At 36.0% G+C, this 72,089-nt stretch overlaps 4 protein-coding genes across 5 annotated transcripts in view; 3 read left to right on the top strand and 1 right to left on the bottom strand.

Annotated features, from left to right (window-relative positions):
* LOC121427812 (procathepsin L-like) overlaps positions 1-3,102 on the top strand; it is a 4,355-nt gene extending 1,253 nt beyond the window's left edge. The window contains exons 2-5 of the mRNA XM_041624376.1: positions 476-668; positions 1,415-1,629; positions 2,083-2,314; positions 2,949-3,102. Coding sequence (XP_041480310.1) covers positions 476-668; positions 1,415-1,629; positions 2,083-2,314; positions 2,949-3,046 — 738 coding nt within the window. The 3' untranslated portion in view covers positions 3,047-3,102. The remainder of the gene's footprint in view (positions 1-475; positions 669-1,414; positions 1,630-2,082; positions 2,315-2,948) is intronic.
* A 3,457-nt stretch (positions 3,103-6,559) lies between these two features.
* LOC121427883 (lactosylceramide 1,3-N-acetyl-beta-D-glucosaminyltransferase-like) lies at positions 6,560-7,556 on the top strand. Its single transcript, XM_041624456.1, has one exon. It carries the CDS (start codon positions 6,560-6,562, stop codon positions 7,532-7,534), a length of 975 nt encoding a protein of 324 aa, XP_041480390.1. The 3' UTR covers positions 7,535-7,556.
* A 3,934-nt stretch (positions 7,557-11,490) lies between these two features.
* On the top strand, positions 11,491-22,529 carry LOC121427710. The gene is made up of 7 exons (XM_041624238.1): positions 11,491-11,635; positions 15,546-15,672; positions 16,909-17,130; positions 17,655-17,797; positions 18,360-18,405; positions 19,091-19,242; positions 21,413-22,529. The coding sequence occupies exons 1-7, from the start codon at positions 11,616-11,618 to the stop codon at positions 21,516-21,518; spliced, it is 816 nt and encodes a 271-aa protein (XP_041480172.1). The 5' UTR covers positions 11,491-11,615; the 3' UTR covers positions 21,519-22,529.
* Positions 22,530-43,887: 21,358 nt separating this feature from the next.
* On the bottom strand, positions 43,888-71,266 carry LOC121427593 (peroxisome biogenesis factor 10-like). 2 transcript variants are annotated; one of them, XM_041624063.1, is made up of 9 exons: positions 71,167-71,218; positions 70,360-70,426; positions 58,789-58,914; positions 52,243-52,323; positions 50,994-51,070; positions 48,067-48,318; positions 47,124-47,287; positions 45,512-45,650; positions 43,888-44,646 (listed from the first exon to the last, which is right to left on the bottom strand). In XM_041624063.1, the coding sequence occupies exons 3-9, from the start codon at positions 58,901-58,903 to the stop codon at positions 44,572-44,574; spliced, it is 903 nt and encodes a 300-aa protein (XP_041479997.1). In that variant the 5' UTR covers positions 58,904-58,914; positions 70,360-70,426; positions 71,167-71,218; the 3' UTR covers positions 43,888-44,571. The 2 variants fall into 2 exon arrangements, with proteins under 2 accessions (XP_041479997.1, XP_041479996.1); XM_041624062.1 differs by lacking the exon at positions 70,360-70,426 and having other exon boundaries at positions 71,167-71,266.
* Between the last annotated feature and the right edge of the window lie 823 nt (positions 71,267-72,089).

The following is a 72,089-nucleotide window of genomic DNA, read 5'->3' as shown; positions in this document are numbered from 1 at the left end:
AAACACCGACATGTAGCTGGTACAAAAATGTTAAAACGGCTGGTTTCGACTCGCCGTACGGCCGCCGTAGAACAAATGTGACCAAGGTATTAGTGGAAGAGGATGGGGGTTGTACAAATCAGGAAGTACGTGGGGCTGAGGTTGCAACCCCATACCCCACCCCCACTATTTTGGCTAGCCATAATCATCAGATTCTTCCTTTCTCCCTCCATACATCCAGATTCAGAATAAAACGCCGATGGGGGATATCGTACATTTCAATTTTAGACCAACGCTATGGATTCAACTACCTGTTCAAATTTAATTTGCCAACTTTCATTAAAAAAATATTTCAAGACCCAATTGAAATGAAAGAATCTGTAAAAAAAATATAAAAAAAGTAAATCCGAATATGCCGACCATGCCCTTTGTAGCACCCCCTTTCTCCCCTTTTCCCTGTTCATCAAGATCATTATTATGAATACATTTTCCACAGGATTTTGGCCGAATTAACAACAATTTTGACGTGGAAGGACGACGCTCCAATACAGGTTTGAAAGAGACAAAGTCAATGACGTCATCCTTCAGATCGTCCATGCCGCCATCATGGGATTGGAGAGATAAGAAAGAGGTTAACCCTGTCAGGGATCAAGGTCAGATTGGTTCATCTCTAGCCATGAATGTTGCAGGTTAGTTAGATATGATTAAATATATTTCACTTAATATGTTTAATTTATTTTGTTTATATAAGTTATGTAATAATTTGTTACATCTTATTTATCTAATTAATTCAATCTATTTGATTTGTTTCTTTATTTGATTAATCAAATTGACCTTATTCATTTTATTCATTAAAATTCATTCCATTTATTAAATTCATTTGATTTATCTAACTAATTCAATTTGTATAATTTTTCCACTGATGAATTTACTTATTGATGATAAATTTTTATAACGAAAGCTAATCATTTTATTCAGCGCCCACACTTCGATTGTATAGCTGTGTTTCTGTGATTTTATGTTCATTCATGCAATTTTATTTTAAGTGCAATTTGAAAACAGCTTAAGTAAGACCGTCCGTGTTCAATGCTAGTTTCTGTTTTCCAGATTACTGATTAAACTCATGAGTTTTTTTATCATGTTGAAATAATTCAACGAGGGTTCCAAATTAAACCATAGAATCTCGTCATGATTGTAATGTAATTAACCATGATATCGTGCAAAACCCATGGCCCAGTTATGATGATAAAATAAGTGGTACAGACCAAATAAAATCAGGTAAGAATATATATTGGGGGTAAACACTCATGTTTAAAAGAGTGTGCTTCAAAATCACTCTGGTCGACGGTACTCCATTTATTAATAATCTACAGAATACTGTCGAAAAATGTTAACCTCATTCAAAAAAATATATGTTCATGCCTATCCAATGTAGATGCCGTAGCTAGCTACTCTTCCATTCACAACAAGACTCCCCTCGACATCCTGGCCGATGCCGAAGTCGTCGATTGTTGCCTACCTAATCCCCTAGAAAGGCCAGGCGTCTTCGGCTGCGTGCACAACCACGGCGGACTATGCACAAAGGGAACCTACCATACCGGAACTGGTGCGAATGTCTGCAATAATGCATCTTGTAAGGCTGTTGCATCGGTAGGTTTCCCGTTCCTTTGGTGGGGGTAGTGCCACGGGCGGGGGGCAGGGAGAAATAACCGCCCCTGTGAAAATAATAAAGCCCCCTATTATTCGGTGGAAAGAGTCACCTTTTGGACATCTCCCCCCCCCCCTCCGCTTGTTGAAGGTAAAATTAATCTCTATTATTCCCCCTTATTCTGGAGTACAGCCTATCACAGCCATGTAATCTGACTGCAATTAGATTTCGGAACAAAATAGACTTTAACAGTTAAAGTAACTATAATGATTAAAAGGGGCTTTTTGAAATTAGAAGTGATTTGGCTACTATTATGATTAAGGAAACTAATATGAAATTTATTTTTGTTCAGTAGAGGTTCAGAAAAAAGTTTTATTGGGGTTCAAATCTTGATACCATGATGCACTAATTATATTTTCCGTTCTTATTATTTCTTACTTCTTTGTTTTATTCAGTGTAATGTTGGAAAGACAGTTCCTTCTCGAAACGAATCAGCCCTCGCCCAAGCAGTCTTGTTCACGCCCGTAGTGGTGGCCATCGACGCTAGCCATATGTCTTTTCAGTTATACCAGAGCGGTGTGTACTCTGAGCCAAGCTGTTCGTCGACGCTATTGGACCATTCTCTTCTGTTGGTGGGATACGGTGTCGACAGTGGGGTCGATTACTGGATATGCAGGAACTCATGGGGTAAGTTGTTTTGAGGTGTAGGTGCGGGCGGGCCTTGCCGAGTCGACATAATATTCCTGTCATTTCGACTTGTACGTTAGTTGACATAATGATTTTTTTTTTGAAATGTCGACTTCTAAAGAGTCATATGTCGACACGGTGAAATCTAGGACATTTTTATTGCCAAGTCGACTTCTAAAATTTTATACTTTATGTCTTTATAGGCAATGGTTACATAACATCTTGTTCAATCCACTCGGTAAGATAATTTTACCAAGACGAACGCAAGATGTTCACATAGTCTGTATTGAATAAACTTACTAAATCAGAATAATGCAATACAAATGACATTTGGCTATTGTTTGTATTGTTTTAAGGATCGGTGCATTTGATTTACACACATTAACAATGATTGTTTGACCAAATCTATTTGGGGGTATGATATTGGCGCATTGCTCAAATGTGACGTCACAAAAAGTAAAATTTTAAGAAATAAATTAGTGCAATTCAGTGTGTGCTCTTTTATTGTTTGAGAGACAAACGGATGCGTTTTTATCAATTGATTTATTGTTTTTTTACTTTGATATGCTCGTTATTTGTTTATTCATACATTTACCTGATATTCTATTCATCCACTTCACCTATTACTATATAGGATCCTCGTGGGGTGACAACGGCTATATCAACATTGCACGGAATCACGACAACATGTGTGGTATTGCAACAGACGCAATTTACCCATCCAACAAGTGATTATCTGTCTTATTGAATGAGTAATAGTAATATGAATATATATATATATATATATATATATATATATATATATATATATATATATATATATATATATACACTCTTAAAACAGTAAAATTGACTAGACCAGTAGTAACAGTAGTCAGCTGGTAGAAACTGATATGGCAATCATTGATAGTCGCATTTCTGATTATATTCTAGTCAGAAATAACTCTGTTCTAGTAAAATATGACTATAATAGCCAAATAGACTAGAATAACATTTGCACCCATCTGACCCTATTAACTAGTAATTTTTGACTGATTTGTTTTTAGAGTGTATATATATATATATATATATATATAATGAATATGAAAGCTTTGAAGTGATTCAGGATTCAATATCACTTTATTTTTTCACATCTCTTCATAATATACAATACATACCTAAAAATTCAATTAAACATATACACATCATATACCATAACATAAATATATTTTTTAAGAATATACTAATGATATAACAAAATTTGGTTGTAGCTTTTAAAGAAATAACATAGCAAGGCTTTGACAGGACAGCTTCCCTAACATGCATAATTATCATGCAATTTTGTTTACCTATTTGGTAGGAAACAAATAAGAACTTTTTGAATATTAAAACAAAAGTGCTGCACTTTGAACCACACGATCTCCCAAGTTGACTAGCGAATACCATGAATCATCAAGGTAGTGTTACTGGGACCGAGTGTTTAATTCACACTAAGGAAAATGGGAAATATTAAGATGAAAAGAATGACTGTTCTTCGACTTTCAAAAATTGAATTTCTGTTACAACGTCTCCTCTTTAGAAACGATATTAGAAAAGGAAGATAGGTGGTATGTATTTGTTTTTATATATAGAGAATGCTATATTTGATCTGAATATTTCACGAATACATACAGTTCACCCATTTTTTTCTAAGATTAAAGAAATAGAGAAACATTGATTTAGTTGCTCAGAAATATAATGCATATATAATGTGTTGATTTTGAACATGCCATTATTTATTAAATAGAATGATTCTTTTAAAGAAACTTTTTACATTATCTGTTCGTTTTATCAAATAATGTCCTTTTGATCGAGACATAGAGAGGGGGAACGGGGAAAGAGAGAGAGTATATACAGAATATCTGTATTAAAACTATATCATAATTATATTTTTATCGTCGTTTCTCGGGAATACATTGTAATGGGTAACGCAGAAACCATGTTTGCTTGATAAGAAGACGAAGAAGAAGAAAATAGGGAAGAAGAAGAAAGAGAGGAGTAGGATAAGAAGAAGAAACGTGATGAAAAAAAATGTAACTGGAATGACGCCATCTATGCTGAAGTGATGATGAATGTTTTGATGAGCGTTGTGGCCACAGAAATGTGTATGTATCACAATATTTATATATTAACATGCTCATAGGAGGAAAGTCTAACTATGCAATATTTGATATATTCGAATAATGAGTGTGCAAAAGTCATCAAATTCATGTATCGTGCTTAATAAAATTTCGCTTCCAACAAGCGAAACTTTAAAATAGTACAATGTTTGTTTTACAGTACATCCGATACTAGACAGCTGGCAGCCGTCTGTTTCGAGGAGTTTTTTAACATTTTTTTTAAATTCTCCTCGTACACAGACGGCTCGCTATCGTGCAGCCACCATTAGGGGACTTGCAATGCAAAATCCCCCCGTCGGGGCTTTTCAATTTTTGTCTTTAATGAATAAAAATTTCGAAAATTATAGTGACCAGAGTGCAAATTTATATTCCCTTTTGGCATCAATTGCCAAAAAACGGAGAAAAATGAAGTTAAAAGGAACAAAAACAGTGACTTACCTCGGCTGTCGCGCAAATTCACTTCCCCGTTTTATCCGATCTTAAGTACATAAACATATGGCCATTGAGTCCCCTGTACAGATCGCGCTAGAACTTCGGTCTCTGTATTTGGTGAGTGAAGCCAACGAAGTTCAGCTGAACAACCAACAAAGTTCAGCTGAACAACCAACAAAACAGAGACCGAAGCTTTTGGTCTACATCCGATACATGCTTGATTTGATCTATTTTTTTAATCAGCTTATTCTATATAGGCCTAAAGAAAGAATAACTCAATGCAAATCGAAAACTTACAATCCTCTAATCTGTGCATATGGATTTTCAAAAGTTCTTATATTCCCCACTTCAGTTTTATATAAAAAGAAATGAAACACCATGTTATTTGTCATCAATCCCATTTACGTGCAAATGTTTGTAGAAATTTATCAAGCACATTCATTTTGAAGGGATTTCGATGTACCGGTATCGAGATCATGATCGGAAGAACAATATACGCCTACACAACAATAGCTGGGATATGAACCGTTATGAAAAGATGACCACATCCCCGCCCCCCCCCCACACACACACACCAGTGGCGTACCTAGTCTGCTATGCAGACTCTGAATGGCTCGAGAGGTGGGATCTGCTACTGGTTTTCAATTACAAATAAAGGATTTCGTGCCAGAAAAAAAAATTTGACAAGCAAGCAAAAAAAAATAATAAAAAAAGTATTCAGGTTCAAATGAGCGGGCCAGGGATCAGTTGTGACTCGTCAAAGGTGGGGGGGGGTAGTGTGCACCCTTTTCCCTCCCCCCGTAGGTACGCTAGTGCCCCACATCAGACATGTACTCCAGTGTGACACGTTCTTACACTCTTTATTATGTTTAATATCTATACCACGTTTATATATAGGGTGTACTTCTAACACCTTAGGGTGTGGTCCGGTATCAACTTGTGTTTGTTAACACCGCCACCTCATACAGTATAAATCTTTGCTCAACCGTAGAGGTGTCGTAAACTCATCGGCCATTCGTCCACCATGTATCTACCATTAAACAGAACAATAGCTTTGGCATATATGTATTGGGCAATCACTAGCCGATCTTCATTAGTATCATATTTATTATTTTGTTTGGCGTCGCCTGTTCCTGGAAGGCGACTGAAAAGCGAATCACACTTGACCCATCGGTCCTCCCGAACAAATATCATTGCGGAGTGCAGGTGGACCACTACACCAGTGTTTCCTCCAATACTGCCAGCTAGTCCACACCCCCCCCCCCCCCCGGATGGACTGGCAGACGCTTTACCGACTGAGCTACATGTATATACTCTCGATCCCATCTCTCATTGCCTGAAAGGATGTACATTTGACATTGACATGCATGTTGTCATTAGGCCTCGCCTGCAAACATTTTAAATGAGATTTTTTAATTAGAGCATTTCCAACATGCCTACATATATTTACGCCACACGTTTGATTGATTGGATCGTGATCGTAAAATTGGATTGCTGACACAATATTCTTCTGTTCAATATTTCCATCTACATCTTCTCCTGTCTGCATGGTGCTCAGGTTGTTTACTGTGTTGTATTTGAGGTAAAATAAACTGGAACTCTGAACATGATGGGTGGAAAGACACCTGAAACATTGATATTCATTGTGTTGATGGTTTACAGCATTATTCAATTAATGGTGTACAATGGCAAACTGCAGATTCACCTCGTCACGAAGAGATACCATGTCCCAAAAAGAATGAATCCGACAGGGGGTCCGATGCGAAACATAACAGAACCGACTACTTCCGTCCCATTGTTTGGGTGGCGGAAAACTGTAAGTTGGAAACCAGGATCGAAGCTAGATATATATGACTATCTGATCAATCCTGTGGACAAGTGCAGGGCTGGGAAGGATAATATCACTTTACTTGTCTTAATCAAATCCGCACCGGGAAACGGACACCTAAGAGATGCTGCAAGGCAAACGTACATAAGAGGAGCGGCGGAAGAGAAGTCTTCAGCCAGAATCGTGTTCATCATAGGCGAATCTGAATCAGAGGGCGTGACGGAGAATATTCAAAAGGAGTCTGAAACACACGGGGATATCCTAAGAGTAGGCTTCCATGATAATTACTACAACCTTACCATCAAACTTATTATGGGGTTTAAATGGGTACTCGAATTTTGCGGCAACACTGGGTTCTTGTTGACGACGGATGACGATGTCGTAGTTGATGTCCCGACCCTGGTCAAAGACCTCGACGCTATACCGCCAAAGGACCGCTCTCGGTTCGTTCTTGGAAAAAGGGCAGAGGATTATAAACCTTGCCGCAACCACACTGGTGCTTCGGCTAAATGGTATGTACCGAAGGAATTGTACTCAAACGAGACATATCCTACATTTCCATTGGGACATGGGTATGTTATGTCACATGATGTTGTTGAGAAGCTTGTTCAAGTTTCCAGAGAAACCCCGACAAGGATACCCTTTGACGACGTTTATTGTGGTATACTGTTGAATAAGTTGGCCATCGGAATTCTTCACCGACCGCAGTGGTTTCGACGGCACCATCCAAAAAGTCGAGAGAGGGATTACTTAAGGATTGAAGTGCCAGCGAAAGGAATGAAAAATGCTTGGAAAAGGTTTAGAATTAACCACCAACATTGATTTTTTTGTAATTTATACTGAACAGAATTAAAGAATCTACTCAATTTGATATTAAATGGTATTTATTCAATAAGAGCATACATAATTGAAAGATAAAATTCTTGTTCCTCATTCGTATTTCAAATATTCATTAAAATTATGTCAGTGAAAAATAAAAGACGTTAATTAAAATGATCACATGTCATGCATGTACATGATGTCACTGACAGTCTCGCTTGCATTACTCTTCATAGAAACAGTATTGAGTTATGAAGTATTATTTTTCATAAAAGGAGAAGAAGAAACATGTCTGTTGAACTCAAATGGTCTTTGTTCTTGACGGAGGAATTTATTATTAATGTCACATTGTGATGTCAAATAACTTTACCATGTTCATTACAAGTGTCATTTAATTTGATTGAATTTTTAAAATAATTAACAAATTGTCAATGCTTATCAAAGATAGTTGATCTCCATGAGCTTTGACGTTGACCCAACAGTAGCCTTGAATTATACTCATATAATATCTGAAATATGATGATCATTACATCTTATCTAAATTCCTTTAATCTTCAAATCGGTTTACTGACCCCAAGTCTCCTCTGACATTCGCATATTGACCTTAAATGTCATTTTTCCATTTTCAATGTTGTATACCTGAGATTCATTATTATGTAAGTTTATGCAATATGGACGCATAATTTTCATATCATGATTAAACATCATGACTTGGTAAGTTTGAAGGTTGATAACAGAGTATTCTCATAGTTCATTGGCCCTAAATGAACCTCTGCAAGATGATCGGTGATATGCTAGTATATGATCACATTTATGTCCAAGTTTCACGAAATGGGTCCATATATTTTCCAAGTTATGATGACATTTCTAAAAAAAAAATTAAACTTGGTAAAGATTTTATTCAATGTTGACGATGTCTCGCTTCTGCTATGTAGGCGTGATGAAAATAACTAAAATCTCAAAAAATGACTTTTAATATTAAGAGTCCGAAACGCCTAATGGAAGTTATTTCAAAAGTTAATCTATATATCAAATTTTATGTTAACAGAATGCATGGATTTACATGAAATAAGAAAAAAAAGTAAAGTGAAAGAAACTGTTATATTTTTGCAAGAGTCATTCATTGCATTATTTTCAATCACTTCGTTTTGCACCAAACCTTTTCATATTTCCAGTTTTTCCGGAATGCGTTTTGGCCTATTCATTTTCTTTCAATGATTGATAATTATGGTCTGTTTATTAATAGGCCTTCATTAAATATCCATTGCAACCAAAGATTGAATTGAAAATGCTTGTACGGCCGTACGCAGATTTTTTTTCGGGGGGGGGGGGGGGCAAGACGCATAAAAGCTAGTCGAAGAAACTAAAAAGTGATGGAGCGAAGGGGTAGTTTTTGCATGTTCTAAAGTGAAATTTAATTATTTAGTACATGTTTTTGTGAATTTTGTAAAAATGTTAGGGAGAGATGGGCTTCTGGGGGTCTGGGCAACTGCCCCCCCCCTCTTCTGCGTACTTGCATGCTCTACAGTGTAATTTTTTCATACAGGTAATTAATAAATTGTGAAAGCAATAATAATGGTTAATATGATCTATTACAACAAATAAGTATATTTCGATCCCTTAAACCTTGCAAATTTAATCAGGGAAAACAAAACAGATTTGAAATGCTCGTGTGGCAAAAGAGGCATTATGTTTATCAGGGAACGTTATCAATTGAACAAAATATTCGTGGAAAACGGACATAACAAAAAAGTAACCATGGGCACGGGTATACTGTGGAGAGTAATCGCAGACACTTTGCATTGTTGATCAAGCACAGGATGATGAGAGTGGCTTCAACCGCGTTGCACTGATTAAAAGCTTCACCATGTTGAGCTACCATAGTATACTTGTACAGAGATAGAGAGTAATCGTAACACGAGTAAAATTTTGATGTCATCCTGCAAGGAAATCGTACAATACGCAGCTGTTTTCATTCATATCTGCAAACATAACTAATTTTGACAGCATTTTCCCCATTTTCCTCTCAAGGTTTCCTCCACAAGACAGTTTTTTTTAAGTTTCATTCCCATTTATTTTACCACTATTGTTTTATTTCTATGTAATTTAAATTGTATCTTTTCCATAATGATGTTGAGATGTAAATATGTATTTACTTCGCTGTTATTTTGGAAATAAATGAAATATGTACAGTAGCTGACTAAACTTATTTGAGACAGTCTTCGGAATCTAGTCTTAATTCTAGACCTGTTATTGGTTGAAGTGTCAAATATCAGTCCGTATTTGGAGACTGGTATATAGCACTTATCCTTGATTCGTGAGATATCTCTGATCGGGGCCTGAACTGGATAGATTAGATTAAATTTATTTATTTCCGTTCAAACAAATGATATAGTAGTGAGCCAAGTACACTGTATACATGTTCGTAATAATACACATCAAAATAATACATACAGTTCTATAACATTTCATAACAAATATTGAGGATAAAATTATCTTCTGAAAATCTACCGAAAATAGATAGTGAGACGACGCTCAAGATTTGTAGCTCTGATCTATACATCGTTGTATTGGAAATTCAATACAATTATACCCTTTCAAAATTTTCATTTTCCGTGAACTGACGTAAAGAAAGACACGTAAAGTTACAGACAGAATATGATACTATGTGGTGGGTCAAGATAAACAATGATGAATTTGAGCTGAAAAGATACAATAGAATCACCTTGAACGACTGTACGTGTTTCATCCTTCTCGATCGTATTCTGATGTCTGTCGGCGAGATTGGCAAAGAAAACACATAACACTTGGGTATGACAAGAGACAAGTATGATACATCGAGCAAGAAAGAAGTTTGACACCTCAGATTATTGGCAAAATTTTCATTCATATAGGAAATTATCGGCCCTAGAACTGCCAGTATTTGGTGTGTGTGAGGTTATCTTTCCAAGTTTCCATCCATCCACCCATCCATCCATCCATCTATATCTATATCTATCTCAGTATCCATCCATCCATCCATCCACCCAGCCATCTATCTATCTATCTATTTTATTATCTATCTATCAATCTATCTATATATATTAAACATAATTATATATTTAAGGTAATAGTTAAGTTAAGAGTGAAGTTGACTTTACTGTCAACAATACACTGTACTTAAGGACATTACGATCCTGATGAAGGGCATGTGCCCGAAAGCTTGATGAAGACTGGTAAAAAAGTGTTTGAGTAGAATATACAATTTCAATATAGCTCACGAGTTTAAAATTGTTTATGATACATGAAGCCTTTTTTTGTAATCATGAACAAGATGTATCTTATCCAACTAGTTGTAACATTTTATATCCATTTTATGTAGTGCTCTGAAGGTTTATCCATTATCGTTACTCCCCCTGATTTTTTAGTATTTCTCCCTCCTAATTCACCTAATTTCTTCGCTTTATTTCTCCCTAGTCCTTTTCGATCTTTACCCTCCTTTTCTCGTCGTTCCTTTTTTTTTGCACCTCCCTTGAATCTAAATATATTCAGTACCGCGGCAAATCCGGGATTTTTTTATAGGCAGACTGCATTTTGTCCCCAAACTTTTAACAAGCCAAAACAAAAGAACAGGAAAAAAAAGAATGTGGGCATGCATACATCAACCACGTATACTAGGCCTACAGCTGACGAAGGATTTGGTCTCCAGAAAAGAGTTGACTCAAGGAAGCCCCCAGTGTCCCATCCTAAGGCGGGTCCTAAGGCCATCATTCCCAAATGAAGGTAGTTCGGGGCTCCTTAATACGCCCCCCCCCCCCCCCTTCCTTGTTGATCCACGAACGCCTGCAGTATTTGTGCAGTTTTCCACAACATACTACATGTACTAGTATAGTGAAAAGTGCACCTGCCGGATATAATGTTGAGATCGATTCGTAATCAAATCGAGTATACAGTAGGGAGCGCTAGAGCTCCATAGCAATTATGACGTCAGAGGTACGCTACCTTATATCGGTAGGTGCTAGACTCGACTGGCTCGAAGTGGAACGTCTTGGATTGAAATTGCTACCTTAAAAATGATATATTAACGCAGTTAATTCGTCGCGAAATGGTGGACGTGACGTTACAGTAAGTAGAATTGAATTTGAAATTAACGCTGGACTTTTTTTTTGCATTTTAAACGTTTGAATTGTGTAATAATTTCTATGTCGCACTTGCTGTAGCCTGTAGCACACAACATAGGACAAATGTGCAATTAAAGGCATGGGCAATTTAAATTACTTTATCACGAGATTGTGTGGTCTTTGTTGAAAATGTATGCTTAAGAATTGCATGTACCGGGATCTGAAGTTGCATGATAGATGTTTTCTCAGTGCCGCGGTCTGTCGTGAAATGGAAGTGCTCTGTGACTATTGTTCAGTTAATTTTCAAGTTTTTGATATTAAAAGTGTGACTGTCTGTGTACCCTTAGAAATCAAAAGGGATGCTCTTGGCTGAAGATGTTAAGAGAAAAATTCACTTAGCAAAATGCTGAAAAATTCATTGAAATTGGATAACAAATAACGATACGTGCAGTTTATTGAATTTTAAAGATTTGCATTATTTCAGTGAAACAGTTCTAAGCATGTCTTCATGAATATTCCTTCGGTGGGCTGATGATTTCATATCCCCACATGTTTTTTTTTTATTCATGTTGAATTAGGTTAAAAAAATTTCTACAAGGAACTAAAACATTTTGATAGGCAACTGATTAAGTCCATTAGTTATTTCTTGCTGTTATTTCATCATAATGGTGACACATCATTTACACATTTATGAAAAAATGAAACAATTATGATTTCATGTTTAACATACGAAAACAAAAGTGGGGAAGTGACATCATCAGCCCAAATAATGAATATTCATGAAGACATGCCTAGAACTGTTTCACCAGAATAATGCAAATCTTTGAATTAAAATCAAATTACTTCCTTAGTTGTTATCTGATTTTGAAAAAAAAAATAGCATTTTGCTCTGTGAATTTCACTCTATATATAATTTAGATGTGAATATCTTCAGCCCAGACTATCCCTTTAACTTTGAATTTAGCATGAATTAATGTAATACTTGTACATGTAAGTTAACATTCTTTAATTTGGCATCAATTATGAAAACTTGGTACTTATTATGATCCTAGTAATACAACCTGTGTGTTCATGAGGCTGATGGGGTTAAAGGCCATACGTGTAGGGATAAAAATTAAAGATCAAGTTTTTATTCAACTTGCTCTCATTTCTCTATTTATCTGCATCATTCATGTTTATACTTGGTACAAAAAGGCTGATACCAAATGTGTGTTCATGAGGATGATGAGGTCAAAAGTCCTCTTGGGTGTCAAAAGATAGATTTTGCATATTTTATTAAAATCAGGCGAGACTGGTGAACCACCTTGTTTTACAAGTGAAATGTAATGATTTGGTGTACAGGAAGTACTATCGACATGCCCGCCGATCATTGCAATTATGTAGATATCCTCTTACCTATCTTTATACATGTATCCAGCTCTGTGTGTAATAATTATGATGGTTAATGTTACTGTTGTGGCAATGCAATCCAGTGCTCTGTTCTATTTGTGAATCATTTTCTATGATCATTCTTATGTTTTATTCTTGGTTTCCTTTTTTTCAAGCCTTTGAGGCTTTTTTGGACACCTTTTTCTTTCATTATTTTTTTCTTTAAAGAGAAATTCCAGTAGTTGCAGTAAACACTGATTTCATGAGAAAGTGTGTAAAACAAGGCTTAATTGTCAGTATATCATTGAGGATCTAGATCTGGTACAGTTACCGTATATTAACGAACGTTGTGAAATCTTGAAATCTACGCTGAAAAATGTTCACACCGAAGATCCCCAACACAGATAAGCGCAAGTGGGACAATGTATAATTATTGCTTAGAGCGTCAAGCCCGACGCTCTACCCGAATCCTGTGCTTATTTGCTGATTTCTCAGCAATTACACAATTTCTTCCAGAATCCTTTGGCACATGCGTTTTATTTATAGAAACAGACACTTTGGTGGTCATTTTATTGGATTATGTACGAACTCATTTTGATATCGTTACCAAAACTAGCATTTACCTTTAATCTCATCTGAATGTTTCAAGATTATATTTGTATAGTATATTTATGTATAAATGTATGATATTTGTACATGTAGGTTTTTACATCTACATGTATATTATGAAAGAAATAAATGAGAGTATTTCACTCTCCCTCAACTCACTTTTAGTATGGCAATTTGTTGTAGACAGATATGAATATTTATAGGATATAAAGTGCATGACAAGGTCTTTTAACTCTTGGTTTGTAGACTTTGAATTGCAGATTGATTTGAAACTGGTTATACAAACTGGACACTTCGTAGTTTTCCACAGGCCTTTGCTGAACTTGTCATAGTGCTTTTTCTAGTCTGAAAATCAAAACAAAAAAAATCTGAACTCATGAAAATTTTAAAGTAAAAAATGTGTGTTGAATTCAAAATTTGTGTTACTTAATCATTTGGATGAAACTTAATACAATGTCTGTGACTTGAATTCAGAAAGAGATGCATGTATTTTGATACATTATTGAAAAGATTTTTTGCTGTTTTGTACTAGTATAATTGTTTTGTTTTAAACTTCTGCAAGAATGGTGTTGTATTTCAAAGTAGAAAAATACATCTATACACCTTTGTTATGTGAACATTCAAACATTATTGGGGTGATTTTGCATACAAGTAAAATGTAAGGATTTGGCACATCTTTTTTTTAAATAATTTATTCAATAGAAATGCTTGTTTTTAGAATTTATGGACAAGTCTTAAACACTTCCTTTTTTAAGTGAAATACATACATGTAGCTGTCTTACAATCAAGACCATACACCTTTACCCATTGTCTTACATTTACTCAGGAGTGTGAGAGTTCAGATTTTTTTGTTTTGATTTTCAGCTGAATTTCAGCTTATATTTGGCTTTCCTCTGTACAAAAAGTATGGGAGCTCTATCTCAGACTTTTTCAATACTCTTCAGATTTTTTTAGATCTTTTTATTTGTGATCACTCACACCCGTTTACTATAAATGTACAGTAACTTTGCCACCCAGTTGTAATTTGCATGGAATCGTTTTAATTGAGTGTTGAGCTTTGAAACCTTAGTAGTTACAATTGGATGACAACTTCACCATTACAGATGTATGTAATGCACGAGGCCTGGTTTTGTCTTTTCCTGAGAGGGGGCACAATATGGATGAAAATGGGGGAAAAGAACCATTGTGTTGAGCAGCAAAATACCAGAATTGGTACATCACGCTAACTTTTGAAAGCATTATATATTGATTTTGTTTTAAATAAAATATTTATGATATGAAGACTTTTGGGGCAACAGTCTTGCCCCTCCACTATTGTAAGGCGATTTAAGGTTTATTACATTTTACCATAACAATAAATTTGCCTTTCGTGGTTTTTTTTTTTTTTTTGCATTTTCAAGTCGGAATATTCATTTGTTTTCCTATATCTTTAGTTAAGAATAATAGACAGTTCTTGTATAGCGCATAACACATTATAAATAACGTCTCTATGCGCTTCCAAAGGACTTGGATATTATTACCCTGGCTTTAGCCCCGCAGCCTTTTACAGCGCTGTGGCATTTCAAGGAACAAATTCCTGCCAGGTACCCATTCACCTCACCTGGGTTGAGTGCAGCACAATGTGGATAAATTTCTTGCTGAAGGAAACTACGCCATGGCTGGGATTTGAACCCACGACCCTCTGTTTCAAAGTCCGGAGACTAATCCACTGGGCCACAACGCTCCACATTTAGTTAGGAAAAAGAATCTTTAGGCAAGGGTATACAAATCTTGCTAGAAAGCTTATAATTTTTAAAGACTGGTTTTGACTTTTCATATTTCATTCATGAAAATTTACAAAACAGAGAAGCATTATTTTCATTTATTGATGTAAATTTACAAAACAGAGAAGCATCATTAAATAAAATATCTTAACATGCATTTTTTTTCAATTACAGACCTCCAGCCTACCCAGGCAATGATGCTAAACAAACTGATAGCAACTGGAATGCAGTCCCGATCATCACAGTTAGCTCACCAAAAGATGTTGACCAATCAGGGGATAAACTAGTCAAACTACCAAAGGTAAGTGGTCACATAACCCTAGAGCTGGAAGACATCAGTTGCAAAAATTAGTCAGGGGCCATTTTACAAAGATTTTCTGAAGATATGCATGACTTCATGTATAACTTTTGCCTGACTGATGACCTGTTCTTTGGAGCTATAGAATCAGGGGACCGTTTCATCAACATTTCTGTCTGACAAGTTGTCAGATCTGACATCTTTCCTTGATTGTGATTGGCTGAGAGGCACTGTTACTATAGTAACTGTCGGATAAAATGGGACTTGTCGGATGAAACGTCTGACAAGTCCTTTCATGAAACGCTCCCCAGATCATTCTCATTCTTAATAATTTTGATTCCCATGTTCAGCTGAAGTTAATCTTTCAAGTTTCAAATTAATAATTTCCATTGTTATTACAAGTCTCTGAATGGAAAAAATTTAATTTTTTTTTCAAAATTTGATCAGGATCATAGAGAATGCACTCCCATTTATAACAAAAAACGTTGATGAGCTTTGTCGTCATATGTCTGATGAAGATTTTTTAGTGAGTGTTTGACGGATATATAAATTTGATTCACCACAATTTGTACATTAAAGGGATGGTCCGGGCTGAAAATATTTATATCTTAATACATAGAGTAGAATTCACTGAGCAAAATGCTGAAAATTTCATCAAAATCGGATAACAAATTTATTGAAGTTTAAAGTTTAGCAATACTTTGTGAAAACAGTTGTTATGAATATTCATCAAGTGGGCTGATGATGTCACATCTCCACTTTCCGTTTTCTTATGTTATTACATTAAAACATAATTTTATCATTATTTCATATAATTTGTGTGAATAATGTGTCTCCCTTATAATGAAATAAGTTGCAGCAATAAATATCTAATGCACTAAATCAGTTGTCAATTCAATTTTTCTAGTTCTTGGAGGAAAAAATTGAATAAACCTTATTTATCATAAGAAAATACAAAAGAACAAGTGGGATGTGACATCATCAGCCCACCTAATGAATATTCATGATGACTGTTTTCACAAAATTTTGTTAAACTTTAAAATTCAATAACTTTATTTGTTATCAGATTTTGATGAAATTTTTGGCATTTTGCTCAGTGAATTCTACTCTATTTATTAAGCGATAAATACTTTCCGCCCGGACCACCCCTTTGAGAAAACAAATCCTACTTACTGCACCATGTAAATATATTTAAAGATAAGTACTCAATTAAACCACAATCGTTCTATTCCTATTCAGCTCCCATCGGAGCGTTTCAGGTACACCTTGTGGCATGAGCTGCGCAGCAATGACCTGAAGGGAAGTGAACTGCACTTCCCCAGGGTTCGTAAGGCACCGGTAGTCAAGGAGAAACTCTTCAAGAGGATCCAGGATGATCAAGGTAGGAAGATTCACCATGGTAAGACCGGTCAGGAGAGGAAGGCTCACCAGAGGCAAGCTGAAGACTGGGAAAATACACAGGTAATATATTCATTTTCAAATCTCAGTATCACAGGAAAAAAATATGTTCGGGCTTGAGATGATTTTGCCCCTAAAATACTCAAAAGAGCCCTAGGAAATCCATGTTCACTGCAATGTTTATATAAAGCCTTATTTGATCATCTTTTAATCTTTGATTTGGCAGCTTTGGAAATTTTCATAGGCCTTTTTCTACATTTTCCCCTTTATTTTATGTGTAAAATAATAATGAGAATGCTTTGAAAAATTGAACTTTTTTTATTCATTTCAAAATGCACATTTGTAGTGGGAAAAATAATATATATTCATGGTTTATTTATTCCAAAAAAACAATACACATTTGGCAGCCAATGGCTGAAAAAAATATGTTTACAAATGGTTCACATATATGTATATATAAAAAGTATTAGACCTCGTAGATTTTATAGTATGTCAAAGGAACTGATTTTTTTTACACTTTGGGATAATTTTTCACTTCTCGATTGTTTTCTTCTAATAGTTTCTTTGATATATCTCTTTTTATATAGCATGCCAACCTATCGTTTCAAGATCTCCAACATGATTACCAGAGGGAGAACCTTCATAGCATCATGAAAAGATTGATCAGAGCTGAGACTGTACAGATCAGGGATAATAATATCGTTGATCTCTCAGACGTTACTTTCAACTGGTAAGATCATGATACTCCTGGGGGGTGTTTCACAAAGATTTAAGTATGACTTAGAGTCGCACTTAAATACCGAGTTGGGTACGGTATGAAAGGCTTGACTGCATTGGTCAGATTGTGTCATGAGGATGCGTACTACGCATGGGCATTTAAGTGCGACGTAAGTCGTACTAAATCTTTGTGAAACACCCCCTGATTTTTGCAACTAGCATTTTACACATTACATGTTTAGGAATATAAGAAAGAGAAATAAATCTGATCATCTGGACTTACCTTTTGAAAGGGAATACAACACGTTAGACCCGGGTTGCTTCTTCATCTCTTCTGAACGAAAATCATACTACGTATTTCATGCAACTAAGGCATTGGAAAGAAGTTTGATGTACATCCTACTTTTTATCTTGAATTAATTGCATGAATATATGTATAGTATGATTTTTGTCAGTGTTAGTGTTTATATACAACCTCATTTACATGTATATATAAACATTGAATGTCATGCAATTTGATGCAAAGTATATATTTTGCAAGAGAACAAAAAATTTTCTTTGTGTTTCTTCAACAGTTGTAGAGAACTGAATGCAAGCAAGAATTTCATCACCTCATTCAAGGTAATAAGAATTCACAATAGATGACAAAGAATAAGACAATTTATATACAAATAAATATTGCAGTTATTTTTAACTGGAGGAAAATTGCTAAGATTGGCCATAAAGACCTAAGGACTAGGAAATATCAAGCTTTTTTCCCAAATGTCCTACTGATTATCATAAACTTACATGCGCAGCAGGAAAAATATGATTGAAATCATTAAAAAAGACAGTGATTAAATTTGCTTATCATTTATCAGAATGTTCTATTTTATATATGTGGTATATTAAGTAAACTTTATTCAGTTTGATTTAAAAGGCAAACAATGTATGAACTGGTTATTATATCAATGATGGAAGACCTACATATAGGATTCAAAAGTAAATGTCCTCTACATGTAGATTGTTTTAAAAAGGTACATTTAATTTTTTTTTTCAAAGTCACATTAAGTTGAAAATAATTATTAGACCATACTGGTTGGGAGCTTAGGAGGAAAGTGGTGTAATGATCGTTCCCCAAATTGTATGATTAGAAATGTAGGTAGTGTTTCTCCAGTAGAAGAATTGATTGATTTTAGAGTCAATCCAAAATAAGCTCAGATGATTATCAATATACAATATTCTATTTTTTTCAAGAAATCCAATACATTATTTTCTTCTTATCTGTGTTCTCATTATCTTTGTTTTCAATGTTTTCCTAACCAAGAAATTACCCAGATGTCCTAATTTAGAAGTACTCAACCTCAGCGACAACTCCATCAACACATTTGATAGCATTGGTGTCTTACGGAAGACACGACTGGAAACATTGGATCTGAGAAGGAATCCCATCTGCTTTATGGAGAACTACAGACAAAGGTATATATCGAGGGAGCGTTACATGAAAGGACTTGTCAGATGTTTTTATCCGACATGTTCTGTTTTATCCCACAGTTACCATAGTAACAAGGCTCCTCAGCCAATGAAAAGTAAGGAAAGATGTCAGATCTGACAACTTGTCAGACAAAAATGTTGATGAAACGTTCCCAGGGCTTAAAATAATATTAGGGCATTAAGGCCATGCCATGGATGTGGATGTACCCTATTAATTGGCCTCAGTGTCCCACTTATTTGGCTTGAATGTTTTATGTACGTCAGAGAAAAGTGTCTTTGTCCTTAAAGAGTAATGCCAGTAGTTGCAGTAAACACTGATTTCATGAGAAAGTCTGTAAAACCAGGCTGAATTGTCAGAATATCATCGAGGATCTAAATCTGGTACAGTTACATAAACTGAACTTTGTGAAATCTTGAAATCTACGCTGAAAAATGTTCACACTGAAGATAACCAACACAGAAAGGCACACGTGGGACAGTGTATTATTATTGCTGGAATAAAGACCCGACGGAAGTGACCGAATCCGCGCTTATTTTGCTTATTTCTCAGCAATTACACAATTTCTTCCAAAATCCTTTTGCACATATTTTTTATTCATACAAACAGACACTTGGGTGGTCATTATATAAGATTCTGTAAAAAGTCATTTTGAGATCGTTACCAATACTGGAATTTATCTTTAAACTGGAATTTGCTGTTGCAGAATTACTGAATGTCACAACAGGAAAGATAACATGCTTAAATTTACAGTTCAGGGACCTGTTGCATAAAAGTTATTTAACCATGCCATCCAATGGTATCTTTTATGGAATCCTTGATTTTGATTAGCTGTTAGAATTGTTACCATGGTAGTTACCATCGAATGGCAGAGTTTCCATGATGGTAACTTTTATGCAACAGGACCCTGTTGTTGGTAATGGGAAAGTAATATCTCATTACATGTGTGTGCAGTTGATATATCGACTAGCTAATATGTGGAATATAAAGAAGAATATTCAATTAATATGAAAGAGATATATAATCCAGGTTTTATATTCACTAGGTCCACATGCTGTTGGTCTACTTCTCAAATAATCTTAGTATACTACAAGGGCTAGACCAGTTTGGTCTCCTGTTCATTTGGTTGATTGCTGTTTGGTCTACTGTATACTTGGTCTATTTCACACTTAGTCTAATGCCCAGTTGGTCTTATTCCATTTATATTTGTTTTATTTTTATTTCTGCATTCACAATACATTATTAAAAATATTTACATTGTTTGTAAAGTACAAAATAATCCAAAATGTATAGAATATAAACATAATACATAATTAGGGGAAAATGGTGTGGGCATATACTTCACATTTTTATAATAAAAAAAGAACATTAACAAATGAATGCAGGAGACCGCGGTTAAGCGGTTAAGCTTGTAATTGATGGCGGCCTCATATTCTTCACTTTGTCAAAGGAAAATTTTCTTTGTAAACAATTAGTTTAACCATATAGACTAAGTTGTGTAAGACCAAGTGGATATTAGACAAAATCAGTATAGCTGGATTAACTCGGATAAGACAAAATTGTAAATGGGCAGAATTGCAATTAGACCAAATGGTTAGTAGATGGTCAGGTTGTAGACTGTGGGATGAGACCAGATGGAAAGTAGATAAAGCAGATATGTAGGTTTATTTCCAATTTGTCTAATGCCAATTTGTCCAATTGCCGACTTGTCTTCTCAGTTCCTCCACTCACCACATGGTCTACTTTCATGTTGTCTAATGCTATTCCATCTAATAACCACTTGATCCAATAGCCATTTAGTACATATACCATTTGGTCCAATTGGACTAAGAGTTAAATTGTGCAAAATGAATGAAAATGAATGGATATCAGACCAACTGGTTTTGAGACGAAATGGTCATAGACAAAATGGTGATTAGACAGAGTGATGATTGAACCTAATGATTTTTAGACGAAATGATGATGGACGGAATGGCATTAGACTAAATGATAGTAGACCATGTGGTGAGTGGACGAGTTGGCAGCCGACGAATTGACAATTTACCGATAGGTAGACCGGTTCGCAGTTTCCCCAATCAAGTTCCTTTGCATTGTACTTCAAACATTTCGTCATCACGACTGATGCTTAACTTTCAACAATTCTCCCCTCTCTTGCAGGATATTCAATGCTCTACCCAACTTGAGAGTTCTTGATGGCGTCTCTCGGCTGCCTTCAGATTCTGGAGACGGTCTTTCATCGACTGGGAGCTGTATGGTCATGTGATCCCGATTCCAAAGTAATTTTAGCTCTTGTGAACTCTGGAAGTTGGTCTGAGGCCAAGGGCACCCTCTCTCCTCTCTTAACCTGCATCATCATAAGATCTTGGGTAATACTAAAAACTCTGGACACTACGGAAGTTGGTCTTAAAGGGGAAGATCACCCTGACAAAAAGTTATTGTACAAATAGCAGAAAAATATTGCAGAAGATTCTAGAAAAATCTGTCAAAGAATTAAAATTTATTAGAATTTTAATGATTTGATTTGTGACGTCACTTGCAAGCAGCATTCCTACATAGCGAATGGTAAAAAAAATTAATGAATTGTCATTTTCTCAGAAAATTGACAATTGTTTTGACTGTACCTTTTGTATATCAACAGAAAATCAGTTCACACCAGATCATGAAGAGTAAACAAAAATAAGTCCTCAGGAACCATTAAAAAATGAAATTCATTATATTTCATAACATATGGGGCAGCTGCTCGTTTGTGATGTCACAAATCCAAAATTTAAATTCTAATAACTTTCTTAATCTTTAGTGGATTTTCCTCAAGCCCTCACCAATATTTTTTTCTGCTATTTTTACAACAAACTTTCTTCAGGGTGAACTCCCCCTGTAAGGCCAAAGGCACCCACTCTCATCTCCTTAACGGCATCATCATACGACCTTTAGTAATACTAAGAACTCTGGACACTCTGGAAGTTGGTCTTTAGGCCAGTAACACACTCTCTCCAAACACTACCCTCCATTGCAAGAGAGGATCTCTGATCAACTGGTAATGATGCAAGTCTGGAAGTGGGTCCAAGGACAGGAGCCTCCACTCCCCCTCCCCATTTTAATGGGATGAAAGCAGTGTTATAAAGGAACCATTTTTTAGACTCTGCTGATAAATCAAAGGCTAGGAAGACCTCTCAATTCCAACTCACCAAAACTGACTAACCAATAATAAGCACATTTGCGCTGTAATGTGGTTGCAGAGCAAGTATCTGCATCATTTAGTCATATGACCACAACATTGTTATAGAAAAAAATCTCTGGGAATCTGCAATGTTAGAGATTTCTCCCATTTGTACGAAGAGATGGGGCCAACGTCTCATCAGTATTTCTGGTCACCTGCCGTTCTTCGCGATGTCTCTCTGAGACTTTGCAGAGACATCTCGGAGACGTTTCAGCAGTTGGGGATGTAACTGGTCTCCATGATGTCTCAGCAACTGATAGAAATGTTCTGGAACATTACAGAGATATCGCGAAGACCAGAAAAGTCTCCAAAAATTAGAAAAGACTCGTTGTATAGAGCAACATTTTCAGATATTGCAGAGACATCTCTTCAACTGGTAAGCATTGGATTCACAATCTATTTGCAAGCCTGGGGAGATACTTCCTTTATTCCTTTCTATTTATTTATTCCCCCTCCCAACTCCCAGCTAATGTGAGTAGTTTCAGATTCTGCATTTCTATGAATTTGAAATTGCTACATGTATATAATGTCATCCAGAGCAATGCTTGATAGAAAATATCTTAGGACTCTGAAAGTGACTAGACAAAGCCACCCTCACCCTTATTTCAGGGTTTCCAGCCAATCAGGGAAAATTATTTTACTTTTTTTTCCAGTCGGGGAAATTTGAAAAAATACCTCAAATCGAGGGAAAAATGCCTTAAATGAGGGAAAAATCAGGGAACCTTGTTATTTCCTACCCCCTCCTCCACCCCTTGCATCATTTATGTAAAGTGATATATCAAATCTTAAAATAGATGTACATGTGCACATAGGTATATTTCGAATATGAACATTTTCAAATTTTTTAAAACAATGTAATATGTGTGTTTGTTATATGTATATACATGTATTTTAGATTTATTATTCTTTAGGAAGAGAGTTGACTTTATACAGAAATCATCCGTCCAAATTTTATATGAATTTTTCCGTAAAAATCTTCAGGTGTATTAAACTGCATTTCAGGTAATTGATAAGACTGTTACAGTATCAGAACAAGAACTTTATTCATCGTGATTTATGTGCCATTGTTTATAATTCTTATGGGACATGGGAGGTCACCAAATCAAGCATAATGTGGATTTGAAAAGAAAATTGAATTGCAATTGAATTTGCATTTGATCAAAAGACCTACCCTTTATATTGTTACGTAGACGCCGTTCTCATTACGATTACTTCTACGATTACTTTCTAAAACTAGTTTACTGGAAATCGGTTCAGGAAACCAGTTTGGAAGATCGTATTGCTAGCGTTCCCATTTGAACACATGAGAGTGGTTTTCAAAATCACTTCACTTAAAGCGCTCTTGTTGCTATAGAAATGCTCTCAGTGGGGTGACATGTGTCACGCGAAATTTGAAACTGCAGCGTAGGATCGCTTCCCGAAGAATGGTTGTGTCCTCACGCTAAAACCAGCTTAACGAGGCAAAATGATCTTGAAAACTTTATTGCGACGTGGTTTTTTTAACCGGTTTGGAAGATCACTTCGACCGTTCGGAAGGTAGTGAGAACGCTTCATTTGGAATTGAACCCAACTTTCTTGCAACAGGGGTGTGAGAGTTCAGATTTTTATCTGATTTCAGATTTTTTTTGTTTTTATTTTCAGCTTATTTTTTGCTTTCCTCTTTGTAAAAAATTATCTTTCTTTTTCAACACTCACATTTGTTCAGATTTTTTATTTGTGATCACTCACACCCCTGTTGCAATGCCCATAAGGCATAAAATTATGAATTTACTGAGAAACTCACAAAAACATGCCTGGGTCCCATAACAAAAGGTTAGCGATTGATCATACGCTTGATTTTCACAAGTGATTGTACATTGTAGTCAATTATGGAATCAATCATAGAAAAATTTTCTACGATCGTTGCTAAGTTTTGTGTTACGGGCTCCTGGACTGATTTTCCTTGGTAAGAATTATCTGAAAGATTGTTTTATCAGCCAAAATGCATAGGCTAGTTTGGTATTTTGATTTGAATGTTTACTTTCCAACATATCCCAATCTAAATAACAGAATTATCTAGTATGGAGAGCACTTTTGTCTTTTTGTATCTATGTGGATATATCTTCTTCAAGGGTAGAAGGATGTCATATTACGCTCAGATGAATATTCATAAGAAATTAGCCATGAAAATCATTTGATTTCATGAATGCAGCTGTAAATTGCAGCTTGGCATAGTGAGTTTATATTCAATATATATATATTTTGTGTGAAATTCTGAGAACTTTTTAAAATTGATTTTTCATCAAGGCCTCTTCATAACCGATGGATAATTTCTGTCCTTTTAATTATGAAATATTAGATAGGTATCTCTGATTCTCGTGTGTAATTGAACAAATATTTGTAAACATTTGAAGTATTTTGTCTTTCAATCAATATGTATATCATGAAATTCTAATTTATTTTCAATAAATCCTTTGATTATCAAAATGATTGATGTAATGTAGTTTGATTTCTATAACAGGACATTTTGGAAGGTACAGATTCCTGAAAGTTTTGAGTAATAGTTGGGGTTCCCTTGAAAATGATAAAAGATAATGACATAATATAATTTTTAGATAAGTTGCAAGGATATCATCTCAAATATGCAATGGGTGAGGTGAATCCTGATGATGTCACTTCCGAACCTTTTCTTTTGTATTTCATAAAATCTTGATTTTTGGGGTGGTGTTTTATAAAATACCTCCCCCAAAACAATAAGATGCATCTATACACCGATAAATAGATTAAGCCTGCTTCACCCAAGAGCAGAAAACATAAATACTTGTATTACATTAAAATACAAAAGAGTGGGGTTATGACATCTTGGCCGATTCATTGCATATTCATGATCGTAGGAATACAACTGTTTCATTGAAATAATGCTCTCACTTAGAAATGCCACAGGGTTGTTTTTCATCTGATATACTTGTATTGAGTGTTTTCATTCTTTTATTTGGTTTTGATTAGTAAGTTAAGTAATTAATCATGTGGGACTGATTTCTACAATTGATTGCATTGATTATTGTGTATTATTGATCATAAAAAATCAGCCCAACAATCTATTGCTAAGTTCAATGTTATGGTACGTGTGACTTTAGAAACATGAGTTGTGATTGATCCAATCAATCACAACTATGGATGGCCAGCAACGTCAACATCTATTATGCATGTTTGTTCAAAATATTTTGAAACTATGATGTATATTCATTGCTATTGCTGATGTGGTTTACGGTACACCATGTGGAGTGGAGATTTGAGAGTAGAGTTTTCTTTCTTGAAAATAGTCCTGAAAAGGACTGTAAACCAGGGGCCGATTGCACGAAAGGGTCTTTGCAAGGACCGTCTTTCGTGTCGCCCATCTTTTATGATGCGCCATGTGAAACGCATTTTAAATAAATCATCTGCAAACATATTTCATTCGTCCGTTAAATTAAACAACATATTTGTTTATGAAATGATGTGATATATCATGAAATTGTATAAAATTTGATTTAAAAGCAAACTATCGAATCTTATTCTTTATCATAAATTTCAGAAACCGAACCCGCCTATTGCGTATCATAAAAGATGGGCGACACGAAAGACGGTCCTTGGAAATACCCTTTCGTGCCATCGGCCCCAGAAGGAATGTCGAGTGAGAACAGCTTGAGTAGTAGAGCTGATGAGGAGATGCTGGCTTGAGTCGGCGAGTAGAGATGAGGAGTAGTAGAGAGACTCGACGTTTCGGACAGGTTGACTGTCCGTCTTCTCACATCATATTCATTGCTGTCTTGAAAAATTCTGTGCTTCTCTTTGTTTACAAAGGACATTCAACATTGTTCAAATTTCCTGTAGAAAAAATTATGATACTGATGGATTTCCATAGTTACGCTTAATTGGATCAATCATAACTCTTTGTTAGATGAAGCCTAGATTGTTCAACTTGTTCAGTGGGGTTTATAAAGATATTGGCTAAGTTCTGCACTGTTGATGAGCCTTTCTTTTGCTATTCAAATGAAATCCCCCAAATTGTCTGTTTTAGCATAACATGGTAGTGCATTTCCTATAACCCTAAATCAAAATGTAAAGATTTTATTTCTTTTCCCCATTCAGATGATGGTTGACAATGAGAATTCACACACATGGTATCATTAGAGACAAAATGAATATATAATTATATCATATATAATCATTTTTTGTAAATGAGCGATGTGTGTTCATCATTTACATAGGCGTCAATGTAATTTTACAGCATATTTTCTTCAATATCTTTCCATAGAACGATGATTTCTTCCCCAAAATTTGCCTGAACGTGCAACATACAAAGGGTGTTTCAGAAACAACAATAACTCAAATTTGACTGTCACTTGCTTTTGCCAAAGTTGGGCAGATTAGTCATACACAAGTTTGGCATATTTTTTTATGGACAGCTTCATGAAAAGCCAACCTGGACAAAAATATGGTTTAATTTCAGGGTAATTTTGTTAAAATAGCACTTGTGTGTAGGTATTCTGAAGGAGGGATACAAGTATGGATGAGTCTAAGAAACGGTTGCCTGTAAAAGTGAGAAAAGAAATATTCTGAGAGGGGTAAAAAGAATGAAAAGGGATACAAATAGGCACAGGAACTGTAATGTTCAAGGGGAACGGGTATAGAAAAGGGATAAGGAATGGCAAGAGAGAAAAAAAATGAATAAATAGGTGTAAAAGTCGTAGGTTGAGAAAGGCAAATAGAATAGGAGATTTGAGATGAAAAAACATGCAGTTGGAATTGAGAGAAAAAAAAGGAAAAGAACAAATCAAATCACATGAAGACATTTGTATTGATGTATTCATTTATTTATAAAATTTATGAATTTATCAAATAATCAATGACTCAGACTGAATATAAATGATCATATAACAATTTACATTTCAACAAGTAACACAATATAATAATAAATACATGGAAAAGTTGACAACTGACATATAAAACAAATCTACTCAATATATTGCAGTTTGATTTTCTCTGTAATGGATACAATTAAATTCTGTGTACTTTGAAGTCTACTGGGAGTTGCAAGAAATATATTTTCGATTGTAAGTCAGAAATCAAGCATAATTGTGCGTTGCAAGAACTTTGTATCGCAACTGAAGGCAAATCTGAAAATTTTGGTTAAGTCAAAGGACCTAGGTATGATTTTGGGACTTGCGCTTGGTTTGGAATTGAACACAATTTTCTTGCAATGCCCTTTAAAGACAACCCATGACCAAAAAGTTGCAATCAATCATAAAATCAATACTAAAATCTGTTCATTCTTTTTAACCACCGGCATGATATTCATTCAACATTAAATAAATTTACAAGCAACATAATTGTAACATTTAATGTTGTATTAAGGACTACACTGTAGTTCATATAGAGTGGCGATATATTCGTGGACATGCAACAAAGAGCTGCGATAGATTGGAATTAAAATCAATTTGAGATTGGTCTTATTTCTGAAGTACACTAAGTGACATCAAACAGTTTGGCCCGTATTCTGAACTCAGGTTTAAAGTTGTGGTTGAAGTATGGGAAGCCAAAAGTATCAAATTTGTTTTGTTTCTTATGTTTACTGTGCTCTTTCCTGATTCATCGATAGTGAAGCCAATATTGTTTTTATACTTCCTAGACAATTATGAATGATTTGAGAGCCAAATGAGCTGAAATATGATATCTCTACTGTTAGTGATTTATGTAACAATTGGCTCGCCATACTTAAACCACAACTTTAAACATGAGTAATGTAATGATCATGGAAAGACTGGATACATGTACATGACTTTACATGTTTATATTTGAAGTATGAATATTGTGACGGAAACACTAAAAAAAGTTAAACCCCACTTCAGAATACAGGCCTTTGAGTTTGATTTGAGTCCATCACCACTCTTCGTGAGACAGGGTACCTGATTATAACTGAACAATGCAGTAATGAAGTATAATCACTCCCAATAACAACTGAATTAATGGTTCTTTTAGTTACTCTGTGAAACAACGACCAGACAACTTACATCAAATCAATGAGACATCTCGGCCCGTACTCGTAAAAGAGGTTTCAATTGCACCATAATACAATACCAAGGACTATGCAGATTTTTTTACATAGTTACAGTTATTTCATTGCATACAGAGAAAAAGCTAAATGCGTGATTTTGGCAAAGGTCGCTAGAAGGTCCTTACCCCGTGAACTCACACCCACCGCCGACCTCTGGGGTCCGTCCCCATGAGACTGACTCACTCCCGTACCGACCCGCGAGTCATTCACGGGTTACTCCCCCCCCCACCCGCATTCTGGCGGTGGATCAGGATCTATATGAGGATGATCCCATTTCAGACTCGGTAGATAGCTAGGCACCTCAGCCATCAGTTAGTACGGCTCGGTATGCCATGGAAGATACCTCCTCACATCTACCCTGCTAGTGAGCCGGTAGAGGGAGAAACGGATTCTTTGTTTATTTTCACAGCCACGTTAGGCACCTCAGGGCATTCCCTTGAGTAAGGATTTCAAGGCTGCTTATAAGAGGGCGGCTTCAAAGGCCAGCATGCCTTCTGCTCGGGAGAAAACCGACAGTCTTTGGAAAGGCTTTTGCCTTTGAAATCTGTGTGTTTGGAGGAGTTTTTCAACTATTCATTTCACTTTTTTCAGTCTTTTTTTTGCAGGGGTAGAAACATCATGATCATCAGATGCATTAGAACCAACTCTATTTCAGCTTTGATCTTGACACTGTTATTCAGATTCTCAGCTGTATCATTGTAGTTGGACCAAAAGAAATTATTAGCTAATGCCCTTGTGCTATCATATTTTGATTAGTATTGCTACATCTCTTGGTATAAATGTAGTCAAGGTCTTACGAATACATGTACCTTGAATAAACTTCACAAACAAATGGCTAGCGTAGTTCTACAAACCAATACTTTCACTTAAAGTACAGAAATATTCTGTAATAAAGCTAAAGTGTATGCATATGGAAAAACAATGGCTATTTCAGAAAGCTAAAATAATGTTTGATATCCTGAATGGTAATTTCCAGTCTTTCATACTCCAGTCTTTTAGGGTGACGAATGTTGGGTCATTCGTGTATGTAATGTAATGATCATGGAAAGACTGGATACATGTACATGACTTGACATGTTTATATTTGAAGTATAAAATATTGTGACGGAATCACTAAAACAAAATAAACTAACAAAACTTACATAACAAAGTGTGACGTCATAATGCACCGTTTTTAGTAGCGTCTTTTAGTTAGTACCTTCTGTTGTGACGTAGCACTGGTCATGGCTACTTCTGGTAAGAAACCATTAGCAACGCGCCTAAATTGCATAATCAATAAATTGCGCGTTCCATTTCTTGCCCCATAAAAGTTACTTTTTATAACGAAAATTACCATTGATTCAGATAAAGATTTGTTGTGCCCAGTACCGAGATTAGCGTCATTTTGACAGACATTTTTCCGGACAAGTGGGCAAACCTTTCAAGGTATATCTTAATAAAGATGAATTTTTGGAGAAGGCTGAGAGCCTTCGAAACTTAGACATATGTCACCAGGGGTCTCTAGATGAGGCATTCTTGATCTTTTATAAAGATCATATTGTTAGGAATAGGACAATGTTAACAGATGAATATTAATTATTTTCGGATCTTACCTGATTATAGATCCTTGATCTTTTATAGGACAGATAGTTGAGATTAGGATTTTGATGAGTTCCTGATAGTCCTGGCAAAGTTGTAAATAGGTAAATTATTCTATTTTCTAGGATGCCTCCTAGGATAAAGGCAGTCATTTTCTTCTAATTCAAATAATCAAAGCCTTTACCCCTTTCTGAAATAAACATGTATAGTAAAGGTAGAGGAATTGTAGGGATGTATTGATTTTTCAATACAATCTTGTCATGAGACAATTGGGTTTACTGGATAGTTTTCTTTGAAAAACAATAAGGAAAGAATCCTTGGAGGAATTCAGATTTTCCTTGGATTTAAGTTTGTTTATAAAGATGTCAAGTAAGTTCTAATAATGGCCGACATCAATCTTAACGACTTGAAGCCCCATAAGAAAAATGCAACTCTATGTTTTGACAAAGTGAAAATAAGTGAAGGGTTAGTGTATATCCACTCAACGGGGAGTATTATTTGTTTTACATCCATGTACAGTCAGAATGATGAACTTGTGTCTAACTAGAAGTTGTATGAGAGAAGCAGTCCCACCAATGGCAAGCCATGTCCTGGCAGTCAAGGTTCGTGGCATTTGCCACAGCTATTATCTCACTTTGGCATAAAATGCAACAAATGGTGCCTCTGGCAAACAACCGTTTACTATCATATTACAGGCTGTCAAACTATTGGAATTGTATGGTGTCCCTATGAGAGCCTCCCGTGTCTGACGGACTGATGACAGACATTGTTTAACTCTCATCTCAGTGATTGTATTTGTTTCTGTAATACTCCCAATAATATAGTAATTGCAATAAGAGGGATGTCTTCCTCAGCTATGAGAGAAGAATATGCGCCCAATCAAGATGATTTGATTATGGAATTCGAATGTGAAAACGGTAGTTTTGATGGCACCGATAATGAGACTGAGGAGAGGAGCGACGGTAGTAGCGGCTATACCGAGGCCGAGGGAAGCAATGAAACTGATGATGGAGAGCACCGGCATCTCATTGAATGGGACTATGAGCCCTTACCCATGACAAGCCTGGGCAAAATTTTAGGGCATGCTGGACCAGCCAATGCTAATCGACTTCAGGAAAATGTTGATAATTGGTAAATTGTCCAATTCATATTTTACCAGTAGGCCTTGGTCTTATATGAGCTATACCTGCGTTGGTAAATATATAAGTGGATCCCATGATTACTATTACCAAACACGTGAGTCTCTATCAATTGATTTTGTGTTTAATTTAAGTAAAATATTCTTAGATAATTATTTTCAAGATTTCATAGAAATTGTACTGCATTCCTTGTCATTGTTATGGGAAGATGATATCTTGGATGTTGTCTCGTAGAACCTTGCGATGAAGCTTTCCTCCTTTTCCGCGACCCGACATCTTGATGAATGAGAGCTAGTTGTGTACGATACTGAAGACATTAATTCATTTTAAAATCTTTCTTGTATCCAGGTGTACTAGTGGAAGGTGTCATGTGCATCCTTCTTTCAATGAAGGAGATTGTTTATGCTGTGGAAAAACGCCAGAGGTGCTTTCAGAGGCTGAGCGACAGGGAACACGTTGTCTGGTGGACTCAAATGAATTTGAACCTGCCATTCTGAATGCGACATCCCTTTATATTGGCTGGATAGAGTATATGGATCAACGATGCCGAGCAGCGAGAGCTTTCGGCGATCGTGAACTCAATGAAGGCATCAGCTTGACTTGCAGTAGAGGTTAGACTTTGCCAAAGCTGAGGAGAAAATATACACCAGCTTTCATGAAGACGGAAGGCACAGATGGGTCATGAAAGTGAGGTTAACTGAGGTAATAGTGAGGTAATACTGATCGGATTGACCAGCCTGCCCTAAACTGTAAGTTTTTTACCGAAAGAAACCCTCCTGCCCTTCATTTGTTCGGCATATATCCCAAACGACATAGATTCCAACAAGACAATGACCCCAAGCATACATCAAAGCTTACTTATGCATTCATTAGATTTGAATCCAATAGAACTTGTTTGGCAAGAGCTGAAATTGTGGATTTGACACTATGTGAAGCAAAACACAACTGCAGGAGTTGTGAAAGAAAACTCCTGCATCAATTCCACCATAAGCTAGTCACTGGGCATCTAGCACAGATCAAACAAACAGGAATCTCAAGAGGTGGGACAAGGTCAGAAAGGAAAGGAAGGCAAACAGACTGGAGTGGTAACAACGAGCCACCCTCATCTGGTTATTACTGTATTATTTGTTATTTTGTTATATCATTTGCACTTTTGTATTAGTGTACATTACTTTTATACTTCTATTATGATTTTTATCTAATTATTGCATTCATTATATAGATAAATGCTCCAATCATCTTCTCATATAATTTGTGAAGACTGTGGAACATAATTAGTATAATTTCAGCATTACATCCTATGGGTCTTTACTATTATTCTGTCTCAAGTCTTTACACAGTGGAGGATGAGGCTTTAATCAAGCAACATATGAATATTTTGAAGGACCAAGCATCAAAGAGGCTATAATAGTGAACAAGATGAAACAGACTTGTGGACATATACAGGAGAAGTCCTTCGCATATATGCTGGGCGACTGCCCAATATCAAAGCATAAAAAAGTTAGCATTCAATTAATTATTTGAATTCTATCTTCTATTGTAGCATTTTAGAATCATATAACACTCTGCATTCCATATTTTTGTAAAACTGATTATACTTTTAAACATGCTTGGATGTTTATCCTCCATCCAAACTCCTTTCCAGATAATTGCTCCCTGACTTCAGGTGCAAATAAACTTTCATTTTTTTTGTTATGCTCCACCCTTCTTTCCTGATTAGTCGATACATTGTTTAACTCCTCCCCCCTAATGGTGCAAAACTAAGAGTTGTACCCCCAAAATAATTAAGAGAGGACTTATCTTCTCCGTCTGTTTATGAGAGGACACTGCTTGCTTGGTCTCCCTCGCCATCCCTATTTAGAGGCTACTATATGGCCTTTGTTGGGGAGTACCTAATATAACAGCTATAATTTATAACCAGCTATATTTCCTACTGTATATATCTTATATATTAATCCTTGATTGGTATTTATCATCTTTGGAATAAATGCTAATGAACTGTAATCATTGTGTGACCGACTATTGATTTGTCTCATATCTTGTAACACTGGACAATCGTCACACTACTATAATATATTTCAAGTGTTACATTTGGTGGCAGCGGTTGAACTGGAAGCCATCGTTTACCACTTCGGACATTTTGACCTGCGAATTCTTATTTATCATCTTCTGGAATCACTATTCTGGAACAGTGTTTGGAACATTCATCTGCTTGCTGAGCCTGTTGAACACTTGAACCGAGCATTAAACTTATGCTTGGTGCTTCGCTTTACACCATCAACAAAGCAGGAGTACATTTTTCTGCAAAATTGCTTTCACATTCTATTTGTATGTGTTGCATTGTCTGATGCTTTGTAGAAGTACATGTACTGTCAACGCAGCTGGATGATTCCTGCAATGCAATAGTTGGACAGCTGTTGTACATATCAGTCACACTATACGGTATAAATAGCTCCCATAATTACCTAATATGTTATGTATTGTTTCCCCTTTTTTTCCAAGACAATTTTCAGCAGCAGGTTCTGCAGAAACTTGAAGAGGTGCAGGCCCAGATATTTGATAGGCTGGGAGACTTGGCCAAATCGTCACCAGCTTCTTGGGTAGGTCCTGCCGACCGGCAGAAACCTGTATCAAAACCTTTGAAGTTAATTCAAGAATTCAACATGCTTGAAATGAAACTTTGCCGAGTCATAATTTAAGAAGAGAATGGTCAGTTTGGACATAGTTGCATACTAATTTGGCATTATTTAATCATCCATTAAATGATTTTTTTGCCTTTTTAAACGGCTTTGATTATATAAACCTTGAATATCCTGAGTTCCTGATTTATGCCTTGATTGCTTTATAGCCATGTTTAAAAAACTGCATCACGGTGACACGTACAGTGAGGTTTTAGCAAGAGAATCATTCATAGTACTGTATTGAAATGAGTTGGTTAAATCCTAGCTGTGTGAGAATCTGCAGTATTGTACTTGATAATGGTAATTTAATTTCAGATCAACTACCCGAGTCTAGTCGGCAGGGTCAATATTGCCCAAACAAGTCGGCGTATCATGAAAAAGCTGGGGTCGAATAATCTTTGGTCGGACTTCAACGTGTTTGGTCGGAAGGGAAAGCGCAGTCTGAAGTCAACCAGATTTTATCCAGTCATTGTCAGTAAGTATCATGGAACATCATTCTCAAGCTCATAGAGCTTAAGATGCTCCAATGAATCATGTATATATTATATAAATGATTATACTAATATGAATATCATGTAATGTTGAAAATGATGTATATATATATATATATATATATATGAATAAAATCAATCAATCAAGTGATCAGTTATTATGATTAAGCCAATTTCATTGTCACTTTTATATGTTTCTGAATCCACCCGAGTTAATACATGTATGATTGGTGATTAATTGGAAAATGATGACCTCTAGCAACCTAATTGCATTACACATTTATTCAACCTGTATGTTATTGTTATCAAATACCAGAATTTAGGCATATTGTTTTTTGATAAAATATCCCTTCTTTTAGACTCTTTGAAAAGTACCATACACAACTATGTATTTTATTTCATAATTCTCGGAACGACAATACATGAGAGCCCGCCCGCTACGCTTACGTTCAATACATTTGTTACGTTCGTCTTTGTTTTTTCCGCGTATTTTCACAAAAATCTTCGCCATCCGGCAGATCAATGTATCAAAATTGGTTCATTAGTAAAGATCAGTTGCTCGTGAACGAGATTGTATCCTTTCTGGACCAATTTCACCTCGTATTTTTCAAAATAGAGTCTTTTAACACGACTCGACTCACCCAATTTGATCTTCTATCACTATCATTCAGCGATTGTTAACGTGAAGGACATTAGCAAGTTTGACCAAGCAACTCATGAGCCTTCCCGTTTCTACTGGGTATTATGGAGTAAAAAGAAGGAAAATAGCACTGGCAGTGGTGATGACGAAAAAATGGAAATCGACAACGATGACAACAGACCACGGTACTACAAAGCACAAATACTGCTGCTTGGAGGTGAGCTAAATTAATAATGTCTGATCCAACTGTTAAAGTTTAAAAATTCTAATGAGACTTGAGAGGGCTTATTGAACTGAAAGTGAAATGTTGAAAAAAATCAATATAGATCGGGATATGGATGTAGTGAGTTATAGATGCATTTATGGTATGTTAAGCTAGCTAACTACATTGACTACAATCACTACTTTGTCATGATAATGTTAGAGTTGTTAATACTCTAAAGTTGCTGTCAAATAATTTGCAATTTTTTTGATAACCATCACAAAATTAATGTAATATTGCTAGCTCGTTTATTATTTGTCGCTTTTATACCAAATCCATTAAAAAAAATATTTCGCACTAGATCTCGACCTACTCTTTTTTCTTGAGGAGAGGGTTATACGTTGAATTATGTTTAACGAGTTAAAAGACTAGTCCCCTATACTGGACTAAAATTATTTTTTTACTAGGTCAAACTATAATGTGACATTTGTAAATGTAGAATGACACCCAAAATTCATTTGAGAAACTGAAAAAGAGTTGACTGAGAGGATCGCGAATGGGCCTTGACTTCAAATTCCCAAAGTAATTGATTCTAGTATCGAGTCTATGACAGAGTCAGAGGATGATGACTGTCCAGGTCCATCTCAACAGAAGAGGAAGCTGGAGGAAGAACAACATCTTACTGTAAAGTTATATTTATGTTTTGTCTCTTTCCTTTTTCTTTTTTCAATTGCTGCAGCATACATGTACATGCATCAGTATATTATTTGCTTCACGGAGAAATGAACTACATAAATTTTGTTCAACTTGAAATTGATATTCATGTTATATAATTGAATAACGTCTTTTCAGCCATGAAGGGATTAGGGATGTACAGACAATTATTAGTTTTGTTCATGCTGTTCAAGTAAATGTCATGCCATGTCGTATGAGCTATACCTGCGTGGTAAATATATAAGTGGATCCTTTGATTAGTATTACCAAACACTTGAATCTCTATCAATCGATTTTGTGTTTAATTTAAGTAAAATATTCTTAGATAATCATTTTCAAGATTTCATAGATATTGTACTGCATTCCTTGTCATTGTTATGGGAAGATGATACCTTGGATGTTGTCTCGTAGAACCTTGCGATAAGGCTTTGCACCAACCTTTCCAAGACCCTTTCCTCCTTTTCTGCGACCTGACATCTTGATGAATGAGAGCTAGTTGTGTATGATACTGAAAACATTAATTCATTTTAAAATCTTTCTTGTAAGGTAGGACACAATATTTCCTTTTCTATGTCATAATTAGGAAATTGACAGTACTTATTTCCTAAACTGGTATCATTCCAAATCAGGGTACAAAATCTCAAATAATGTTGGATAATTGTTTTTTTCATCAATATTTTTTTAGCAAATAACTCTCAAGAACAAATCTGGACATCAGTGATTGTGTATAATTATAAGGGATAAGAGCTAAATGATTAATACAAAATAATATTTTTTTTAAATCTAACAGCTTGGAGTGTACAAATCTGGATATCAGTGATTGTGTATAATTATAAGGGATAAGAGCTAAATGATTAATACAAAATATTTTTTTTAAATCGAACAGCTTGGAGTGTACAAGTGCCACTACAAGCATTTTTATAGACTTCTTGAAGGTGGCCTAATGCCACAAGTTAAATAGAAACTGTCTTATCGATTCTGCTTTGGAGATCATTTCATGGGGTAAGCATTTGCCAACCATTCAGTCGTACACTTTGCAATATTTCGTTAATGTCCCTTTTGTTCTTTTTTTTAAAATCTGATATTAAACGAGCATCATGTAACATATGGTGGTAAGGATGTAGCTGCTGCTATTACCGAGTGTGTGCAAGTTAGTGGGTGTAAGAGTAAAACCTGTAAAGATTGTGTACAGTATAAACCACTGAACTGTTAAGAGTCCAGTGGTATAACAATGAACTACTAATGAGTAACACCATAATGAATACTCAAAGGATAAAAGCTATAATACTAGGATTTAAAACAATACTTGGTGTGCACAGCCTACAAAGCTTTAGCTCAACTCACAAAGTAAAGTTGTTCTTTTATATAAAAGATCTATTATTCACACTTAACATATGCTGGTACAGCTGGCTAATTAGCATGTATGTAGATATAGTAACTGGATAAACAGAGACTTACACATAATCATACAGGGAAAGCATGGAGGAATGAATCTTGCTTTCCACCCTTATCAGGTGTAGACCTGTCCCTAAAACCCAGACCACCACTCATGTGGTTAGAGGTCAATATTGGGTTCATCCGACTTTCATGACTTTGTTATGATAAATGTTCCAGAATATTAACTATTATGACTGTGCTTCATCATCTGTTCTACTAGCTAACACTCATTCACATATCTACCACGCTACATTAATTAAGAGTCTTAATGCGGAGTACGCCATCCCGCTCGAACGTTCATCAGTGTTTTTTTATTACTCGCTTGTTCCTAACATTTTGATATCGATTTTGCATGTTACTTTGGAGTTCTTCATCATTGGACAACTATATCATTGCAAAGTTTATATATGACTGCAGCTTTTTATATTCTTATATACATATCTTCGAGATTCCAATCACTTCTTTTGGAAATCTTTACCATACGGGTTTGAACTATTTTGATATATAACTTTAACTTTGCCTACTATTTGGAGCTGGATGAATTATTTCATCATACCAGCAAACTGTTTCAACTCCTGCATGTGGTCTACATGGACATTTAGCTGAGTTCTTCATATATCTATTTCAAAAACTTTTATCCTGGACCTGTGCATCCTGGAATACCGACATTCCCTAGGCTGTCCGGGAATTCCAGTTTCATTTTCAACGATCACCAATGTTTTGTCATCACCGAGGTTTTCATCGTCATCGCCATGTTCATCCTTACATCATCGTCATCATTTATCAATTATCTCGTCAACATTTTGGCATTGGACTGTGACCTGATCTGTTTCCTGGTTAACCTCATTCTGACGTCTATAATGATATATTGAACTCGGACTTAATCTTTTTTTTTTACGTTAGCATTGTTTCTTTGCTGAATTTTGCATCTGCGTAAGTTTTATTCCTTTATTCTTTTGTGTAAGTTTGTACTGCTTTTCATTTTCTATATTGAATTATTTTGCTCATTTCAAGTTCAAGATATTCAAATGAAATACCGAATCCATACATTTCTTGCCAGTCAACCAGCCGACATCTGGTTCTTGATTGATCAAGTAATGAAAGCATTGGAGCAGAAACCAATAAAAGGCCGGTCATCCACATTGCTCAAACCTTCAACGCTTCGCTTTCTAGAAGCCATCAGAATTTTCAAAAAAATAAATCTCAAAATGGGAATTCACACAACCAATTGTTTGCAGATGAAACATAAACATAGGACGAGGGCAAAAATCAGGGTTAGGGAGATCAGTTTAAAAAGGACGCAGGTACTTATTCAAATGAAATACCGAATCCATACATTTCTTGCCAGTCAACCAGTTGACATCTAGTCCGTGATTATCAAGTAATGAAAGCATGGGAGCGAAATCAATAAAAGGTCAGTCATCAACATTGCTTAAGCCTTCCATCCTAAAAGCTCTCAGAATTTTCAAAAAACTAAATCTCAAAATGGGAATTCACACAACCAACTTTTCTTTGTTCCTAAACTTGGAACAAACATCATTTCATTATTCCTTGTTTATTACAATGAACTTGCAGGTATAAAACATCACTACAGAGATGATTGCATGTTTACTTTTCTCACAGTCTGCTTCTCTCTTCTTTGTTCTTTTCAACTTTGTTTTACCCCCTTTTGGCACCTATTTCTTTGTCTCATCTTTTCTGATGTTGGTAAAAACAGCTTGTTTTCTCCACCACATTGTCACTCTACTCTCTGCCTTCATCCTGACCACTCATGCTGACCATCTCATCCAGCTGCTAGTGAGGATCAATTTGTACATATTTCTCTACATTTTCCAATCTTACTTCTTATCGTCAGTTCTACTCCTTAAAAGCTATATTCTCTGCAGTATTTAGTGAGCTCATTACTTTGCGAGACAGTTTGTGACATCTTTCCCCTTTTCTACTCTATTTGAAATTGTTAAGTGTAAATATTTCTTATCACAGGATTTGTGCAATTAACCTGAGCAAGAATTCAGGTAGGACACAACTTTTTCTAATTTCCTAAAAGCAAGAGATAATCACTATCTTTCTTTTTATCCTGAAGAATTACATGTACTTACAAGTAACATATCGTGCTAAGGATGTACATGCTGCTATTAACGAGTGTGTGCAAGTTAGTGGGCATATCATTATTTGAGAAGGGTACCAGCTGCACAACACACAATTCAGGCACATCATGACAAAGTGGATAGTGCATCTACTGATAAGGAGAAAACAAAGGTATTTCATCTCACATGGTATACCCAGTAATTGTTAATTAGAACAAAGTCAATTACTTTTGACTCATTTACAAGCAATATTATTTTTTTCATTTCAGGTTCAAGAAATTCAAATGAAATACTGCATCCATACATTTCTTGCCTGTCAACCAGCTGACATCTGGTCCTTGATTGATCAAGTAACGAAAGCATGGAAGCAGAAATCAATAAGAGCCCAGTCATCAACATTGCTCAAACCTTCAACGCTTCGCTTTCTCGAAGCCATCAAATCAAAAGAGGCGATGAAAACCACCCTCTCCAAACTTCTGTCAGGGGAAATAACTTTCAAACAGGCCAGGTACTGTAAGGTAAACCAATCCAGCAATGTATATAATAAGCTTCATCTGCACATGAATAAGAAGTAAGCTCAGGAGAACAAAGCACAGATAATCTTTAGTAAGGGTCAGATATGCTAATGATACTTGACTGTCTACTTTATCACATCAAGACAGAGACTTTTTAAACATTTATTGGCACATAGACATCTGCCACCGCTACTTTGTAATTGGAGCAAATATATTTCATCACAAACATGGATATTATAACTACATGCAACACCTAAAAAAATGTTTCTTCGTGAATTGAGAACTCAGGTGTAACACAAAGATGGATCCATCTGCAAATAACAAAAGAAAGAACGATAGCAGTACTGCACAGGAGCTGAAAAGGGAGTTCAAGAAGACAATCTGAAACAAAATACCAGCGTTTTGGATGAGAGGGAAAGACAGCTTCAAAAGATATTCTGAAGGAATTGGAGAACAAGTTAGTTGAGTGGGAGAAATTGCTAAAAAAGCAATCTATGGAACTCTATTAAAGTCAGAGTTAACAAGGAGGAGGAAATGCCACAAGGCATTGCTTCTAGGTCAAGTGCATAAATGTAATGACTCCATTGTTCAAGGGCTACAAGACAACTTAATTGTAAAGATTTTGTCTTCTCTGGAGGCACTGTATCATCTTAAAGGACATTTACTAAAGAAAAGGATATTTTCAATGTTGATGACATGGAAGTCATCTTATTGCCTACTGGAACAAATAATCTGTCAAAAAGTGTGTGGGACTGGGACAAAAAATCCTATGCAAAGTTGTATACGTCTGTTCAAGATAAGTATCCCTCATCTAAAATGATTTTTGTGCCATTCTACCCTGTTGGGACTGTGAGCTATTGTACCAAACTAGTCTTTTCTACAATCTTCATCTCCACTCTCTGTCTCCCTCTTTTTGGTAATGTTATTTCTTTGATTTTTCTTCACAATTTTGTGTTTATGATGACCTTTTTTGCATTTGATGGACTGCATTTGAACTTCTTTGGGAAGATCTTTTCACCGAACTAAAAAAATCATGGACACCTTGTCCTCTGAAGAACAAGAATGTAAATATTTTTGCATGAACATGTAATAAATGATTTTCTCGAATTTTGCTATTCTATGTTGTATTGATAAAGAATTGTGTTCGTTTTAAATATTTTGATGAAAATGTACATGTATGTTATGGAAGATTACTTCCAAACTGGCAAACCTCTCCATGTTCTGGACTGACCTGTTGGCATGCTTTACAGACAATATCAAAAAGCTCACCCAGATATTAAAGCCAATGGGAAAATCAGTCCTCTCTCGCTTAAGACCCAAGTTCCAGTTGGTACTTATAATTTCACATTACATTTTTTTCTGAATATAAGTTTCATATTCTAGGAAATATAATTTTGAAACAATTATAACCATTATCATTTCTAAATAAATTCAATATAAATATCAATATTCAATTCACAGGGCCTTGTATAGGCTTGCACTAAATGAGAACAATTTATCACAAACTTGAACTTTGTTTGATAAGAACTACATAAAGAGATTAACAGAAATAGAAACAAATAAAATCACTAATCGTTTCTTCTGAATTTTGCAGCTCAAAATGCCTGCAGATGGAACGTGTATTACAGGAGACTGAATTGCCGTCTTCTACTCAAAGACAAAAGTCCCTCCAGTGGGAAGAATTGTTGACACTGATCCTCATAAAAAGTGTGCATCTGTGCACTTCTTGAAAGGGAAGAATCTGTCAACAGCAGACAATCAAGTGGTTGAATGTAAATACCAATTTCTACAGTAAATGTGGATCATAATTATAAAAACTGAACAAATCTTTGTTACTGATAGCAAACATTTGCTTGAAGAGAAAAGAATATCTTGAATTGTTTTTGTGAAGTATTCATTCATATATGATGGCAGTCACGTGTCTGTAACTATAAGAGAGACAAAGAAGACGTCTGACTCATGAGATGTGCAGAGTAAGAGTGAGGGTTTATTGATACAGCCACTCTGGTGACAGAAGTTAGTGATAACTTTTCTTAACAAATATGGCAGGGTTGAAACTCCCAGGACCCCTTAGCTTCCAAGGAAATGTTATTGGAAGGACTGGCTTAGTCCTAATGAAACAGCAATTAAACTGAGCAAGAAAGGAGATGTGCGATATGCTACTTTTCTTCACGTAGAGGGACAGCACAGAGAATTTCAAATATGTTCGAGTTTGAGTCGGCTGAAATCAAAAGAGTAGAGCCTCTCAAGAAGAACTTTGGTGACTACTGTCAGCCTACAAGGAACATGTCGGTTGTCAGATACTTATTCAACTCTCGTAATCAACATAGTGGAGAAACGTTCAGTGCATACTTGACGGATCAGAAAGCACTGATATCTCTGACTGTGACTTCAAAGATTTGGAAGGCGAGATGCTCTATGACAGAATTGTATGCGGAATTTGAGATACAGAATTTTCAAAAAACTAAATCTCAAAATGGGAATTCACACAACCAATTGTTTGCAGATGAAATATAAACATAGGACAAAGAGGGCAATGATCAGGATAAGGGAGATCAGTATAAAAAGGAGGCAGGTACTTAGGGTGTTAAGGAAAAAAGCCCTGGATGCAGCTGATGAACAAACGGAACCAGGGTTGTATTCGATGGATGGCTTTCAGGCTATAAAGGAAATTTGTCATCGAATATGAGTTTTTGAAGTGAAATCGCCATGTGATCATATATGCTTACTGTGCATGCGACAATGTGATATTTGAATGAGGTTCCCTGTTGTACTTATTTGTTAATAGTTGTATATAAGGTCCAATTTTAATTCAAATTATCAATACGAATTTGAATTTTGCCTTTAATTTCTACATGAAATGAATTCATAATTATTTCATTTAACGTATTTCATACATTTCTTTTTTTTCATTTTTTATGTATTTTCTTTTATATCATACATTATTTGTATTTATTTGAGTTTGAAATAATTAAGGACGACAATTAGTAGGAAACTGGCACTGCCTGTCCAATAGCTCTCACTGACCCAGCATCATTTGTATTCAGGAGGGTCTAGTAGCATTACTAGATAGATAGATATCAACATCCACAAGTAAACATCAAAGCTAACCAAGGTGTTCATGGTAATGAACAGAATCAGCTGGTGGCTAACTCTTCCGGCGTCATCTGATTTAGACCTGATAAAACTTGAGATTCCTGTGACAGCGGAATAGCGAAAGACGGCCGTCTCAGCAAGGCTGTACAATATTGACTCGGAAGAACTCATAGACATGTACACTGTACAGCGCTGGCATGAATAGTGCAAAAAATGTAAATGCTAACAGACCTAGATCCAGGTTCCATCTCGGTTCCCGAACTCACTGTATTTTTCCAGTAATGGACAGGTGCGTAGGGATTATGTCATTGATCTAATGACATTTCAATGGACTGAAAAAAAAACGAAAAAATTACCAAAAGATAAGCTCACTTAAGCTTATCAGACATTCAGACCATCGTAGTGAATATAAAATGTTTTCTTTTTTATACAGTCAAGAGAAATACACAATCATCTTCCTCAGAGTTTGGAGGCTGTTTCACAGAGTTATATTACTTGACTTTGTGACTCAAAGTCAATTAATTTGACTCACACTTGGTTGCTGTTTCACAAAGAGTAAGTAACAGAAAGTCAATTATTTGAAAATCAACATTAATTTGGGGGCGGTTTCACAGAGATGACTGTGACACAACACTCAAATGGACTAATATAGAGGAGCTGTTCCACAAAAAAAATTGAGAGTAACTCAGTCAATGAATCTGACTTACATTTGGGGAATATTTCACAAAAAAAACTTACATTTGGGTGCAAAAGTTCAGTGTGACGTAAAAAGTCTATTAAATTCATCAATGAATGTGGTGTAAGACCCATCATCACACTGTTATACGTCACCCATTTCAGAAAGAATTGCGTATAAACTCCCAACTCGAAAATTAAGCACAAGTCCCACATGCAAACTTTTGATTGGTTGAAAATTTGTGATTGATTTTGTGATTACAAATCATTCTGCAAAGGGGACCCAGAACATGCAGTGGGGATGCATTCTAGTAAATAGTCATGAATGAAATCATAAAATAACAGATTTCAAGTCCAGTGTTGGTGCTTGATCTAGCACAATTTGGCTTGCATTTCCTAGCTCCAGAACCTGTTCAGATTATAATACGACAGCTCAACACCTAGTGAGTGAGATTTCACGACCATCTTCATTTGTTTGGTGTTATAGTAATATACAAATTGAATTAACACCACACCAAACGGTCAACACTGACGTTATTGCCCATTTTGCACATTGGAACTTGCGGTACATACTAAAAGAGAATAGCTCTCTGTCACCCCCCCCCCCATCACTTCCACCCCCTTAACAAATCCCAGTATTAAAATAAAAATATTAAAGCATAATACTGCATTTGTACTGATGAAGTTTGGCACATAAAACCAATCTTAGCTTGATATTTTGGCAATGATCATGGAATGCTGGTCGGCTAAATCTTCCAAGATTTCCTGTCATCTCTTGTCATAGTTCTGAAGACGGACGAGTCTCGACGCATGGAAGCCATCTCTGCATATTGGACACTCTGGCTGTAAAGAGACAAATCAGAAAATCAAATTTGGATCTTACGAAATAGAGTCAGCAATAACGACAGAAATTACTTCTCTATAGCTGAGAAACCAGGGGAGCGTTTCAAGAAAGGCCTTGTCGGACATTTTATCCGACAAGTCTCATTTTATCCGACAGTTACTATAGTAACAGTGCCTCTCAGCCAATCAGAACCAAGTAAAGATGTCAGATCTGAAAACTTGTCGGACAAAAATGTTGATGAAACGGTCCCCAGGTCCGTGTTGCGTAAAAGTTACTATTTTTAACTACCATGGTAACGCTGATCACCAACCAATCAAAATCAAGGATTCCAGACAAATTACCATTGGATGGCAAAGTTATCATAATGGTAACCTTTATGCAATTCCTTTTGGTACATGACTTGGCATAGGACCTACATTTATCCGTAATTGTAGAAATGATTGTATCTTCTATATTACAATACCAAGATGGCATTGTATATCTGCAATTTGTACAATCAAAGTATAAGTATTCCAATACCCATGCACTTTATACAATGAACATATCAAAATTATATCACTGTTTTTGCGAGATCCAGTTATATTTTTCATGGGAAAGGTTCTTTTTCAGGTGGGTAGCAGGTCTGAATTGAATAGCATGTTGTGAAGTCATATAATGAAATTTAACTTTTCTTATTTTTAGGCAGAGGCAGTAGTAAAAGAAATCTTATTGGCTTAATCACCATCAAAATGCCAAAAAAAAAGACATTGGACAAGTTTTATAATTGGAGGGCTCTTTCACGTATGTTGGGAGCAAAGTTGCCCTGAGCCCCAATGTAATATTTTCCCTGAAACGTAAAGTGAAAGGAGATAAAGGATTATTTACCTTTGTTCGACACCACTCCATGATACACTGCCAGCAGTATAGATGACCACAGGGAGGGCATGTAGTGTTCTTACGACGTTCCAGGCATAGTGAACAGCGCCATCTTGGGTCAACAACCTGCGCATCATTGGCAGGATTTCTGCATTAAGGACACAGACAACATTATTAGATTGTGAATACTAGGCCCGTTTTGAAAGTCCATTTTTGATGCACGTGTACACGGCGTGTTTTTCGGTCGTGTACACGTTGTAAACACTGTGAGAGCGAGTTCTGTTTTCATGTCGACACGGACCCGCATCAATATGTCATAAAAAGGGGTCTATATAGCCTAAGTCACGGTTTTAAAGCTTACCTGAGAAGTTTGAAGTATCAATCCACAAAAATTGGTGCAAATTAAAAGTTTACTCGGCTTAGCAGCGCATTAAATTAATAAAGAATGCAAAAGAAAATCAGTGCAGGGCCCTAGCTATCGCCGACGCTCGGTGGATGCGCATTTTGTATACTGTACCGTACATGCATGCACAGATCGCTGCAGAATAAGTGTAACTGAAGTTATCGATTAATTTTCATTATTATGTTGCCAATTTGAAGAGCGTTTGTTTGTAGGCTTGTGTGCGAGCGTATAACACGTAAGTTGTAGCGATGATCGCTATCGCAATTGGTGATTCTCAAATTGACTCTGAGTGTGATTGAGCAACGCTTTCGAGCTTTTGAGACCGGAGCAGACCCATTTCGTGCCGATTTCGTGGTACAAAAACGTGAGTCTCCAGAAAGAATGTGGATTAAATTGGCGATTTTGGAAGTGAACTCACTCTGGATTAATTGAAATATGTTGACACATTAGTAATTAAAACATGTGCAGTGTCTGAGAACTAAGATTTAATGTGAGGCTGTGAGCTTGTTTATGCAGATGCTACCGTGTACACGGTGATGGAATTTAGTACACGTGCACTGACTTGACCGTGCGTGTACACGTGTACCCGAAACGGGCCTAGTGAATACATTTTTTTTTTCTTAAACCAAGTCAAGATGATTTGTGCATATAGATTTTATAACAACAATAATAATAATAATGTCCTTACGATGCTCCAGGCAGTGAACAGCACCATCTTGGGTCAACATATTCATATAGAGTTACATTACTTTATGAGAATAACAAAATGCTGAAATAGAGATTTTGATTATGATAAAGTCTCACTCAGATTCCCTTCATTATGAGTTGCCAAAACTCTGAAAATTGATACCTTTTGAGGCCATTTTTTGCACAGGAGGACCCACCTTCAAAGTTTTTAATTGAATTCATTTTGCATGTACTCTGCAATTATATGCACAATACATGTATCACTGTAAAACTCAAACTTATGATTTTTTCCCCCATGAAACAATGCATACATGTAAATAAATCTTATTCTTCTAAACTTATTCTTCTTTTTTTTTATTCATTTATTTATTTTATTTCAATTTATTTCATTTTTTTATTTTATTTCATTTTATTTATTTATTTATTTATTTTTTTTTTTGGGGGGGTAATCATCAGTGTTTTCCAATCTTTCAGCATTTTGATGGGGGGCAGGGCTAATGGCCACCAAATAAATGTACAAAGCTTTAATACCTGTCTTCTTCCTCAGCTTCATCGGCAGACTGATGGATCATCATATTTCTGAGCTGCAATGCATGCCATAGCAGACTGACACCCAGCTGAATACCTGATAACCAGCCAAGGAAGTGAAAGCTTTTCTGCAGGGCCTGGGATACTGCACTCCTCCTGACTTGGAGCTTGGTAATGGACAGGAAATACAAAAGGACAATCATGAATTCTGAATAGAAAATTAGAATACCAGTAAAAAAAATGAAGATTTTGCAAGATTTTCAAATAATACAGTCATTGTAAGTCAAAGAACGATCACATACAAGTCAACAATTTATCACCATTGGAAGCACTGTGTCTAATGATTTCACCTCTCTCCTCCAAAGAAGGTTGAGGATTAGAATCCTACCCTTCAGCAAGGACTTCGTCTACATCGGCCTTTGAACTACCAGTTCAAGAGGAATCTCTCAGAGGGTTGAAAGGGAAAATAAAATGCAAAAGCCCGAGTGCTGCTTTCCCTAGCACTCATATTCCAAACACTGTTGTCCTTTGAATTAGAAGATGATATGATATTCCAATACCAGTGCAGGATCATGAAGCCAATGGTTGCAACATAAATAATATTGAAATATAAACAATATTGAAATAAAACTGAAATTATTTACCTTGAATACATGATGAGCACTCTGGCTTCATAAACATTATTGATCAGGCATGAAATACTATGACAATTTGTTACATAATTTGTAATTATTTGTTACTTGCAAATTATCACACATGGATGAATTGTATTTGTTCTACATGTGTAAATTGCACAGTATAACTATTATAGGGCTTCTGACCTACAAATGCTGCATCAATTTCCACCTTTTTTGTAACTTGAGCAATTGTCGTTATGATAATCCACTTCATTTATAGATCAAAGACCTCATCTGTTAAAAAATTCAAGAACAAGACAAAAACTCACATATTGCACTCCAGAAAATCTCTTAGCGATGTGATAGAACAGCCCTCGTAGGTAGAAAACAGCCATGTGGATACGGTTAACGAAGGTCAATGCACGCCTGACGGAGGGCATCCAAAGACGTAGCCGGTTGTTGACATCATCAGAGAGGTTGGGTATCCTGTAGCCTGCTTCAAGGTGGTAGGAGAGCCTGGTCAGGGTCTTGTCCAGGAGATAGGGGGCACCAATGTGAAGAGCTACTAGAGCTATACGTCTCTGTAAGAACGGCCAGATTGAATTCAAGTCAGCAATTGAAAAGAAGACATTAGAATTATATATCAATTTTTTTTTACTTGTTGAGTACCATAGTCAAATTTTGACACAAGTAAACACAATTAAGCTCCATGGTCCAAGCTTTAGGATTAAGGGTCCAGACCACCAGAAAAATACCAGACGTTTATATACATAAAATGATTCTTAGTTTTTTAGATAGTTAAAAACTGAATTTTAACTTAGATTCTCTGCTTCAAAGTGATGCAAATACGTAGCTTATTAACATTATATGATCCTACTTAAACACAAAGAGAAGGGTATTTACAAATGTAACTATGTACACGTAGAATGTTCATTTCTCAGAAATACAGGATTACAATTAGTATTGAAGCACTACCACAATTGTTCAAATATGGCAAAAAGATTACAACCTCTACAGAATTTTGCTGAAAGGAGTCATCAAATTACCCCAAAGTTGCAGTATTAAGAAAGCATATCCTAACCCTAATATCACAAACGATAATCATAATCACGAGTTCAAATTCTACTCCAAAGGTGAATTCCAATTAAGTTTCACTCAAATAACAGTACGAATTTTACGTCTGAAAGGGTTGACCCCAAAACATCTTTTGAGGGGCAGAGCTTATGTGCTTGCTTTCAAGCAATTGTCGTGCACTCAATTTCTTTTTTGCGATGCAGTGCTTTGATTGGGTTTGATTTACAAGTCATCAAGGACACAATACAATCTTCGCTCAGGAATTTGAATTCAAATCACAGTTTGAGTAAACATGTGAATTGTACAATGATTCTAAAGGCAATTTGCAATCATCATCACAATGATGATTCAAGATTCTTGTGTGAACAGGCCCTATTAACCATTCATTTGATGTTCAATACCCACCTTCTAAGAACCCTATTCATTGATTTAGTCTCAACCAATAAAACCCTTTTTATTGTTGATAGTATCTGGCGGCCCCTACTCATATAACAAAGAACTACCTCTCCCTTCCCAATAATTAAATCCTCTTTTGTCCTATACCCAAACCCTTGGATTATAATTTGTGTTGAAGCTTGATTATATAACGAGTGCACATATCCAAGAGTGGAGAGTTAGAAAAGCTGAGATCATCACAGTGTCATGTCATCTACACTACTATATTCTTTGCAACTATAAATGTGATACTGCTGGAGATTGATTTTTAATAGTTCCTTGATTAAAGTGTACATGGAACATTCCTGTGCAATCATTGATGCTCCCAATCTGAATTAACCAATAATATTTTCTAATAATGATAGGCATTTATATAGCACCATCTATATAGAAACAAGTGGAATGCCTCTGGCCGTCTCACCTGCATCACGCGGTTCAATATAGCAGCAGTGCTGACTTTGCATACTACTCTAACTCGCACAAGATGTTCAGTGATACATGGTTACTCTTATGTCCTCTTTTTATGAACTAGACCAATAAACTTAGAGATATGATGGTTATTCAACAAAAAACCCCAACATGGCCAAAGTTCATTGACCTTACATGACCTTTGACCTTGATCATGTGACCTGAAACTGGAACAGGATGTTCAGTGATACTTGATTACTCTTATGTACAAGTTTCATGAATCAGATCCATAAACTTTCAAAGTTATGATGGTAATTCAACAGATACACCCAATTCGGCTAAAGTTCATTGACCTTTGACCTTGGACATGTGACCTGAAACACGCACAGGATGTTCAGTGATACTTGGTTACTCTAATGTCCAAGTTTAACGAACTAGACCAATAAACTTTCAAAGTTATGATGGTAATTCAACAGATACCCCCGATTCGGCCAAAGTTCATTGACCCTAAATGACCTTTGACCTTAATCATGAGACCTGAAACTTGCACAAAATGTTCAGTGATGCTTGATTACTATTACGTCCAAGTTTCATGAATCAGATCCATAAACTTTCAAAGTTATGATGGGAATTCAACAGATATCCCCAATTCGTCCAAAGTTCATTGACCCTAAATGACCTTTGACCTTGGTCATGTGACGTGAAACTCATGCAGGATGTTCATTGATACTTGATTAACCTTATGTCCAAGTTTCATGAACTAGGTCCATATATTTTCTAAGTTATGATGACATTTCAAACACTTAACCTCAGGTTAAGATTTCGATGTTGATTCCTCCAACATGGTCTAAGTTCATTGACCCTAAATGACCTTTGACCTTGGTCATGTGACATGAAACTCTAATAGGATGTTCAGTAATACTTGATTAACCTTATGGCCAAGTTTTATTAACTAGGTCCATATACTTTCTAAGTTATGATGTCATTTCAAAAACTTAACCTCAGGTTAAGATTTGATGTTGACGCCGCCGCCGCCGCCGTCGGAAAAGCGGCGCCTATAGTCTCACTTTGCTTCGCAGGTGAGACAAAAACCTATTCTGAGGCACAGTGTTTATTATTATTACCCCAGCTTTAGCTTGAGCTGCCTTTCTGCGCTCAGTGCATTCAAGGAATTAATCCCACCTCACATATGTTGAGTGCAGCACAATGTCGATAAATTTCTTGCTGAAGGAAATTACACTTCAGCTGGGATTTGAACCAACAACCCTCTGTTTCAAAAACAGAAGACTAATCCACTGGGCCACAACGCTCCACAATATCCCAACACAACCCTACTCACCTGCAGCGATGGAATGGCTCTCCTTGTATTATCCACTTGAAGTATATTCACATACTCTTCACCAAGGGTTTGAAAGCCTGGAACAAAGAAAAAAGTGTGAAATATTTGGGGGATAAGCAAAATGAAAATGCTGTAAATGACAATATTTTTATGTATAGTGACAATAATGATATAATCTATAATAATACAATTTACAGTGCTCTATGCCTTACTTTCTGCATGTTAGATGTCTTACATTGTTTATTTCTCAATGTGAACCTTGAACTGTGCTATTTAATTTTAAATCCCAATCTCATCCTTCTTCACAACTTATAGATTTGTTTATTGAATTTAGTGCATGTATTTCAGTTATCATTACCATATTATAGCTTTTATTTATAAATATCTTTGGAATGTATTTTGTAACGTGCTCTCATCTATTTTTACCTTGTAAGTGCAATATACAAACATCAATTAATTAATTGTTACTTTATATTATTTGACTATTTATGTTAACATTGTAATCTTTGTTTGTATCAGTCTCCAGACTGTTTTAACAAGGAAGTATTTTGTACAATAAACTGAAATGAATGAATGAATGAAAAAAACAATAACACTTAATCAAAACTCATATTTACCAAACAGATTTTATTCAAACCACTGTCTGAGCATTGGGGATAGCTACTTCAATCTTGAAATTTATCATTTGCATTCAGTGCCAAACGCAGAAGTAGAAATGGTTTATTGGAAAAAAAATCATTTGCGGCTCAAAGGCCAAACTACATTTTTCAAACATAAAAGGAATTATACAAATGTAATATGTAACATTATGAAGTAGACATAAGAAAGAAAAATTTAAATTAAAAATACAATTAAAAAAATTAGTAATTACATGCCTGAGGTAAATGATATATTATTATATTAAAGTTATAATGAAGACAATTTATTATCCTATATATTATCGTAATTAATCTAACATTTTCATTATTATATTATGGTATCATTGTTTTTATCATCCACTTTATTATTATCCAAAAAATAATGATTGCACATAAAGAAGCATTCATGCTTTAAATAACACTCATCCAAAAATAAAAGTCCATTCTATCAGAAGTTACTAGTAAATGCACTGATTAAAATGTAGGTAATTTTAATTTGTATCAACTGACAAAAATCTTTCCTTGGGGGCATTAAGGTATAATACTCGGATACTCCCATATCAAAAATCTTTTCCTTCAGCTTGTGTATGAAAAGAAAAGGGGAAAAATACCTGCTACTGTGGTTAGTCCAAAGTACAACACATCAGAGACAACATCCAGCTCCTTTCTCCATCTCACCCAAAATCTTGCACCTACACAGAGAAAAAAACCCACAAAAAATGGAAAAATAATTAAATACATAAAACTTTCAATGTCTGGGGAAGATCAAATAATGCTGGAATAGCTTTTATTGCTTTTACTTTCAGCAACTTGAAGTACCATTCAAACAGTTAAAACAATGTAATGTTAAAAAAAGAAAATTAAGAATTCATATTTTATAGTTTGGGAAAGACTTCGATATGTCCCCTCCACTAATTTCAAAAAATACTTCCCCAAAACCCCCTTCTGTCTTTCTCTGTTTTCTTCTTTTTTTTTTTTTTTGTCAAGTCTAGAGAGCATCGGAGTGGAGGAGGAGTAGCCCTGTATGCCAAGCACCACTTAAGTGCAACGTCGCCCAGTAATATCAAGGTACCTGACAACTTGGAAGTAGTTTGGGCCAAATTGCGCCCTCACCGACTGCCTAGATCTGTATCGTGCATTTTTTGTGCTGCTGTCTACTTCCCTCAGCCTGACAATTCAGTTGAAGCACAATTGGTTGAACATCTCCTTGCAGCTATCGACGATATCATGACCCGCCATCCGGAAGCTGCAATCTTCCTAACGGGTGACTTCAACCGATTGGACATTTCCGCCTTAATCGCCGATCCTCGTTTTCAACAAGTTGTAAGACAAGCGACTAGAGGTGATAGGATCTTAGATAAGATTATTTGCAACATCAGCGAAAGATATAAAGAAGTTATTATCTGTTCTCCCATAGGTCAGTCGGATCATAATTCAGTACTTTGGCTTCCACGAGATCATGTAGCTCCAAGCAATGCTAGCCATTATCGTACAACTCGTCCTATGCCTGACAGTGCAATACGGTCCTTCGGTATGTGGTTGAATATTGTTGATTGGACTGACGTTACCAACAAGGTGGATATCAATGAAAAATATGAGTTATTCATTCGAACGCTCCAATCTGCAATAGATCATTTCTTTCCGATTCGTAGGGTGAAGCTTCACAAGTGTGACAAACCATGGATGACCCCACGGATAAAGCATCTCATCAATGAACGACAACGAGCTTTCCATCGAAATGACATTGCAGTTTGGAAGAGATTAAAGGCAACCTTGAAAGTGAGCATAGAACATGCTAAGAAGGAATACTATGCTTCACGGGTTCAACGCTTGAAGAAAAACAACCCTTCAGCTTGGTTTCGTCAAATTCGAGTGATGACCGGAAATACTAAGGATCCTAAGCCTATTCTAGTTCCGGATATACCTTCAAGCGATGAAGCTTCAATCACTCTCTGATAGAAGGGAAGATTCGAGTTTGAATTTCTTTAAGAAAACTCTACTCAATACAGACCAATTTGAATCGTTTTTCCCTCCAGATAATCCAAGATTCTTGAGACGTAAACCCCTAATCCCTGAGCCAAAATGCAAAACTAAACGAATGCAAAATAGTGCAATACCGTATCTCATTCGTATACTTAACAATAACCAGAATAAGTGAATAGTAAGTATGCTACTTGTTCCTTCCTACCTGCTCTTTGGACTTGTCAATCCCTCAAATGCTTGTGGTTTCGTGTATCACTTTTCCCTTTGACTCTTTATTACCTTTTCTATTTCTCCATCCTTCCCCTCATTCTGTTTCTACTACTTATTCCCTTTCTTTCCTCATCCTTTTTTTTCCTTCTTCATCATTTGATTCTTTTCAGTATCTCCTTCCCTTTTCTTTTACCCTTGCTTCCTTCTTTACACCTTTGGTCTCTGCCTGTTTATCCCCTTTCTCCTTTTTCAACACAAACGTTATGCACTCCATTTAATTTTTTTTTGTTTAACGATGTAATCTGGTACAATACAGACAAATTTTATTGTTTTTATCTTCACAGTTTACTATCATGACTATGTTGAAATCGAATTATCTATAACTTAAACAGTTTTTTTTTATAGTAGCCTCGCTACCGTTTTCTCTTGTCCTTCTTTTGTTTCGTTATATATTTACGCTGTATTCCAAATTAAGTTGTTTTCACTATTGATCAATTACTCCATCTCGTTTACTATGCTATTGTTCTTGTATGTTTTTGCTTTTTTTTTTTTTTCATCCGCCTTATTTAATTGCTGCTTCGTTTTTTTATCTTCTGTCCCTTTTCTCCTCACTCTTGTTATTCTGCCTATGTTTTCTCCTTATCCGTCATCTCTTGTGTATTCATGTATTTAATTTATACCTTAATTGTATATGATCTGGTACTTTGCATAATTTGTATGTCTCATCTATGAATTTGTATTTTTTGTTTTAGTTCTGTGATTTTTGTAATTGATGTTAACGTCATATCGAACACATTTTTTCTTATAAGTTTCTCTTTGTGTACCATATTTGTTTTTTATTGTATCATTTTTTTTTTGTATGCCACACTTTGTTTATTCCTTATGATTTCAATCTTTTATATTGTAAAAACTTTTTGTAATTCGGCTCTGTGCTGTGATGAAAGTTTTTTATCTAAATAAACCATTTTGAATTGAATTGAATAACTTCTGGTGGGAACTTGGATTCGAACCTCTCGCTGCAAAACGAAGCATCTCCAGTCTGTCGCCTTACTCACTGAGCTAACAGGAATTGTTGAAAGCTTTGGGTTTCATAACAATTATCAACCGATATTACGACTAGTCTACTCTCCAATCTGCAAGTACAAAGCAAGCTTCCAATCCTCTCCTGAGCACTCTCTCAACCAAAGTGACCAGTCACATATTTCCTACATGCTCCCTGTTATCTTGTGATCACTTGACAAAAGAGGTGTACCAATGAGTACAAAGAGTTCCTGTTTAGGTGGATTCATCCTCTCTTGTCCACATAGACCTCTGACCTTTCAATAAAGGTAATTTACCATGAATACCTTAAGTACATACATGTACTAGAGCTGGATTAATTAATCCTTTTTGATCCACATAGTTCTTTATTTACCAGGGCTCCGTAACACAAAGATTAGCAATCAATTGCTAAATGGACTGGCCAATAAAGATCAATGTTACACACGCATTTCGTTTAAAATACTGACCAGGAACCAATCAGAGTGGTTCTTTCATATTTGCAACAATTTGCATCAATGAATAGCTATAGTCCCTATTGAGAGCTGGATAAATCCTCTTTTATTCATACAGACCTATTCACTTTTCTTTGTCAGCTGTTAATTCTACAGTCAAATACAAGGGTATTGTCCCATTCTATATTGTCCTGAATGGAGGGCATGTTCAGCATTTGGATGAATGGAATGGTCTTTTCAATCTTTAACAGGGTTTTTTAGTGTTCTTTTGATCACTCCAAAAACCATCTTGCATATCCCCCCCCACAAAAGCAATAGTGTATGCTCTGGTATGGCTGTACAAATGACTGGTCTTTCTTCTTTGGGAATTTGTCTTTAGAATGGACAAGACTGCTTCTTAGTTTGTTGGGGTCTTTGAGAGCAACACTATTATCATAGACATTGAGTGATCATTTCAAGCATTCCACTGCACTCTCAGTCAAAATCTTTTACTTGATAAAGACATTCTTGTCCTCTGCCATTATACTATGTGAGTAAAAAAAAAGCTTGACACCCAAGCCTTGAAATAAGCACCTGTGAGCCGGGGGCAATTTTTTTTTTTAAATTGCCCCCGGCTCACGGGCTTTTTACAGGAACCGGGGGCAATTTTCTGGAACCAGGGGCAATTTAAAAAAAATTATATATATAACGGTGAACCACGCCGCAAATTTGTTTATAGTATAAGCGCAGCTCCTGCAATTTTGTAATTAGTAAATGAATAGCATATGCTAAGTATTAGGCTTATTCAAACATTTAAGAAATCAGATTTAAATGTTTAAGTGTTTTGACACCCTCACTCCACATCCCCTTTACAACCACACACACATGGGCTTATTTATTTTTCGTCTTTAATGAATCATGATCAATGAACCCCCCCAAAAAAAATCTAAATAAATGAATAAAATAAAAATTAAAAAAGAGAGAGAGAGATGGAGAAAGAGAATTCAGATCAAATAATAAATTTAGAAAAAAAAAAAAATTAAGTTTTTTTTATGGTTTGAATCATGGGAGTGGGTGAGTGTTTGTGTGTGATTGTGGCTGTGAGGTGCACTTGGATTGCATATAAATTATGTTAAAGAAATTAAGAAACGAAATCAATAAATAACTCAGTCTATTCAAATTCCAGCACATAGCCACAGGCTATGTACATGTATTGTAGGTTCCGTACCTTAAGTTTTTCACAAGTTATTTGAAAACGCAGATCTCCACAGAAAATGCCTTTCATTCTGGGAGAGTCTGAATTCGGTGAAAATGTATTCATTAATAACTTAAATATTCATCACAATGAAGAAATCATAAAGTTTTTTGACAGTTTTAAAAAATTAACATGAAATCTAAACTCTATCTCAAACGGAAAATCACCATCACTTAGGCCATTACTGATAGAATTCTCACCCAGAGCTCTGGCAGACATAAGCTCAAAACTGGCTTGCTAACACCACACTCAAGTGCACGCGGCGTCCTCCTATTTTTTTTTTAGATGGAGCCTTGTTAGATTATTTATTGTCTGATATTTACCCCTCTCCAGGAAAGAAATTAAAAAGCTACAATTCACAACTATAAGCTAAGTTATTTTGGATTATTAAGGCTCCGTTTTGACAAGCAAGGTCGGCGACTGTGAGGATAAAAGACTTGCACATCGTATGTGCTGTTAACAGGGATTTATCTCCTGTGCAATTCGAATTACTATATCACAGAATTGTGATATCCCGACTGGAAATGTGTGCATTAGAAATTGCACATGGTGAAGTATGGAAAACCGCTACCGGAAGAACGCGCTTACATGTATTACCGGAAAAAATAAAGACGGACGTAGCTCACTTTTTATGGTACAGAAAAAAAGACGCACTTGGCAATTTTAAACTGTGTTTATCGTAAATTGAAAGTTATTTGATTTTGGCTTTACAGATATTTAAATTACATGTATGATATGGCTTCATTGCTCACTCACGGCGGGCGCAATTACCTGGAAAATATTTGCGCCCGGTCGTCAAAATTTTGATGATTTTGGGGCTTCATGGGCGCAATTGATGGCGTTATGAGCGCGAATTTGCGCTCAGCGCCCACTTATTTCAAGGCTTGTTGACACCTAAAAAATCCCTAGTTTAAGGAAAAATATATGTCATGAACACATTGCCTCATAGAGTATGTTTTCCCAAATAACTGGACACCATATTTACATGGTGTGTGTTCACCCTTTGATGATCAGGAGGTATTTTTTGCAGTGAGGTAAATTTTGATTTGCACCAAAGTATTAAAGGCATGACTGCAATGGATCAATCCAGATGTCAATCCTGCAAAAGTTGCATCAAAATCCATTTCAAAACACTTTTTTGGTAATTTACATTATAATTGTTTGATATAATTAACTTTTGAGTATCAATTCTCAAGTTAATTTCATGGAAAAGGGATTTGCAAATATTTTTCTTAACTCGTGTAGGATTATGATGACATTATTGGCATCTGAGGTTTATTTATTGCAGTCATGCCTTACTTTGGTGCAAATCAAAATTTACATCACTGCCAAGAATACCTACTGATTATCCAAGTGTGAAGACATACCGCATCAATATGGTATCAAATTATTTTAAATAGAAAGAGATATTCTTTCCAGCCACATATAATGATTATGCATTCATGAACTATTTTTATATTGAACTGAGGTGTCAAGATTTTTTTTTTACTCACATGGTATGTATGAGTAAAATATGTCGGACAATTCTTTTTTTTGAGTATTAACATTCGGCCAATGCTAAATTTTACTGTGCAATCACCTCAGACTACAGTCTTTAATCATGGGCCACATAAAGGTCTTTAATTTTTAAAGTTTACTTCTTCAAACAAAAAAAAATAATAATTCAATGACAATCTTGATTTCCATCTGTAGAGACGAGAGTGTGGACAACTCTGCCCAAGAATTAAACATCCTCCCTGTATTATAGAGCAGGAAATCCTCCTCTCAAAACACCAGGTGCCCGGAAAATAAAGATTAGCAATTAGTCCTAATCGTACGCTCAATTTTCATGATTAATTGTACATTGTAGTCGATGCAATCTCTTGTAAAATATGCTCTATGATAATTGCTTAAAGTTTTCTGTTACAGGCCCGAGTCAGCCTTTCACAAGGACTTTCCTGTAAGCCCTTTGTCTTCAATGAACTGTTAAGATTATATAAGATGCACAAAAGATTCTGCTTGATTCCTGCCTATTCTGAACAAGTGTGATGGGGGAAGGGGCAGCTTTATATATAAATATATATCACACTAGATCCGCCGGAAAGGCGAATTCTTTTGTCTTTTTTCATTGTTCACAAATCGCCTAAATGCCCTCTACATTCGCCTATACATTGAATGTCTATTATGACGGAATAAACCCATTCATAGACTTCGCCTTTACGTAGGATATAGGCATATATATATATATAGTGATGTACCTATTAGTGACTGGACGACATCATGGATACTGCCTCTCAGCTGTGTCTGATAAACTTCATCTTTCTGACTGCTTCTGATGATCTCGGCCTGACCTGCTGACTGGAAGGTTGCCATGGCAGGAAAGCCTACAAAATGAATGAAAATAAAAATAATTGTTGAACATCATTAAGCCTACACAGGTAAAAGAAGACAAGAATGGTAAAAGCCATGCACAAGTGACATGGAAATAAATGTCATTGTCAGACAAAGCTCAAAAACAACAATTAATGTTCAGGCATGAAGGCATATTGTCCCGCTTATGTTCACAAGTTGGCATCACATGCTCAAAACCTGTAATTTTTTATTTTTAGGCCCTCTATTAGTGGAAAGTAAACAGTGTAGCCTACAAACTCCAGTATTGCTTTGGTAGAACTACATCTGATTTCAAAGACAGTCTCCAGACGAATGTGACAAATTTCTTTTGTGTACATTGGCGGAAGTAGCATTACCTTGCCTTGGCAGAAAAACAGAAATGTGATAGATTTGTAAACTTTGTGAATTCCTCATGAAAAATTCCCCTCTCCATGCACTGTGTAGGTCTAGAACCCCCCCCCCCCCTCTTACTTACAAAAATAAAACGCCGTCTAGGGACCTACTTTTGATTTCATATTTTTGTTACCATCCCCATACAAACTAAATGACATGCATGCCGTGGCATAGGCGCAAGGTTCTGTTGTTGTAATTTTTATGATTGACTTTATGAAAAGTGGTTGGTAATAGTACCATTCACCACCGTGCCATATGGAGTTAGGAATGTATGTCCAGGGCTACGTTCTCGCCAGTGTAGAACACACGCGTCGCATGCGACACACGCAAATTCCACAAGCTCCTGGTGCGTCACGCGCAAAAAGTGAGCGACACGGGCAAAAAAAATTTATAAAAAGTGAGGCAAAATCATCGAAAATAATTTTTGCATCATTCATCATCAATCCTCAAAAATATAGAATGTTTCAGAATCATTTCGGCAACAGACAAACTACGATCTTATCACTTGACCGGATAATATCCATGCAGAGACACTGGCGCATTTCCACTTCCAGCCCGCTAGCCAGCCCACCCAGCCACGCTAGCTTTGCCAGCCCGCTGGCGCGGGTAGCTAGCTGAGCCAGAGCCGGACCTGCACGCAATGTTTGGAACTGAATTGTCCGCGATGCGACGTAACTTTTCATTTTTACATGATACCGTATTCTGATAACTTTCAAGAAATTTTGATTTTAAAATGAATTGTTCCATATAATTTTCCTGGTAATTACTTGCTAAGTATATTCTTAACGTTCATTCTCAATTTCTGCTGTCATGTAACAACGAAATAATTGTTGAAATTCTTGGATGTATGAACTGTAATAGGCTTGGCCGGCCAGCGACGTGCGTATGGCAAGCTACTTTAAAATTTTCTGATATCAAAAATTATTAGATTTATTGATATCAAGAATTAATTTCTTGAATTCATTTCTTGATATCAAGAACTCATTTCTTGATATCATAAAACGATTTCTTGATATCAAGAAATTAATTCTTGATACCAAAAAACATTTATTTTTATATCAAGAATTAATTTCTAACTTGATATCAAGAATTCATTACTGATTAATAATCAGAATGATTTTTTTGCAATAAATTGACGATCGAATTCAGAAATGAATTCTTGATATCAAAGATTCATTTCTTGTGATATCAAGAATACATTTCTTAATATAAAAAAATAATTTCTGGATATCAAGAATTCGAAATCAGAAATGAAAATGAATTCTTGATATCAAGAATTGATTCCTGAATAAATATCAGAATGATTTTCTTGATATCAAGAATTAATTTCTGAATAAAAATCAGAATTATTTCTTGCAATATATTGATGCACGAAATCAGAAATGAAAATGAAGACCTTGATATCAAGAATTAATTTCTTGATATCAATAATTCATTTGTGAATAAAAATCAGAATGATTTCTTGCAATATATTGATGCATGCACAAAATCAGAAATGAAAATGAAGATCTTGATATCAAGAATTAATTTCTTGATATCAAGAATTTCTGATTGAAAATCAGAATGATTTCTTGCAATACATTGACCCTCGAAATCAGAAATGAATTCTTAATATCAAGAAATTAATACTTGACATCAAGAAATTAATTCTTGATATTAGAAAATGTGAATGAATGTTAAAACGGTTTGCGATATACATGTGGATGATTTTGTGAAAGGAAAAAAGCTAGATCCCGGGAGCGAGATGTTAATGTTATTTGTATGACAGCTAATTGCTGGATTCACCATTTATTTTTCATTCTTTCATCTAAAACAGACTATAATTTCTTGTATTGTTTTTCACATGTGTGTACAGTTCTATTGATTGATGTTCTAGGGGGGGGGGGTGGCGTGAGATCGATGTTTAGGTATTTTTAATCGATATGTCATGCCAACTCCCCCGCCCCTAGATCCTGCATCGTACAGATCAGAAAAATGCCTAAGACTTTGCAACATCTCTCTAAAGGGAATTTGAATTGCAAAATGATGAAAATGGTCAACACATTTTCGAAGTCTCAACCTGAAAAAAAATAAAGCATGGTAAAAATGAATAAGTGATTTTGTATATTTCCAATATTTCCCAACTGAAAATTAACTTACTGAAAACACACGTTCGTGATACGTAGGTGTCATTTTCAAGTGACCAAACATTAAAGCGGGAGTTCACCCTGACAAAAAGTTTATTGTAAACATAGCAGAACTTAAGCATAATGATAAGCATTGATGAAAGTTTTACGAAAATCCATCAAAGACTTTAAAAGTTATTAGAATTTGTATAATTTTTTTTTATTTGTATAGTCGCTGATTGAAAAAAAAATCAATGAAATGTCCGTCACCACCCAAAGCAATCGCTCTCATGGCTCATGTTTTAAAATGACCTCAGTGGCTGCCCAAATGATACCCAAGAGAAACGATTTTCATCTCATGTTTACCTGATTTAATGGTTCAGCAAATCTTGGCAGATTATCTAAATTTGTTGTCGAGTGTCCTGATGACAGATCGAGCCCAGCTGCTTCACCCAAGGTATTACGCAATGTACCTTATATGACGAAGGAGGTATCACTTGCTTTGGCTGTAGCTTCATTTTTTTATTTCCTAAAGAGTTCATAGCAAAAGCCTAAAGGTATATAAAATATATTTTAACTCGTTAGGACCTCAAATTTTTTTAAAACATTCCTAATGGATCGTTCATTAATCTGACATTTTTGTGACTTCTATTTCGTTTTATTTTCTTTCCCGCGGTTGTCAGAAAAATGCGTGATTTATGTTTATTTTTGGAAAACGGGAGTACATAACAAAAAGCATATCAAATATATTTTAACTCAAACACCTCAAAACAATGTTAAAACATGTCCTGATAGATGCGTGATTTATATTTCCTTTCGGGGAACGGGAGTCCGTACTGAAAGATATATCAAATATATTTTGATTCATCAACACCTTAAAACAATGTTAAAACATGTCCTGAGATAGATCGTTCATTAATCTTAGATGTTTGTGACTTCTATTCTTTCATTTTCATTTCCGCTGTTGTCAGAATAAATGTGTGAATTTTATTTCTGAGAGTTCAAAACGAAAGGTATATGAAATATATTTTAACTCGTTAGGACCTCAAAACAATTTTACAACATACCTAATCGATCGTTCATTAATCTGAGATGTTTGTGACTTCTAATTTGTCTTATTTTCTTTCCCGCGGTTGTCAGAAAAATGCGTGATTTATATTTATTTTTGGAGAACGGGAGTCCATATATAACAAAAGGCATCTCAAACACCTCAAAACAATGTTAAAACATGTTCTGATAGATGCGTGATTTATATTTCCTCTCGGAGAACGGGAGTCCGTACTGAAAGATATATCAAATATATTTTAATTCATTAACACCTCAAAACCACGTTTAAACATGTCCCGATAGATCGTTCATTGAACTTAGATGTTTGTGACTTCTGTTCTTTTATTTTCAATTCCGCTGTTGTCAGAATAAATGTGTGATTTTTTGATATCGATTATTTTGAAAACCGGTGTTCGACAGCTCTAATTCGATCGAACATCGATGCATCGAATATTGAAGGCGGGGAAAATTTAGTCTTGTTTTTGCGTCGATGCGATGCGCTTTGCATATACGCACTGGCGGTATGCGCTGGCGTTGGCCGGGTGAGCGTTGCACAAGCAGATGACAGAGCAAAGTTCGTTTGTATTTTCCATGATCACAAAACACACAAAAAAGGCCGGGGACCAAAGCAGAATTCTTCCCAAAATATCTTCAACAATGATATTTGCAGATGACAACATATAAGTTCAAAATGAAACAATAATAAAGACATGACTCACGCAGAGTCGATCCGAATGATTTTCGGTCGACTAGCATTCGCAGTCCATTCACCAGCCCCGTCCGCAGCTCCGTACCTCCCGAAACGACAGGCGTGCTTGGCGTCAGCGCCAGCAAACAAGTGCAATCAACGGAGAGCGCTGTAACTTGCCTGAGATTGTGTAGTTGGATCCAAAATGAGCTCCAAATAAATTTATGGGAATAAATACGTGATTTTCTCTGGATGGTCATTTGAATTGCTATTCAATGCTGATATAACGATTGTGAGGAAAAATTGTGGAATATGAGTTATGACGATGTTCGAGAATTAATCCTGATAATGACAATCCAGTTTTTTAGACGCAATTGAGCATGCGATCAAAATAAATACGAATGTTTCGAATCGAGCCCTAAATTCATCTAAATTATTACGATTTAACAAGATTTTATGGTCATACTAAGAATATTGACGATGTCAGCAAAGTATGTTATGTTCATATGGAAGACATAATACTGGGATTATTTCTATTGTTATTCCATCTCTGGACGTCTCCTCCAAGCTCCGAGAAAATAAGCACAATGCGCATGCGTGTTTGATGACGTATGACATATTTTCCCATTCATGAAATCAGAGCCCAAAGTTGGGCACAAACTAGCTTCAAATTGATAGGAAAAAATATCAAACGCAATTTTCTCTGTTTTGTCATGTTAAATGTTATTATATGGTGATATTACGAACTTGAACAGAGTTTTTGCATGTAGACAATGTTCGAGAATCAATCCTGACGTGATTATTTTTTTTAGACAAGTGCACTAGCTCGACTCAAGTCAAGTCGATCGTCATGAGATGTCCGCCATTGAAAATTGAAACGAAATACAAACGTTTCACATCAAGCTCTAAATTCATATTAATGATTATCATATGCAAATTATTGTTAAATATTACGATTAAATAATGTTCTATGGTCATGATTTTAATATTGTTCATGAAAGCAAGATTTATTTTTACGTTGATCGCGTCAATTTCCGGCCATTTTCTGGTTTGATTAAAGAACAGTACTGCGCATGCACGATCGGTGGCCATGACTTCCATTCATGAATTCATCGTGCATAAATTATCTCGGCACGAGCAGACGAGTAAGACTCGAACTATGATCGAAATAAACTTCAAATTAATGGTGAATAGCATCATAATTACTCATTCGGTTTCATTTTGGGGGCAATAGAAATCAAGTAAGTAGTAGTAAAGTTGGACATTACTGATATTTTGATGATTGATTGTGTAAACCAAACGAATCGGCCGGCCGACGTATTTTTATTTTTTTTCGATGCACCGATTTTGCAAAATCTGCACCGGTGTTCGATGACATCGATCGAACACCGATTTTAAAATCGATTCGACTCAGGCTTAGTGATTTTTATTTCTGAGAGAGTTCAAAGCGAAAGGTATATAAAATATATTTAAACTCGTTAGGACCTCAAAACAATTTTAAAACATACCTAATCGATCGTTGAGATGTTTGTGACTTCTATCTTGTCTTATTTTCTTTCCCGCGGTTGTCAGAAAATTGCGTGTTTTATATTTCTTCTCGGAGAACGGGAGTCCGTACCGTAAGGTATATCAGATATATTTTAAATCATTAACACCTTAAAACAATGTTAAAACATGTCCTCAGATAGATCGTTCAATAATCTTAGATGTTTGTGACTTCTATTCTTTCATTTTCATTTCCTCTGTTGTCAGAATAAATGTGTGAATTTTATTTCTGAGAGTTCAAAACGAAAGGTATATAACATATATCTTACATGTAACTCGTAAGGACATCAAAACAATTTTAAAACATACCTAATCGATCGTTCATTAATCTGAGCTTTTGTGACTTCTATTTTGTTTTATTTTCTTTCCCGCGGTTGTCAGAAAAATGCGTGATTTATATTTATTTTTGGAAAACGGGAGTACATAACAAAAGGCATATCAAATATATTTTAACTCAAACACCTCAAAACAATGTTAAAACATGTCCTGATAGATGCGTGATTTATATTTCCTTTCGGGGAACGGGAGTCCGTACTGAAAGATATATCAAATATATTTTGATTCATCAACACCTTAAAACAATGTTAAAACATGTCCTGAGATAGATCGTTCATTAATCTTAGATGTTTGTGACTTCTATTCTTTCATTTTCATTTCCGCTGTTGTCAGAATAAATGTGTGAATTTTATTTCTGAGAGTTCAAAACGAAAGGTATATGAAATATATTTTAACTCGTTAGGACCTCAAAACAATTTTACAACATACCTAATCGATCGTTCATTAATCTGAGATGTTTGTGACTTCTAATTTGTCTTATTTTCTTTCCCGTGGTTGTCAGAAAAATGCGTGATTTATATTTATTTTTGGAGAACGGGAGTCCATATATAACGAAAGGCATCTCAAACACCTCAAAACAATGTTAAAACATGTTCTGATAGATGCGTGATTTATATTTCCTCTCGGAGAACGGGAGTCCGTACTGAAAGATATATCAAATATATTTTAATTCATTAACACCTCAAAACAATGTTAAAACATGTCCCGATAGATCGTTCATTAAACTTAGATGTTTGTGACTTCTGTTCTTTTATTTTCAATTCTGCTGTTGTCAGAATAAATGTGTGATTTTTATTCTTAGAGAGTTCATAGCGAAAGGTATATAAAATATATTTAAACTCGTTAGGACCTCAAAACAATTTTAAAACATTCCTAATAGATCGTTCATTAATCTGAGATATTTGTGACTTCTATTTTCTTTTATTTTTCTTTCCCGCGGTTGTCAGAAAAATGCGTGATTTATATTTACTCTTGGAGAACGGGAGTCCATAACGAAAGGCATATCAAATATATTTCAACTCAAGCACCTCAAAACAATGTTAAAACATGTCCTGATAGATGCGTGATTTATATTTCTTCTCGGAGAACGGGAGTCCATAACGAAAGGTATTTCAAATATATTTTAAGTCAATACAGCTAAAAACACTTTAAAACATTTCCAGACAAAAAGACCCATACATTTTTAGATAAACAGCAACTTAACATTTCAACATTTTGCCGATATCAACTCTAAGTTAGGTATTGGTGTGCGCCGCCGATTTGAACAATATTACAGTGAACTTCGCGGATTGGCAATGAAACTTGACTTTACCAGGATCAAATCATCAAAGCACATGTGAAAATCAAAACATCACGTGTAAAATTGGCCACCACCGAATCGGCGGGTTTGCGACACGCGTAAGAAAAATCCTGGCGAGAACGCTGGTCCAGGGGTGGTATTCTGAAGTCATTTTATCTTTAGAATTTATTTTGTTTCATCTCTTAAAATGAAATTGGTATTCTGAGATGACATTTTATCTCTAAAGGGGGTATCTCACTGGGCTTGAAACTAGTTCGCGACTAGTTCGCGACTACAAATTTTGCTAGTTGCAGAGACGTCTCCGCGACATCTCTGAGACGTCTCATGAAAATTACAGTCTCCGATGAGTCGCAAGAAGATTAAACATGTTTAATATTTTTGGAGACTGTTTCTAGTCTCCGAGAAGTCTCCATCAGTTGCTGCGACGTCTCGGAGACTAATGATATCCGCGACTGCTGAGACATCGCCGCGATGTCTCCGCGATGTCTCAGAGACATCGCGAAGACCTGCTGGAGACCCCAAAAAAATATAATACATTGCGGAGACGTCTCCGCGACACTTCTTCACACTGTTTGACCCACTTCATAAACCACGCGACTGAAAGCGTGCTGATATCCCTCCTCCTGCTCCAAGTCAGGTGTATGATCTTTCAAACGTTCCATCGAGACGTCTCCTTGGTGAGAGCGCAAGCCATTTTTGTCTCCGAGACGTCTCCGCGACTGCAGCGACTGATAAGTTGGAGACTGTCGCGGCGACGTCTCCGTTGGTGAGATAGGGCCTTTAGGTAAAATTTTATCTTGCAAACATCTAGGCCTGAACTGAAGTAAAAACGATTCGCTACATATCCATCACGTAATAACCACTGCAACGCGAATGTGGTTGCGCCAATGTCACTTAAAAAACAACCTTACAACAGGGCGGGGGCTAAATCCCCACTATGTTCATTTCAGCAATATTTCTAGGTGAATTATCTCTAAATTGTGAAAATGAAAATTGAAGAAAAAAAACATTCCTGTAAAATTAGCAATTATTACATATAAGCCTGAGTCGAATCGATTTTAAAATCGGTGTTCGATCGATGTCATCGAACACCGGTGCAGATTTTGCAAAATCGGTGCATCGAAAAAAAAAAAAAAATACGTCGGCCGGCCGATTCGTTTGGTTTACACAATCAATCATCAAAATATCAGTAATGTCCAACTTTACTACTACTTACATGATTTCTATTGCCCCAAAAATGAAACCGATTGAGTAATTATGATGGTATTCACCATTAATTTGAAGTTTATTTCAATCACAGTTCGAGTCTTACTCGTCTGTTCGTGCCGAGATAATTTATGCACGATGAATTCATGAATGGAAGTCATGGCCATCGATCGTGCATGCGCAGTACTGTTCTTTAAACAAACCAGAAAATGGCCGGAAATTGAAGCGATCAACGTAAAATAAATCTTGCTTTCATGAACAATATTAATATCATGACCATAGAACATTATTTAATCGTAATATTTAACAATAATTTGCATATGATAATCATTAATATGAATTTAGAGCTTGATGTGAAACGTTTGTATTTCGTTTCAATTTTCAATGGCGGACATCTCATGACGATCTACTTGACTTCGAGCTAGTGCACTTGTCTAAAAAAAATAATCATCACATCAGGATTGATTCTCGAACATTGTCTACAACATGCAAAAACTCTGTTCAAGTTTGTAATATCACCATATAATAACATTTTACATGAAAAAACAGAGAAAATTGCGTTTGATTTTTTTCCCTTCAATTTGAAGCTAGTTTGTGCCTAACTTTGGGCTCTGATTTTATGAATGGGAAAATATGTCATACGTCATCGAACACGCATGCGCATTGTGCTTATTTTCTCGGAGCTTGGAGGAGACGTCCAGAGATGGAATAACAATAGAATTATAGTATTCTTTCTTCCATATGAACATAACATACTTTGCTGACATCGTCAATATTCTTAGTATGACCATAAAATCTTGTTAAATCGTAATAATTTAGATGAATTTAGGGCTCGATTCGAAACATTCGTATTTATTTGATCGCATGATCAATTGCGTCTAAAATTAAAAAACTGGATTGTCATTATCAGGATTAATTCTCGAACATCGTCATAACTCATATTCCACAATCTTTCCTCACAATCGTTATATCAGCATTGAATAGCAATTCAAATGACCATCCAGAGAAAATTACGTAGTTATTCCCATAAATTTATTTGGAGCTCATTTTGGATCCAACTACACAATCTCAGGCAAGTTACAGCGCTCTCCGTTGATTGCACTTGTTTGCTGGCGCTGACGTCAAGCACGCCTGTCGTTTCGGGAGAGTGAGTGTACGGAGCTGCGGACGGGGCTGGTGAATGGACTGCGAACGCTAGTTGACCGAAAATCATTCGGATCGACTCTGCGTGATTCATGTCTTTATTATTGTTTCATTTTAAACTTATATGTTGTCATCTGCAAATATCATTGTTGAAGATATTTTGGGAAGAATTCTGCTTTGGTCCCCGGCCTTTTTTTGTGTGTTTTGTGATCATGGAAAATCCAAACGAACTTTGCTGTCATCTGCTTGTGCAACGCTCACCCGGCCAACGCCAGCGCATACCGTCAGTGCGTAGTGCATATGCAAAGCGCATCGCATCGACGCAAAAACAAAAGACTAAATTTTCCCCGCCTTCAATATTCGATGCATCGATGTTCGATCGAATTAGAGCTGTCGAACACCGGTTTTCAAAATAATCGATATGACTCAGGCTTAATTACATAAGACTCATGACTAATGTTGCCTTTGAAAAAAAGATATTGACATTGATAAAAGGGTATCATCATTTTTTTAAAAAGAAATGTCCGAAGAGTCTGTTTAGCTCGGTGACAGCATGCAAATAGCGCGATTTGCGTGCTGTCGCCAAGCGGAAGACAAAGAAATCAAGATGGCGACATGAACACGGCCGTAACTAGCTCTTCCCATCTTTTCATAACATTTTTCTCCTTTTTTTAATGAATTCTTCTTTAAAAATGAAAATTGAAATCAATATCACAAAAATGTTGGAAATGAAGTTGAACCCCATGTACAATTTTGAGGGCTGGATGATCTTTTAGAGGGAAAGTAGAAATCTCGGGGGCGAAAGTTTCAGGTTTTGTACCCGTACGTGGGTGAATATAGCCTTGAGATCCCAGGCGTCAGTGGGGAGTAAGCCTACGGCTACATAGAGAAGATGACTTTTAGTTTGCCCCAGAAGCCTCCACCAGGCTAGCCATACAGTAGAGGCGCATGGCCAATATGGGAGACTCTCCAATAGGGGAGACAATCTCCCACATTGGAGACTTGCTTTGCAAAAGGACAAAAGAAACAACACCAACAAAAGCATGATTTTTTCCACTCAAAATTTTGTCTCACTGATGTCAGAAGCCCATTTGTTTTGAGTGTGATTGACAACAAAAATCCATATCAAAACACTTAAACCAAAATCAATACTAAGCATCGCCTCTCACCTAGCCAGGCAGCTTATAGAGAGTAAAAATCATTTACTAACGTAAGCTTACTCTCATACAAAGCCAGGTCTTCCTGGTCATTGACCCACACGACGGAAGCCAAAACCTGAAACTTTCACCCCCGAGATTTCTACTTTCCTTCTAAAAGATCTAGCCCTAAATCATGTACATGTGATAAAACTTCATGTCCGACATTTCTACACTCGTTATTATTTTTGAACAAGAATTCATCAAAAAGAATGAGAAAAATGTTGTGAAAAGACGGAAGAGACTTGCCCGATGTTTACGCCGCCATCATGCTTCCTATTGTTCTTCACCAACGTTACAGACGCGTGCAATCTTTTGAAAGTAGAACTAGAAATCTCGGGGGTGAAAGTTTCAAGTTTTGGCTTCCGTCGTGTGGGTCAATGACCAGGAAGACCTGGCTTCATCATGTTCGTATGAGAGTATTAAGCTTACGTTAGTAAATGATTTTTACTCTCTAGAAGCCTCCTGGCTACTCTCACCTCCGCGTAATGAGCATCAGCACACCCTAACCCAAGCCGTTTGACCCCAGGGGAGTTGGGCAGTATCCTGGAAGTAACAAAAGTAGACAGTGAATTTTTAAAGTAGACGGTGAAAAGCGGTAATTTTTCATGAGGAATCTTCTTATCACATTTTTATTTGCCGCCAAGGTAGGCCTAATCCTTTTGGAGTTTTGCAGCAAATGTAAACAAAGGAAATTGGACTCCAAAACTGGAGACTGTCTCTGAAATTGGATACCCAAATTCTTTACAAAAGTCTCTGATATTGGAGATAATCTCCCACATTGGAGACAGTCTCCGATTTTGGCCGTGCGCCTCTAGGAATGGCAGAATACTGAATAGTACCGCGGTATACGTGCGTAAATATATTATAGGGCCTACTTTGGCGCCCGGCCTGGGCGTCAATGAGGAGTATTAAGACTAGAGTAGATTACTTTTACTCCCCAGACGCCTCCAGGCCAGGCTACACCTACCCACCGTTTTATCTTCACTGTCTTCTTGACTTCAGCATGATTTGTCAAGACGCGTACGCCAGCGCGGCGCTCTATTTCCGAGCTCCCGAACTCAGCCGACGGGCGCTAGCCGCGCTGAAGGCATGATATGCCTCGCATCGCAGTGAGCGCCCGTCACTCGTGCGACGCCGTGGCGTGGGCGTAATCGTGAGCTTCAGGTGAAAAAAAGACACCCGAAAAAGGTGTAAAAGGAAGTATAATATCCACTACATCGTCACTCAAACGTGTAAAAGACCGATGAGATTACTATATTAACAATTTTCAAGCGTTAAATTACCTATATTGTCTTTAAAAAAGAGTCAATCATCTGACGCCTTTCATAGTAACTTGCTAGCGAACGTACCGCCAAATTATACTAGCAAATGAAGACACAAATCAAAAAAGGAAAATTCCATCCTGATTATCTGCCGCAGATGATGATACTAAGTACCTTGTACTTTGTAGCTTCTAAAATTTTCATAGGCGGATCCAGGGGGTAGCCCGAGGGGCCCACCCCCCCCCCCCCCCATTGGAGGAGCAAAAAAAGAAAAAGGGGAAAGAAAGAAAGTAAGCCAATCAAGAAAAAGAAGGGAAAATAAGAGGATAAAAAAAGAAGGGGAAACACAAGAAGATAAAGACGAGTCGATAAAATAAGATGGGGGGGGAGGAGACTAGGAAAATAATTTTTACAATTTATAATTTTTCATGTCACTATAAAAAAATCGATCGCGCTTCGCGCTCGCATTTCCTATTAGGTGATTTACATATCAATATGAAGTTTGAAATATCAAAACTTGAAGTCAACATGGAAAACATATTTCAGCTTGGAAATCGAACTTTCATTATTTTGTTTGATTTAAATTGATTTTTAACAATTGCTCTGATAAACTTCCTGTTTTATGGTCTGAATTCTAAAATTTCGGCTCGCGATTTGCGCTCGCATTGATTGAGAAAAATACATCAACCCATATGCATCTTAATACAAAGTGCCTTAAACCTGAAAATGACCTTTGACCATACCATGTTACCTGCCTGCGACTGCAGCATAACACGCAGGTACCCCAAATCCATCTACCATCCAAGTTTGATTGAAAAGTGACTTACGGTTGCAGAGTTAGTCATAAGAGAGTCTGGCATATAAACTTTAATGTTGACCTGTAAATGACCTTTGACCTTACCATGTGATCTCCGCCCACACCAAAATCGATAGGCTTCTTCGCT

Source organism: Lytechinus variegatus, chromosome 14 (genome assembly GCF_018143015.1).
Source record: "Lytechinus variegatus isolate NC3 chromosome 14, Lvar_3.0, whole genome shotgun sequence".
NCBI lineage: Eukaryota > Metazoa > Echinodermata > Echinoidea > Temnopleuroida > Toxopneustidae > Lytechinus > Lytechinus variegatus.
The sequence above is the reverse complement of the archived record's forward strand: the minus strand, read 5'-3'. Positions and strand labels throughout refer to the sequence as shown.

Bases quoted from the DNA above. Each gene is read 5' to 3' on its own strand.
- LOC121427883 (XM_041624456.1), top strand. From the start codon at position 6,560: ATGGTGTACAATGGCAAACTGCAGATTCACCTCGTCACGAAGAGATAC.
- LOC121427710 (XM_041624238.1), top strand. From the start codon at position 11,616: ATGGTGGACGTGACGTTACA. The intron at 11,636-15,545 runs GTAAGTAGAATT...TTTCAATTACAG, and splicing joins ATGGTGGACGTGACGTTACA to ACCTCCAGCCTACCCAGGCA. The intron at 17,798-18,359 runs GTAAGATCATGA...TTTCTTCAACAG, and splicing joins TCAGACGTTACTTTCAACTG to TTGTAGAGAACTGAATGCAA.
- LOC121427593 (XM_041624062.1), bottom strand. From the start codon at position 58,903: ATGGCAACCTTCCAGTCAGCAGGTCAGGCCGAGATCATCAGAAGCAGT. The intron at 48,319-50,993 runs GTGAGTAGGGTT...CCGTTCTTACAG, and splicing joins GAGCCATTCCATCGCTGCAG to AGACGTATAGCTCTAGTAGC. The intron at 45,651-47,123 runs GTATTAAAGCTT...TCCTTAATGCAG, and splicing joins GAAGCTGAGGAAGAAGACAG to AAATCCTGCCAATGATGCGC.